The sequence below is a fragment of the Capsicum annuum genome, chromosome 9 (assembly GCF_002878395.1).
Source record: "Capsicum annuum cultivar UCD-10X-F1 chromosome 9, UCD10Xv1.1, whole genome shotgun sequence".
NCBI lineage: Eukaryota > Viridiplantae > Streptophyta > Magnoliopsida > Solanales > Solanaceae > Capsicum > Capsicum annuum.
The window spans coordinates 217,280,654-217,337,029 of record NC_061119.1 but is presented as its reverse complement, the minus strand read 5'-3'; the positions used below and the strand labels follow the sequence as shown (position 1 = coordinate 217,337,029).

At 35.8% G+C, this 56,376-nt stretch overlaps 7 protein-coding genes across 16 annotated transcripts; 5 read left to right on the top strand and 2 right to left on the bottom strand.

Moving 5' to 3' along the window:
• The first annotated feature begins 10,016 nt into the window (after positions 1–10,016).
• LOC107840913 (vacuolar protein sorting-associated protein 2 homolog 1) lies at positions 10,017–18,167 on the top strand. 2 transcript variants are annotated; one of them, XM_016684861.2, is made up of 5 exons: positions 10,017–10,366; positions 16,109–16,239; positions 16,703–16,807; positions 17,500–17,760; positions 17,851–18,167. In XM_016684861.2, exons 1-5 carry the CDS (start codon positions 10,330–10,332, stop codon positions 17,986–17,988), a joined length of 672 nt encoding a protein of 223 aa, XP_016540347.1. In that variant the 5' UTR covers positions 10,017–10,329; the 3' UTR covers positions 17,989–18,167. The 2 variants fall into 2 exon arrangements, with proteins under 2 accessions (XP_016540347.1, XP_047252580.1); XM_047396624.1 differs by lacking the exon at positions 10,017–10,366 and adding an exon at positions 14,575–15,819.
• Positions 18,168–18,617: 450 nt separating this feature from the next.
• LOC107841088 (E3 ubiquitin-protein ligase RING1-like) lies at positions 18,618–21,962 on the bottom strand. Of its 2 annotated transcripts, XM_047396626.1 has the most exons (2): positions 21,827–21,962; positions 18,618–19,378 (listed from the first exon to the last, which is right to left on the bottom strand). In XM_047396626.1, the coding sequence occupies exons 1-2, from the start codon at positions 21,871–21,873 to the stop codon at positions 19,093–19,095; spliced, it is 333 nt and encodes a 110-aa protein (XP_047252582.1). In that variant the 5' UTR covers positions 21,874–21,962; the 3' UTR covers positions 18,618–19,092. The 2 variants fall into 2 exon arrangements, with proteins under 2 accessions (XP_047252582.1, XP_047252581.1); XM_047396625.1 differs by lacking the exon at positions 21,827–21,962 and having other exon boundaries at positions 18,618–21,646.
• On the top strand, positions 21,772–22,764 carry LOC107840912. Its single transcript, XM_016684860.2, has one exon. It carries the CDS (start codon positions 22,268–22,270, stop codon positions 22,649–22,651), a length of 384 nt encoding a protein of 127 aa, XP_016540346.2. The 5' UTR covers positions 21,772–22,267; the 3' UTR covers positions 22,652–22,764.
• A 1,557-nt stretch (positions 22,765–24,321) lies between these two features.
• Positions 24,322–25,257, top strand: LOC107840911. The gene has a single exon (XM_016684859.2). The coding sequence runs from the start codon at positions 24,817–24,819 to the stop codon at positions 25,195–25,197; it is 381 nt and encodes a 126-aa protein (XP_016540345.1). The 5' UTR covers positions 24,322–24,816; the 3' UTR covers positions 25,198–25,257.
• Positions 25,258–26,916: 1,659 nt separating this feature from the next.
• On the top strand, positions 26,917–27,856 carry LOC107841830. Its single transcript, XM_016685678.2, has one exon. It carries the CDS (start codon positions 27,411–27,413, stop codon positions 27,786–27,788), a length of 378 nt encoding a protein of 125 aa, XP_016541164.1. The 5' UTR covers positions 26,917–27,410; the 3' UTR covers positions 27,789–27,856.
• Positions 27,857–33,569: 5,713 nt separating this feature from the next.
• Positions 33,570–51,415, bottom strand: LOC124887259. Of its 6 annotated transcripts, XM_047396623.1 has the most exons (4): positions 44,677–44,876; positions 43,617–43,791; positions 34,410–34,470; positions 33,570–33,885 (listed from the first exon to the last, which is right to left on the bottom strand). In XM_047396623.1, the coding sequence occupies exons 1-4, from the start codon at positions 44,736–44,738 to the stop codon at positions 33,830–33,832; spliced, it is 354 nt and encodes a 117-aa protein (XP_047252579.1). In that variant the 5' UTR covers positions 44,739–44,876; the 3' UTR covers positions 33,570–33,829. The 6 variants fall into 6 exon arrangements, 2 of the variants coding, with proteins under 2 accessions (XP_047252579.1, XP_047252578.1); XR_007044646.1 differs by lacking the exons at positions 34,410–34,470; positions 44,677–44,876 and adding an exon at positions 51,178–51,404 and having other exon boundaries at positions 43,617–43,812; XR_007044644.1 differs by lacking the exons at positions 34,410–34,470; positions 44,677–44,876 and adding an exon at positions 51,178–51,366.
• On the top strand, positions 40,333–46,997 carry LOC107840909 (E3 ubiquitin protein ligase DRIP1-like). 3 transcript variants are annotated; one of them, XM_016684858.2, is made up of 8 exons: positions 40,333–40,410; positions 42,465–42,581; positions 43,324–43,417; positions 44,715–44,976; positions 45,135–45,421; positions 45,503–45,550; positions 45,786–45,855; positions 46,727–46,997. In XM_016684858.2, the coding sequence occupies exons 2-8, from the start codon at positions 42,482–42,484 to the stop codon at positions 46,907–46,909; spliced, it is 1,044 nt and encodes a 347-aa protein (XP_016540344.2). In that variant the 5' UTR covers positions 40,333–40,410; positions 42,465–42,481; the 3' UTR covers positions 46,910–46,997. The 3 variants fall into 3 exon arrangements, with proteins under 3 accessions (XP_016540344.2, XP_047252575.1, XP_047252576.1); XM_047396619.1 differs by having other exon boundaries at positions 45,126–45,421; XM_047396620.1 differs by lacking the exon at positions 40,333–40,410 and adding an exon at positions 40,504–40,549 and having other exon boundaries at positions 45,126–45,421.
• Positions 51,416–56,376: the final 4,961 nt, after the last annotated feature.

The window sequence follows — 56,376 nt, the reverse complement described above, 5'->3', positions numbered from 1 at the left end:
CAGTAAATACAATAAAAAATAAGATTCATTAATAACATGGAAATGTATATATTCGAAGAATATGAATTTTTTTTATAAAAATTAAAAAAAGTTGAAATAAATCAATTTCTTATCAAATACAAATAAAAAAGTATAATAAAATTGAATATTTACCTTTGATCTTCAAGTTGAAGCAAAATAAAATAATCTCTGCAGAGATATTTTTGATTGTATAAGAAACCAAAATCAAGAGAGACGCAAGTGCTAAAATGTACTGAATGATTAAAGTCAAGGTCTCTTATCTTAAAGGAATAAAGGAAAAAGAAACAAATATGTGGTTGAGAATGTTTTTGGAGATATCTCTTTTTAAAAAAAAAAAAAGAAGTGAAAATAATTGTGTTAGAAAGATTGTTTATTAAGAAAATAAACACATTTTAATTATCACGAATTTCATACGTTAACTATTCACATTATGGAAAAAGACTTAAATATGCTATCAAATTATTAGAAATGACTTATTTATGCCGTCTGTTATAAGTTTGGCTCATCTATATCACCGACTTTAAAAGTTTGAATTCATTTATGACATTACCATAATAGATTGGTTCATTCATTTCATTATTTTATAATAATGGTTTTGCAAAATCATATTGGTCAAGTGACTTCTTACTAGAAGTCTACGTTACCAAATCTAAATTAAATATAACAGCTATCCTTGGCACCACTGGGACAAACACTCAAATCTGTTCTCAACTGGCAAGTAAGAACTCCAACTTTGAGAGTGTACATCTTGTCACTGCAACTTGATCTCAACAGGAAACTAAAAATTCCAACTCGTTCCATCTCTCTAGTGAACACTTGATGCTAACGTGACACATATGTTTTGAAGTTGTATAGATGTGCAAACTCAAAATTGAACTGTTTACTTGCTAGTTGATGCCAAGTTTGTGTATTATGCCTTTTTTATTTGTTTGACAGTATGTTTGTTAATTAATTCTTCTGAAAATATTTTGTAGATAATTTGCCTTTAACTGTCTAACATAACCAATGGCAGAGACAGAATTACTATCAAGGAGGTTCAAAAATTTAAAAAGTGAACATAGAACGAGTCGAAGGGGATCAACCTCTACTATATATACATAAAAATTATTTTAATCATATCTAAATAATATAATTTTTCATCAAAAGGGATTCAGATAAACCCCCTAAACCAAAGATGGCTCCGCCCCTAAACATAACATTCTCAATCTCTAGAACAAACATGTATGAACCATTTCATGATCTATGCGTCTGAATAGTCCAGAATCTTGATAGTTATCTCTCGGACTCCCCATCAAAAAACAACATCGATGAAGAGTGTAGGTGCTTCTGCAAAACCATTCTTGGAAGATATAGTGGTCCTATATGCACATGTACAGATTTAGCTCAAACAATGTTTTTTCTTTTAATTTATTTCTCATTCGTTGTTCGATACCTACATTAGAATTCGATTAATTCGGATTCGCATCACCGGGTAGGGTTCAAACAATAGTTGCTTGATGTATGCCATCTTCAAGACTTTTAGATTTGTATAGTTTTTTCCTCTATTATTTATCTCATATCCTTTCTTCCTGTATTACATTTTTTTTTTTTTGGAAGAAATTTTTATTTCAATAATTTGCTTTCACCATAAATGTGTCATTTTACGGCCATAAGCAAATCTTAGAAGGATAATTTTCCAAAGAAAATGTGCCCATCATTGGATGACATCGAAAGATCAAAGGCGAATGCAGGATTTTAAATCTATGGTGACATAGGTAGGTAAAGTTTTTCATTGTTGTTTTTAGAGTAAAGGATTGAAAAAACGCGTAAAGTTTCAAATTAATTTGATTGGACAACTAATCAATTCTGCACATGTACCGATTAACTGATCTTTTTCACAGATACAAAAATAAATTACAATATAGCCGCAAAATTTAGCTTGATTAAATTTTGTCTCTATTATTATTAGTGAAGTATATTAATTCAACAATCTAATGAAACTCATAAAAGTAACCAATTGGAGAATAGTGGAGTTAGAATTTTTACTACGAAAACATAACAAAAAATATTTTTGTCACTTTCATTTGACATGATATAAAATAAAAAGATTTTTAGTACTATAAGATTTAGAATTTGAATTATTTTTAGTGGGTTCTCTTTCACTTTAATTTGAAAATTAAGGGTCATGACTCATCAATAATGAGAAAAGATCTAACCAAAAGACTTTGTATTTATTCACTTTTATTGTGTCAATCCAATAATTTTTTACTTCTTTATCAATTTATCTTTAGTTTTTTTCTAATGTTTTTTAAAAATAAATTTTTTTATTTTACATGTAGAGTGTGCTTGTTAGATAGAATTTTTCAATTTTCTCATATTTGATTGATTTAAATAAAAATTGTTCAAATCAATTTATGTAATTTATGTAACCTCTAGGCTACATGATCTACCTAGTTAATATCGATCTCACTATTTTTCGTTTACTAGATAGACGAATACTATATTTATTTATATAAAGGGTTTTTTCTTCTGTGTTTAGCAGACAAAAAATAGTATATCATGAGATGTGAAGTGGATGAGAAATATTATGTGTTGTTAGTATAGTGAAGGAGATGATTGAGGCGTCCTCGTCTCTGGTGAATGGAGCAAATTTTGTGGTCAGTTTCCTATTGCTTAGTACGCTGACAGAGGAACGAAGAATTAGTCTCACAGCTGCCGGCTGTGGGAATACCTTGGGAAACCAAAAAAAAAAAAAGAGATGATTGAGGCAAAAAAAATATTTTAAATCTCTAATTATATTCATTATACAACAAAGAGTAATTATATGTTGAAGGAATATGCGAACTGTTCAACTAATTCGAAGTTGTATGAGTTGTAGGACGACGTTGCTCCTGAAAGGGACAAGCAAGAGTGAAACTGCTAAATTGGTATAGATCATGTTATAGTAAATTTAAATCTCCTTAAAAAAGGAAGAGATCTGCACCTCAGCGCCTGAAGAATGTTATTTATTTATTGTTCATTTTATTTTCAATTGTAATACCATATTATATTAATTACACCACCCTAAATAGATTAAGAACAATGATTAGGATCCTAACTTTATGAGTAAAGCATCTAGTATCCAACTGAATTATGACCAAATTTTGTACAACACACTGTAACTTTACGGAGGTCCTATTACCCCGAACTAAATTTTAGTGCATTTTTGTTATCCATTCTAGCTGACGTGACATCTTTTGTTACCCTTTTTAGCTGACATAACACTTTTCACGTGAACCCTATTTTATGCAATAAAGATGCCACGTCAGTACAAAAGAGAGACAAAATATGCAAAAATTGAGTTCAGAAAAGTAATAGAACTTTGATGAAGTTGAAGTGTGTCGTAACAACTTGATCATAATTCGAGGGGTATTGAATGTTTATCTCCAACTTTAATGAAAGATTACTATGTTAAATGAAAGACAGATCTTCATACTACAACTTCCTACCCTTAACTTGACTATCCTTTAATCTTTAAATTAGATTACAATTATATTTTTGATATAAAACAATTTTACGTTAAAAAAAAATCAGTTACAACTTCTACCATAACCGAAGATGTCGACATGCTAAATTTATATTGAAATATCTTTACTAATATTTTTACCATAAAATTTTTGTATTTTTGCTACCTAATGAACTTGATATTGCATTGAACAAGAATATTATGACGAAAACAATGATGTTATTAGAATCGATGATGAAGTCAGAGATTCTTTTTCCGATAAATGTAACATGATTTTACTTAGGACTTATTACCTACTAGCATGAAAAACATATAAATTTGTGTATCATGCCAAAAGTTATCAGAGGATAAGAAAAATATGACCTACTTGGTAGCATTGAAAAATAGAAGCTTTTCAATCATTCAAATATTGCAATGTCGGATAGAAACATCATAGCTACTATATTTTAAGATGACTCTTTTGGAAAATTTGGATAGTACCATTTTGATTATATTATGTGTGTATGTTTCAAATCTAATCTGCATTTTATTCAAGTTGAATATTTGAATAAAATATATGTAATTTTAAGATTTTATTCGACATTTTTTAAAATTATGTATTTAGGAGTAGCCATGCATATTTTATACTTGGTAGTGATTATGATTATGATTACATTAATTATTAATATTGATTGTTGGTGTAATATATCATAATTACAATAATTATTACAGTTGAAATTATAAAATGAAGAAAATAAATAATCTTCTTCTTGGTTGAGGTGCGGATATCTCGCTCTCTTTTAGAAGATTCAAGCCCATTGCGGCATAATTTACACCGATCCAACAGTATATCTCATGACTTGTCCCTTCCAAGATACAACAACTCATCAATGATGTGCAACTCAAACAATTCCGAATTAGTTGAAGAGTCCAAAACTCCACCATAAGAATATTTTCTTTCAACATATATTTACTCTCTTTGTATAGTGAATATAGTTAAAGACTTAAAATATTTTATTTGTCTCAACTCTTTCTTTCACTAATATAATTACTCTCTTTTGTATAGTAAATATAGTTAAAGACTTAAATATTTTCTTTGTCTCAACTCTCTCTTTAATTACTACACACTATAATCTTTTTCACACTTATCATATATATTTTCTCGTACATCACAATGTACTACAACTCACATCTTTTCATATGTTCATCAACACAAAGAAGACTACACCATTTATATAGGCGTAGTGTTCTTTCATCTAGTAAATGAGGGAGTAATGAATATTTAGTGAGGTAGATGAATAATTTTGAGGTTGCATATGTTACATGAGTTATAAGACATAAAGGGATGAACAATGAGTTATAGGTTTATAGGAGTTACACAAAATAATTGCACATTCATGTTTCTAAAACTAGAGTCGTCAATATGGATCAGGCTCATTGGGCAGGTCCGACCCAATCTGTAATTTAATGGAGTTGGGCTTCAGTTTTTGCAGCCCATTTAAGAACAGAGGTTTTTAGCTCGGTCCGGATAAACCCGTGGCCTGTGAGGTTTGAGCAATGTGGTTTGGTTTAGCCCGTGGGTCAGCCCGTAAGTCAAATACATGCAACTATTTAGATCGCTTATTAGTATTTTTATTTGGTTTGAAGAATATCACGTCAAAAGTTATTTAATTTCATTATTAGGAGTATTTTTTAAGGTGTTGGAGATTTGATTAACAAGTATTAACACTATGTAATATTGTTTGGTAATATTTATGTTTATTAGCATTCTAAAATTAAATTATAAAATATTTATTTTTTAAAAAATAGGCTGGCCCGCAAGGCCCGCAGTCCATAGAGTAATGTTGAAAGCATGCCAACTTAACCTAACTCGTCAAACTCAAAATTCGTGTGAACTAGCCCGAATGGGCTAGACCGACCCATATTGACATCTTTGCCTAAAACCCACTAACCTGCAAAGAAAAGTGTAGCCACCAAAAGATCATGTCTTTGGCTTATTATATATACTTATTGTCATAAATTAATGTGCTACTAAATTGCACATAAAGGTAACAAATGGTTGAGAATTTGCTGCTACACTATGTGGCAACGAATAAGGAGTTCCAATGCAAATATAGTGCATACTACTATTACATACAACTAGTCTAATGGCACGTGACTTGTACGTGTAATGATTGATTATTTAAAATTAAATAATTTTATTTATTACGAAGATTTTTAATAAAGTTTAAATTACTTTTCAAAAATTCTTCACACTTTAATATAATAATATAAACATAAACATATATTTTAGTATAAACACATATATATTTTACCTAAATCTACCACCATAAATTTCAAGTGGTTGATGGATCGTCACTTTTACGTTTGTCATACAACACCTCTTTCTTTTGCTGCCAGAGATTGAGAGACGCATTAATTTGAATTATATTTGTGGCACAGTTATTTATTTATATATTTAATATCCTTCTTTGTTTTTAAAGTTAATTTTTAACAAAATCATTGATTACATTCTTATTACGTATTTAAAACTTTTAAAAAATTTGATATTTCTTAAATTATGTATTCTAACGCTTTTATAGTTATTTTTAGATATTTCAGATTTCTTATAATCAAATTTAATTGATTTAGAATTCTTAAATTAATGCAAAAAATATTAGCTGTCATTAGTTGTCCTAAAATACTTGAAAAAATATTTCTAGAGAACTTGGGCACATTCAAGATGAAGAAATTGTTATTATTACTCTTAATACCTTCTCAATTTCAGATGGCTGCAACTAAATTTCTCGTTATTTTCTGGAGAACAATACTCAAACTTGATCCTAGCAAAATCTCTCAGAAGGACAGAGAAACCTAAAGCACAAGACCAAGTTAATTTATTGATCCTTCATTCAAATAAAAGTTTTGCATATCAAGATTCAACACTTAACAATAAGCTTATTTCAAATTCAATAAATAAGTTTAATTGAAGATTCAACTACAACACCAGCGAATAGTAAATTAAATTATTAGTATTAAATAACATAGTCAAAACTCTACAAAAAAAAAAAAAAAAACATAGTCAAAACTAAGTCACATTTAATCAAAGAAAAAAAATAGAAAGAAATAGACCTTTGAATTTTTGGCTACATCATTCAGCGACAACATGCTTATTTTGTCCAATTGTTCGATCCAAAATTTTGAACTGAAAGAGAAACACGATAAATTATCAAAACAGAAAAATTCATTATCATTCTAACTCATATGATCTTTAAAGCTACAGAAAGATGATAATGAAAGCGCGAAGGTGACTTAAAGAACTAAAATAAGAAGAAAAGTAGAAGCAAAGAATAATTTGTTTCAAGTTTTGATTCATATCACTTAGATAGAATTATAAAAAAATAAAATTCATATAAAATTCTAATTGATTTAAAATTACTAAATATTATGAATTTTTTTTATTTTTGTATATTTTAGGACTTCTTTGAACCCTCTCTATTTTCTTTTAGCTAGTTTAGGTGTACACACCTCGTGCATGTACCTCACTTTATTGAGTTCAAACGTTATACTAAATAGGATATTTGTTTAAATAATGAAGATGAATACAATAATTAAATGCAATATTTTTTGAAGAATTTATTTAATTAAATCTAACCTTTACCAAAAAAATTGTCAAAGTCGATCGACATTCATCTGCCACCTGTAAACTGCAACAAAAAAATATGATGATAGAGACATCAAAATAATATAATTAAGTCCAACATTTACAAAAAAAAAATTCAAAGTCTTCTGACACTCATCTACCATTTGTAAATTATAACAAAATAATACGTTAATAGAGATATCAAAAGAATACAACTAAACTTAACTGTTACACCAAAAAAATTCTCAAAATAGAGATATAAAAACAATACAATTAAACCTAACCTTTACCTAAAAAAATTCCGCAAAGCAGACCGATATTCATCTACCACATGTAAATTACTTAAATGAAAATAAAGAAGATATATATGCACACACGTTGAATTCTATTATTAAGCATCTATCAATCTAGACATGCAATCGAATCAAGTTAAATGAGTATCAATCATATTTTTTGAATAAGTAAATCGATTTCTTCTCTAATTTAACGTGTATCTCAATATTTATAAAAGTATTTGTTTAATACAGTCCTATTTTAAAAACATTTCAAACTATTTGTATCCATTAAAACATATAGATATACTTTTTCGTTTCGTACTTCTTTTTCCTTTTATAATAAAATACTTTTAAATTGAATTGCTTAAAATCAATATCTTACCAAACTATATTATTTTAAAATTTTATTTTTAGATTGAAAATAAAAGGTGCATTGTATATGTATAGAAAGTTTTCAAAAGTTTACTTCAATAAACAAAGATGTAAAAGAACTTTTTTCAATATTTTTTAGGAGTCCTTAATTCAAATATATTTCTTTTTATATATTTTAGGAGTTCAGTTAATATTATAAATCTAATTAAATAATTAATTAAAATAAAAATAGTGAAAATACGATTTTATCAAAAGCGGAGACTTTTAATGAAGGGTAAAAAGTTTAAATAACTTTTCTAATAATCTTTACACTTTTAATAGATTATAGATTATAGACATAGATATAAATATAGATATAGATTATAGATTATAGTTTATAGATTATAAATATAGATTATGATAGAGATTAGGTAGGTTCTCTATAAAATTAGCTATAAATACTCTAGGTTCCTTTTAATTATACTAATTGATAATTTTCATAACAATATCAAGCCTATTGAATTGTGTTACATAAAGATTCGGTGGAATCATATATTTATATTCCCGAAACATTTTTTCTTATAATCATGATTATTTTTGACGTTGTCATTTTTCTTACGACAAATATTGTTTTGGCACGAGGAGAAATAAGATTTAAGAAATCTAGCAAAAGGAGAATAATCAAAAAAATTTAAGCCCTCGTATTTATTAATTTGTTTTATTTATTAAGATTCTTTCCATATATTTTAGAATTCTTTAATTTAATAAAATAAAGAAAAAAAGTGAAAATACGATTTTGTTTAAAGAAAAGACTTTTAATGAAGGGTAAAAAGGATAAACGTCAATTATAAGGGGTTTCACACTTTTAATATAATAGAGATTAATATTATAAAATGCTAACCCAACGTATTTTCTCCTTAGTGATTGGGAAATATCAACTAATCCTCAGATGTCAGATCTCAGAATACAAATATTTTGTCATTGAATTTCACTAGCCTTTCATGAAAAATAAAAGCATAACATATACACAATTTTTTTTTATATATATTTGATACATAACAATGTATATTTTTCATATATACTCAAATGTGTAACTTTTCTTCCACTCCTCAAAAATAGATATTTGTGCATTTCATTATCAAGGCCCACATATCCAAGGCCCAATCTAAAACAGGAAACTTCCTTCTTTTGGGACTACATGAAAATCAAATACGTATTCATTTTATTTGATAATTTTGAAATCGAAAATAGCATTGAAATTGTGTTTGGCCCTTGTATTTTCAAAAATATTTTAAATTTATTTTTTATAAAGTGGTAGAAAAACAACGACAATAAAGATAGAAAAACAACAACTACAACAACGTAATCATATATTCCCATCTAGTGGGATTTGGAAAAGATAAGTGTACACAGTGCGTATCGTTTCTGATAGCTTCGCGACTCAAAATGGAACATCTAGATAAGGAATAGTAAAATGACAACATACAATAGAAATAACCACATTCAATAATATCATAAACAAGATTCATCAAGTGATATAATAAACGATACGATATTCTGAAATAATACTAACCTTCTATCCTAATTTGTTTTCTCCACAACTTTCTATTCAAGATTGTGTCAAAAAATAAAAAATTATGAAACCACATATTTTAAAACACATTTTTAATTTTCATGATCAAATAAGTATCTCAAAATAAAATAAAAACATAATCCAAAATATCCTGAAAAAAATGTGAAAAATATCTATACTTTGATGAAATTTGCAGTAACGCATCCTGAACTTTACAGAGGTCCTATGACCTCCTAAACTATTTTTTATTGTATTTAAACTGACATATATTTGATACTTGAACCACCACGTATATTTCACGCACATTAAGCGCGTAAGAAAAATATTTGATAAGGGGCAAGTATATACTAGTTAAATACGACAATTGACACTTGAATTACTGCATATATTTCATGCTCATTGAGGTGTAAGAAAAAATACTCTCTCCGTTTTGGAATAAGTGAATTGTTGGCGTATTTATTGGTGTTTCAAAATAAATGAATCATTAAATTTTTTTCAAATTTACCCTTATGATTTGACAATCAATTAACTTTTGAAAAAGTATTACAAGATCTGTTTTTTTTTTGGGTAAAAATGAAAAGTTGTATTAAATTTATGTCTTTAATATTTTTTTCTTAATCTGTGTGTCAAAATTCAATAATTCATTTATTGTGAAACAGAGGAAGTATTTGATAACGAGTAAATATATTAGTTAAATACAATTAAAAAAATAGTCTACTAGGATTATAAGATCCCCACAAAATTTAAATTTAGAGTACGTAACTAAAAATTTCGCCTAAACACAAATATATATATATATATATATTCAACATTTTCCCCAAATATCGTCAATAATACTACCAACTTCACCGTGTTGTAGAATTAGATTCGGTAACCTCTCTTGCCGCGTACTGCGTAAGAACAAAGACTCTTCCTTATAATCCCAAAACCCCCAAACTTTCCCCTTTGAATAGTAGATCAAAATCAAATATATTATTCCGTACAAAAATTCAATCGAAGAATAATCCATAATTAATCGATCAACATGAGTTTTTTATTCGGCAAGAAAAAAACTCCCGCAGGTTCGTTTTTATTCATAATTGAATTGATTGTGATTTTTTTTTCCTGTTATTTCGATGAATATATATTGTGATTTGAAAAATTAATGTTTTGTGATGTGTATTTTTTACTGATATTTTGATGAATTTATTGCGATTTGAAAAATTACTGTTTTGTGATGTGTGTTTTTTGCTGATATTTTGATGAATTTTTATTGCGATTTGAAAAATTAATGTTTTTGTGATGTGTGTTTTTTACTGATATTTTGATGAATTTATTGTGATTGAAAAATTACTGTTTTGTGATGTGTATTTTTTGGCGATCTGTGTGAATTGAGCATAAGGAGCAAAGGAAATTTTTTGGTGAAATTGATAAGTTTTTGACTTTACGCAGCTAGCTAGTAGTATTGTTGAATCTCTATCTGATGTGAATTTTAAGTTTTACATAGCCTTTTTTGAAGCTTTTGTTTAGTGAATTCAAATGATGCACGAGTTGTGGAGGTGGATTTATGAGTTCATATAACAAACTCAAATTAATATCACTCTCACTGTCCTAAATTATGTGGCACGATTTCGAATTTTGAGAGTGAAAATAATTTAGTTTTGATCGTGAATTCGGGCATGTATTAGAAAAATACTTACCAAAAGTAGTATAAGTTATAGTAATTGATGATTCAAAATATATTATGGTTACGGTCAAAGTGAGGCTTGTTTGAATCTCGATATTTGAAAACTAAAGTGCCATATAAATTGGGACGGAGGGAGCTTACAATAATTTGTGGGTGAAAAGTTAAACCATTTGTAGATATTTACTGAATTTCTTATTATTTATACATGGTATGATCAAAACAACAACAACAACAACAAACCCAGTGTATTCCCACCTAGTGGGGTTTGGGGGGTAAGATGTACGTAGTCCATAACTCTACCTCTAAAGAAGTAGAAAGACTGTTTTCGATAGACCCCCGGCTCAAGGCACGAGATACCACACAAACACCTAGTAAAGCACAGAAGCAGATTACATAACATAAATACGGCACCCATAAGTAATATAAAACAAAGGAAAGCAGAGGAAAGCACACAGATTCGTAATAAAACATGGAACACGGAACACGGAATCATAACAGGAATAAAACCCCCACCAAGTAATTCCCTACACTAGCGACCCAAACTGGCCCTAGTACTCTGCCCTAATTCGCGTCCTCCAGACCTTCCTATCTAGGGTCATGTCCTCGGTGAGCTGTAACTGCTCCATGTCCTGCCTAATCACCTCACCCCAGTACTTCTTCGGCCTACCCCTACCCCGCCTAAAACCATCCAGCGCTAGCCTCTCACACCTACGGACCGGGGCATCCATGCCCCTCCTCTTCACGTGTCCGAACCATCTCAATCGGGCTTCCCGCATTTTGCACTCCACTGAAGTCACACCAACCTTCTCCCGGATAGTCTCATTCCGAACTCTATCCCCTCTAGTCAGCCCACACATCCAGCGCAACATCCGCATTTCTGCCACCTTCATTTTTTGGATGTGGGAGTTCTTAACTGGCCAACACTCCGCTCCATACAACAAGGCCGGACGGATTACCACCCTGTAGAATTTGCCTTTAAGCTTGGGCGGCACCTTCTTATCACACAGCCCCCCGACGCGAGCTTCCACTTCATCTATCCCGCCCCAATACGGTGCGAGATATCCTCGTCAATCTCACCGTTACTCTGAATCACGGACCCAAGATACTTGAAACTATCCCTCTTACATACCTCCTGTGCTTCCAGCTTCACTACTACCTTCTTCTCCCGCCTCACGTCATTAAACTTGCATTCCACATACTCTGTCTTGCTTCTGCTCACCCTGAACCTTTAGACTCAAGAGTTTGCCTCCACACCTCTAATTTGTCATTTACACCCCCTCGAGTCTCATCTATCAGAACTACATCGTCTGCAAAAAGCATACACCACGGCACCTCCCCTTGAATACGCCGCGTCAACACATCCATCACTAACGCAAACAAAAAGGGACTAAGAGTAGATCCCTGATGCAATCCTGTCAGGACAGTGAAATGCTCTGAGTCTCCTCCCGCCGTGCTCACCTGGGTTTTCGCCCCATCATACATATCCTTAATTGCTTTGATATATGCCAGCGGTACTCCACTCACCTCCAAGCATCTCCAAAGCACCTCTCTGGGGACTTTGTCGTAAGCCTTCTCCAGGTCGATAAACACCATGTGCAGATCCTTCTTCCTTTCCCTATACTGCTCCACCAACCTCCGTACCAGGTGGATTGCCTCCGTCGTCGAGCGGTCGGGCATAAATCCAAACTGGTTTTCCGAAATAGACACTACCCGTCTCAGCCTCACCTCAACCACTCTCTCCCAGATCTTCATAGAGTGACTCAATAACTTAATCCCCCTATAGTTATTGCAACTCTGAATGTCCCCCTTATTCTTGTAGAGAGGTATCATGGTACTTCACCTCCAAGCCTCGGGCATCTTTGCCGTCCTGAAGATTTCATTAAACAGTCCAGTCAACCACCTTACACCAGCCTCTCCAACGAACTTCCAAAACTCCACCGGTATCTCATCCGGTCCCGTCGCCCTACCCCTTCGCATCCTGCGAACAGCCTGTCTAACCTCTTCTACCTTAAAACGTCTACAATAGCTAAAATCCCGACACTCCTCTGAGTGTTCCAGTTCCCCTAACACACCCTTCGTCATTCAAGAGCCTATGAAAGTACGACTGTCATCTATTCTTAATGTGGCCGTCCTCCACCAACACTCTACCGTCCTCCCCCTTAATGCACCTCACCTGATCGAGGTCACGACCCTTTCTCTCCCTAGCCTTAGCGAGTCTAAACAACTTTTTCTCCCCTCCTTTCCCCTGTAATACAAGCTCTCAAAAGCTGCCGTCTTAGCTGCCGTGACTGCTGACTTAGCCTCCTTCCTCGCTAGCTTGTACTCTTTCCTGTTTACCCGCTTCTCCTCTTCGTCCTTACTCTCCACCAACTTAGCATACGCCCCTTTCTTGGTCCCCACTTTCTTCTCTACCTCTTCATTCCACCACCAATACCCCCGATGGTGCCCGGCCCGGCCCCTAGAAACACCCAACACCTCACTTGCATTCTCCCTGATGCACCTTGCCGCCCTGTCCCACATACTATCCACGTCCCCCCTATACTCCCACACCCCCATTCCCGCCAACCTCTCCCCTATCTCCTACGCATTCACTGGCGTCAGGCCGCCCCACTTAATTCTAGGTCTACACTCCTTACTACTCCTCTTTCTATCCTTCTTTATACCCAAATCTATAACCAAGAGCCTATGCTGGGTCGAAAGATTCTCACTCAGGATGACTTTACAGTCCTTACACATGTCCTATCCCCTTTCCTAAGCAACAAAAAGTCAATCTGGGTTCTGGCTATCGCGCTTCGAAAGGTGATCAGGTGCTCGTCCTTCTTCGGGAAGCCCGAGTTCACCACCACCAGCCCAAAGGACCTCGCAAACTCCAATAGGGTAGCCCCCTCTTTATTTCTCTCCCCAAAACCAAAACCACCGTGCACATCACCAAAGCCTCCCGGTAACGCCCTGATGTGCCCGTTGAAATCCCCTGCTACAACAATCTTCTCCGAACTAGGCACGCCTCTCACCACCTCCTCCAAAGCCTCCCAAAACCGCATATTCTCCTCCCACTCCGATCCCACTTGCGGCGCATAAGCACTACACACGTTCAGGGTAAACCCCCGAATGACCAACTTAATAGTCATCAACCTATCGTTGATCCTCTTCACCTCTACTACCTGACCTCTTAAGCTCTTCATCTACTAAGATGCCAACTCCATTCCTAGGCCTCTCGCTCCCAGAGAGTACCACAGCTTGTAACCATCCACATCCCTAGTCTTAGACCCTACCCACTTGGTCTCTTGAACACACGCAATGTTGATCCTCCTCTTCCTAAGAATCTTCACAAGCTCTATGGACTTACCCTGAAGGGTCCCTATATTCCAAGACCCAACCCTCAGCCTACCGTCACTATCCACGCGCCCTCCACTACCCCCCCACTACCCCCTCCGCGGCCAAACCTTGGCCTCCCTCCCACTCCCGCCCTCTCCTCATCCCCTGCCCCCACCACGACCCCACGCCCCAACCCCCTCGGTCATGACCCTATCCACCCATTACCGTCCACAGCCACAACTACACGAAAGTATAAGAAAATATAAAGATATACACGATGGTAGTATCAAAGCAGCAGCAAGAAATACAAGGCTCGCACAAATTCAAAGAAATACTCTCGAAACAAAGCTATACTCAATTAGGGGGCAAACACCACTGGACTCAACACCCACAGCCCCAAATACAGATTCCCAGCCGATAACCCAGTCCAAAGCAGTGCAAGAAACGACCACAGCAACAGCAACAACAGACAACAGGCAATATCCACAAATCCCACGCAAGTCAAGGTACAGGGGCTACTACTAGCATAATACGAAGTATGAAACATGAAATAATGAAATAAAATGAAATATGAAATAACGAAATAACAAAGGTTAGAAGTCACCGGATTACGCTTGTAGACCAAGCCGGAAACCAATCCCAGTGTTGACCGGCTTCCGGGGCATTCCGGTGCTGAGATGGAGCTGCGGCTGAAGACCGAGCTTCGGCTGTTGGAGACCGAGTTGGCGGCTGGAGACCGGGCGGCGGCCTAGATAATTGTGAAGCTGCAAGTCATAGTCTCGGTGTTCTGGAATGCGCTTGTATCGTCGCTTAATTCGATGATACAAAGCAATGCGAGCCCCTCTTGCTCCGTGTTGCTCCGTGTGGCTGATGCGAGCGTATCATGTAGATTTTATTTTTAGTGTCAATTTTAAATTAAAAAAGAATCACTTCGTATTGATTTATATATGGGATCAATTTTAAATTTTTTTAAAAAAGGAGTCTACTCACCACTGCTGCAATTTTCTAAGGTTAACTTTGATCACTGCAATGACTTCTTCTTCTTCACTGTGTGACTATCACTACTGCGCCTTCTTCTTCTTTACTGCATCATTTCAATGATGTGCTCACATCCCTTCACACTTCGCGTAATGCGTGATTCAGAGCCTTGTCACTTTTTTTCTCATCATGCTTATCATGCTTCCCTAAACACTGCATTGTCTACATCCACCACTACTTCCATGGACTTGGGATAATGAAAAAACTTGTTTAGAATGTTTAGAATTTGAACTTTGTTAGAGTGATGGCAAGAGTTTGGCTTTGGCCACCTTAATGTCCTGTCTTTTTAAGGGTTGGCGTTCTTTAGATGGTATATTCTTTAGAATAGATTATTGTGCTCGAAATGATTCCTAGTTATGCATATTCCAGTGTCTAGATTGTATCATGACCAGACTTTGTATGAAGGGGAGCCTTGGAGTAACTGATAAAGGTGCTGCTATGTGACCAGGAGGTCATGGGTTCGACCCTTGGAGCAGCCTCTGGAAGAAATGCAAGGTAAGGTTGCGTACAATAACTCCTTCTGGTCAGACCCTTCTTCCCCAGACCTTGCCCATAGCGGGAGCTTTAGTGCACCGGCTGCCCCTTTTTTTGTGAGAGGTTTTTGGGGGCATTTACTTAAGTTAAATGTTGGAATTTGCATATGTGTTGTCCTTATCTCTTACATAAACCAGTGCATGATACTGCTCTACGATGTTCCCTTGGAATTTGATGGGATGTGATTGGTATTAGCCCTTGCTAAAGGATTTCGTTGCATTGATTTCTAGTTTTTTATTTTCATTTGCAGAGCTCCTGCGTGAAAACAAGCGTATGCTTGATAAGTCTATCCGAGAAATAGAAAGGGAGAGACAGGGGTTACAAACACAAGAGAAGAAACTAATTGCAGAGATAAAGAAAAGTGCAAAGCAAGGACAGATGGTAGGTCTTCTCTCTGGATCTTAGCTCCACTTAATAGAGAGTACTTTTGTATCTTTTTTTATTTGCCCCTCTCCTTTTTCAAATCAGTGACACACATGCTGAGATTTTTTAAGAGGTATGTTATTCTATGATGGAGGAGCCTATTTGTTGTTAGTATTCTAGTTGCTTTAACTAAAGTGCTAAAGAAGGCTTATAATGTGGCACCAGTTTTTATGTTTACAGTTAAGACTTAGTTTGGATCTATTAGGTGAACGGAAAACCTATCGGTATAGTAAAAGTAATGGTCATACTCAAATAGTTACTGTATGCAGTTAGTGTAAGTGTATCAAGTCAGGCACTAAGCTCTTTTGTCACTTTCATTTCTTGAATTCAGTAATGTATTATGCTATAGATAGTGCAAGGATATTTAAGATTAGCAACAATACTTAAACCCATTTGTGATCTGAAGTTCTTTTGATTCTAGGGCGCTGTGAAGGTGATGGCAAAAGATCTTATCAGGACAAGGCATCAGATTGAAAAATTTTACAAGCTTAAGTCCCAACTTCAAGGCGTCTCCCTCAGAATTCAGGTAATTTTGGACATCATTATCATTCCCATGATCGTTGATTTTTCTTGCTGCTATTGCTGCTGTTATGCTTTTGAAAAGTGTGTCGTCTTTAATGAGAATATAACTGCTGTTTTACGTGGAACGGCTGTTTACAAAGCTTAATATTTGCAAAACAGTATCCTTGCTTTCTTCCTGTCCTTTCTCTGGAGTAAACTCTGCAATCTCAACAGTAAGTTCTCATCTCCAGTTAATGAAAAATTTGGAAAGCTTCTCCGTCCGTGGCGGAGACAACGTAGTGGCACTGGGTTCATTTGAACCCATTATTTTCGACGCAAATCATAAATTTTTTTGTGCAAAAACACACTAAAATTGCAATAAATAGTAGGTATGAACCCATAATTTTAAAAATACAGTGGGATCAATCCTAAGAATCTTGACAACTGCACACATAAGGATTAAATCCTGGATCTGCCTCTGTTTTTGGTGCTGTAAGGGACTAAATACATGTCCTGATAATGATTTGATCTCCTCATTCAGAATGTCTAGGCACTGGCAAATTGGTCGACAAAAAATATGCTGTGTGAATGATTGATTAAGAGTTCCTAATATGGTTAACTTTCAGTTGCATATATTTGGTTGTCTTGAAGACTCAGTTGTTTCCTAACTCTTTTTTTTTCTTTCTCAAATACTCAAAATGTTATTATTGGTATCAGACTTTGAAATCAACACAAGCAATGGGTGAAGCGATGAAAGGTGTTACTAAGGCAATGGGACAGATGAACAGGCAGATGAACTTGCCTGCATTGCAGAGAATAATGCAAGAATTCGAGATGCAAAATGAAAAGATGGAAATGGTGAGTGAGGTGATGGGAGATGCCATTGATGATGCTTTGGAAGGGGATGAGGAAGAAGAAGAAACTGAAGAGTTGGTAAGCCAGGTCCTTGATGAGATTGGGATTAATATCAACAATGAGGTATTTTACCACTCTTTTGTTACACCTATTTGGATGTATATGATATGTATGCAATGCTCTAATTATTTATGGTCCTTGAATTAATGGCAGCTTGTCAACGCTCCTTCTTCTGCGGTGGCTGCTCCAGCAGCGAAAGGTAAGGTTGCACAAGCTGAGGCAACTGACCATGACGATGGAGGGATAGACAGTGATCTGCAAGCAAGGTTAGATAATTTGAGGAAAATGTAAATTGTTTGTAGAATAAATTGAAAACTTTATACGGTCTTTGTAATATTTGTGAAAATTCTGGAATTCATGGTCAGACATTGTGTCTGTCATTGCAACACATAGCATGCCCTATGCTTACTGTTTATTCTCGAATCTGTTAGTTATTGCACAATACATGGTTAACACTGATGATTGAAGAAGTTCTTGGCAGAGCTATTTATGTGGTTTGACGTTTGATTGAAACTCGAGTGTAAGGATGGTTTAAACATATGTAGTGTGCAATGAAATACCGTTGTTTAAAGCTGTCATAGTGCTAGCTTGTTAATGAAACACACCTTAGTATATGGTAATAAACAACCATATATGAACTTGAGTTTATGAGAGATAGAGGGATGGACCCACATGGAGCTTGGGAGTGCATGTGCACTCGTTAACTTTGGAAAAAATTATGTATACATATGCGTGTATACAACAACAATATACTCAGTGTATTCTCACAAAGTGGAGTCCGGGAGGGGGGCGGGGAGGGAATAAAGTGTACGCAGTCCATACCACTACCTCAAACCTTAGATGAAGTAGAGAGGTTGTTTCCGATAGACCCCGGCTCAGGAATATACATATGCGTGTATATCTTGACAAATTAAGATATAGAAGTGGGGATGGGAAATTATAAGTAGGCCTCCTAGTAACAAGTCCCTGAGATTTATGTATGAATATACAACACTAGACAGGTAATCATTTTCACATTATAGATCCCAAGCATTTCCCTGTAACTATCATCTCTCTTCTTTTCCATAACCGTAGTGTTTGGGTTAGCTTACATGCATCTTGACTAGTTCCATAGGGTACACGATATCTTCCACTAGCACAGCTACCCCCATACCAATACCAATAACTCTGTCAACCAAGGCTTCGACATCTTGAAAGTCACTTGTGTTTTTGCCTTTTGAGAGTTTGAACATGAAACCTCATATTTTCAACCAACCTTCATTGACCACTAGGCCATGCATCATCTCTCTTTATTACCACACCCACTGGGATATACTCATCAACGAACTTCTCATACAAAACCAATCTTCCATAGAAACAAGAGTGTTCATAACACAAAAATGAAATGAAAATAAACTAAACTGAGCTGTCTTGGACTATCAATCCATCTCGAGAACTCTCCTCTTGCCTTGTGAAACTATTCCGGTGAAGCACAGGTGGCTCCACCGGAGAACGACATAACGGGCAATCCAAGTGAGAATGAAGCCACATATCAATACAAGAAGCATGAAAAGAATGTTTGCATATGGGGAGCTCCTTCACTTCCTCCCCTTCTTCAAAAACTGATAAACACACAGCACATTCATACTCATTGTTCTTCTCCTGATGCATTCCTCCATGTTCTTCCTTCGTGTACCTGAAACTGGACACTATGTTCACGTTAAGGCTATTAGGAACCTGGATAGAGTTTTGTTCAAGAGACTGATTCGTGTCATTATCTACGTTGCACCATCGAGTGATGATGAAATTGTAGAGGCCCAGCAGGAAAACTGCTGTTCCGATAATGATTAGAGCGCAGTACAAACTGGGTAAATTTGATAGTTTTGGAGGAGAAGATGGAGGAGTATAAGGCATAGGAGCTTCTGCCATAGCTGATAGTTTGAGAAGCAAATGTTAAGAGGATTGATTTGATTCACCAACTAGTGATATATATAACCAAGCACATAGTATAATAAATTTGTGTGGGGGTGGGTGGGGGGTGGGGGTGGGGTGGAGTGTTGAGGGAAATAATGAACTGTCAATGGAAAATTAAATACTATTAACTCCTTAATTTCAATTTATGTTATGCTGATTGACTAAACAGAGTTTAGAATAGCAAGAAAGACCTCTGAAGCTTGTGGTAGTTTATGTGCATAAATGGATTTGACTTACATCTTATCTAATCAAAGAATGATATGATTGTTTAAAATTTTTTATACCATTAATGAATAGAACTTAAACTCTTATATTAATTAGGCAAAATACATAAGCGTGTACTCCAACTTGACCTCGGTTGACATTTATATTTTCGAACTTTTGTTGTACACAAGTATGTACTTAAGTTTGTATAAAGTTGAACAAGTAGACGTATGCTTCCTACGTGTGTACACGTGTCAACTGATTTGTATTTGTATTACGTCTCGTAAGACACGTGCGTGTCTGTTTGTTCAACTTTATAAGTATCGACTTGTGCACACCTACAGTAAGTTGAACGGCATAGACCAACTTAAAGGAGGAAATTCAATTTTATCCATTTGATGTTTTAACTTTTATATAAGAAAAAAAAATAGTGAATTATTATTACTTATTTATGAAGCCGTGGAATCAAAGGAGTATAAGAAAGAATATTTCTGTGGACTGGTTAAATAAATAAACTTTGATGAAACATGAAATCAAATGAAGACGACAAAATAATGGACAATAAAATTGTTTCTGAAAATTGACTTCTAAATTTGCTGTCAATTTTATAACAAAGTCGATTTTATAGCTTCTATTTTGTCATTTTTAGCAAGAAGTTAAATGGATTATTTGATTTCAACTTCGTTAAGCTTATCTTTTGGTAGGTTGTGTATCTTTAGGTAAATTTTAATTTATTAGAATATATATATTACCTTCCTATTCCTTTTCACCATATATATCAATTTTTATTTTTTGCTTGGACGTCCAATTTTTTTGGTCTTTATTGATTTATATACTCATCATCATCCCGCCGCTCCTACCAACGCTTACTTACAACTAAGCAAAAAAAAGGCAAGAAGGGCCGCTTGATCACTCCATCTACTTTGAAAGTATACGAAGTCATGTATACTCTCCGCAATAGTACTTCGTTCGAAAAGTCGGCCTGCTTTAAAAGCCCCAAAAATAGCTCCCGAAAGAAGGAGTCCGACTGTCAGTGTAGTCACTTCAGAAAGAAAACGATCCATGTGAAATTCAAGTAATTCCGCTTCTTGCTCGAAAAATGCGAGCTTGTGTGAAAAAAAGGACTGGGTTAGTTGGTTGTTGACCAACGGAAAGCATGGGAGTTGTTGGGCTTTCCGAACAACCCTGCATACAGGACGTCAGGATAACAGATAAGGAATCGGTAGCAGCCTTAAGATAGATAAAAAGAGAAGAATTTTGGCTTTCTTCTCAAGTGTCCATTTAACGAAATTATAAGATGACACATGTGGGGATTTAATTAAATAGATGACGCTTTTTTTTAATTGCACCTTTTGACCCTTTTTATATTTACATTATTTCCTAAACTATATTATTCTCGTTCAATAAGAAGATTCACGGGGTAGATGGACCAAAAGTGTATGCTTCAATCGAATCAAAATCATAGTTTATCAATAATCGAGGGACTAATAATATTAAGATTTAAATTTTCACATTTTTGAAGGCTTCACTACTTTTAGATATCTTTTAAGTGATTTGATAGTGTATAAATTTCTTTACGCTGATGGTCAGCAGTGGAGTTAGCCTTCGAGACATGGATTCTGCCAAACTTAGTAACGTTGGTCCTAACTCTATATTTTGTTTTAAGAAATTCCATCGGTATGTACAAATCATTCATTTTGAACTCAATAATTTAAAAAGGTTAGAATTGACAAGAGGAAGTCGCTCTGGTGGTGAGTATCCTTTGTATTTGCCTTTGAATCTGAACTTTCAATCATTTGTGTAAACACCCGTTAGGAGCGGACCTATATGCATTTCTTTGGTGCTCCGGCACCCGTTAGATCCGTCGCAGATTAGGTATAACTATATAAAAAAATATAAAAATTAGTAAAAGCTTCCAAAAGGCACCTAGGAAACCAATACGATAGCTAGGTGATTTAGTTTTCAAGCGAACCTTAAAACTTTATACATCAATATGTGTGGAACCTCACGAGCACCCATGAACTCTAAATCCTAGATCCTCCACTGCCGTGTGAGTAAGTTTTTACCCATCCTTCATCTCCAACTCCAAGATTGTAGATTCGAATCACTATTAGAGCAAAAAAAGTGTGAACTCCAAGAAAAGATTTTAAAACAAACTAAAATCTTAAACTCATAAATTTTAAATTCTGACTCCACCTCTCCGTCTAATGGTGTATATATACAAAGGTAAACTTAAAATCATGATAGGGATTGCAATGAGATAAGGTTATCCACCATAGGCAAGTGAAGGATCCCCACGTAGGACACCAATGCCCCATTTTCCACCTCTCATATCTTTATGGGTCTCAACAACACACAAAAAGTATACAAGTAGAGAACAAGTTACAACAAAATTGAAAGCAAAACAATAATAATGGCTTCTACTTCTTCAATAGTCTCAATGGCAATGACACCAACTTACACAAGCCAAAACAAACAACCAATTGTGGTTGAATCATTTTTCAAGCCATTACCAATTAGGCCATCAAAACAAATTGCAACATCAAAATCAACCGATAAGTTTGTAGTCATCAAAGCTTCTAGTTCTTCTTCAATGAAAGAAAAGGCAGTGGCAGGATTGTCAGCAGGTTTAATCACAGCAACAATGGTTGTGCCTGATGTAGCACAAGCTGTTGATGGTGTGTCACCATCACTTAAGAACTTCTTGCTTAGCATTGTGTCTGGTGGGGTTGTGCTTTTTGCTATTCTTGGTGCTGTTATTGGTGTCTCCAACTTTGATCCTGTTAAGAGGGGTTAATTTTGTGCCCTTTCTTTAATTATATCTATTATCATATGGTTTGATTTTCAAGTATGATTTGTGTATGTTTACATGATCAATTTAATGCCATAGTTTTTTCTTTTGGGGAAAAATTACATAATAGATCAAATATATGTCATGTATTTATCCGAAATAGTGAGAGTTTTAAAAAATTATGATACGTAGTGAGAGTTGACTCCTGACCTCTCTGAAGCCTTTCAACGATAATTTAGGTAGCCTCCTTAGGACTCTCAAAAAAGTAATACCTATTCACTCGCCTGGCCCACTCGTATCCATCATATATAATGTGCCCGAATATCGAGGGAAATCCACCTCTTAGATAAAGTCTTCGATCGCTTGAAGAGGGGGGGAAGGGCACAAGACGTAGTTACCACACCCATTTCCATTCCATTATTGATTCGAATAGCTGAGCGAAGGCTTAATTGAAATTATGATATATAGTGAGAGTTTGAGTTTTATCTGTTTCACTTTGTTCGCTTGGTGTTGGATCGATTAGCTCTGCATCTATTCGCTCTATATTCGAGTGAATACATAACAAATGTATACAATGGACATAGCGTACCTTGATACAAAGAGAATTGGTATATTGAACATTCAAAATAGTAAAAGCTCGTGATACCGCTCTAGTAAAAATAGGTTAGGGCTGTTTAAAACCAAACAATAACCGATAAACCTAGCTGCAAAATAGGTTTATTAGTAACACGTGTAAATGATATTCACATTATCGTGCCATTTAAAAAATAATTACGCGAAAATGCATCTATTAGTTGTCTAGAAAATAAGTCAAATTCAATAACACGGTAAAAGTCTTACTATTTTTTCGTTGTGTGTATCTTGCTTGGTGAGATTGATGGAAAGAAAGGACAGGACAATTGCGTGTGGTACTTCCCGATCCTCTCCCATGGACTAGTGACTCATGAATGCTTTCGAGTTGAACGAGCCAAATTACATCGTGTATTTCTTTGGTTTTTGGAAAGAAAAAATATTCTTTACTTCCAATTTCACTGTCTATAACATTTTTTTTTCTCATGAAAGTTCAATGAAATTTATGGCTTAAAGTCAAACATACCTTGTATATATTTTATTTATGTTATTTTTTGAATATGACAATCTTAAGCTAAAGGTGTGTGTAACAAATAAAAAATATACTATGATTTTTGCAGACTTAAACGTACATGTCATTTAATTCCTATAAGAGTCTCATTGAGGCTTACACAAAAAGTATAATTAGAAACTTATAGAAACATGCATTTATTCAAACAGATTAAAAAAGAAATTTGACAAATAAATTGAAATAGGGACAATGTATAATAAGATTACACTCAAATTAGAGAATGTGTATTTCAATTTATTTTCTACCTTTTCTAAAATCTGTTTTAGTGAATCTCTCACACCTTCTTATTATTCATACACCTGTTATGTACATGTTCATTGAGCATATATTCGTCTTTTGAATGTGTGCCTCTTTGATTGATCAACAATCCGTCTCATGCAATAAAATTGATCTAACCACCACTTAGAACTTATATTTAAGCCTTGATGACAAACATTGAATAAATAAATAATCTCATCGCTATTTAAATTTGAGATAATATTTTAATAAAACGTATATTCAAATTCAAATAGACACTACTAAAAAATCGCTATTTTTTGGGAGGTTTTTGAAGTTATTTGAAATTTGACTAATTGATAACATTACTTTTCGAAAACCCTTTATCAATGGGCCAAATTTGAATGCTACGCTAGCATAGCCTAAAAAGAGAAGTTTTGGTGTCCTCAAAGTTTGATGCACTAATTAAGTTATTAATGTAAAGTGACAGATATTTCGTGAAATTAGTCAAGGTATGAAAAAAACTGGCCTAGATAAATTTGATGCACCATGGATCTTTTCTCAACCAAAGTGGACATGTACAAAGTCATGCCAACTTTCCAATAAGATAACCTTATCCAACATAACCAATAAGAACCAGCCATGTAGGACAAAACAATATGTACCAAACTCCAAATTTCAATTTTCCACCTCTCATTAAAAATCCCTTCTTTATCCTCTCAATACAAAATCACATCATATTACCAACACCATACTCTTTAACTTTTATACCAAGAAAATTAAGATCAATTCTTGTTAGCAAAAGGCAAAAGAAATGGCTACAACTTCAATAGTATCAATGGCAATGCCACTAACATGCAAAAGCCAAAACAAACAGCCAATAGTTGTTGAAGCTTTTTTCAAGCCATTGCCAATTAGGCCATCAAAACAAATTGCAACATCAAAATCAACCAATAAGTTTGTAGTCATCAAGGCTTCTGGTTCTTCTTCAATGAAAGAAAAAGCAGTGGCAGGATTGTCAGCAGGTTTACTCACAGCATCAATGGCGTTACCTGATGTAGCACAAGCTGGTGAAAGCTTGTCACCATCACTTAAGAACTTCTTGCTTAGCATTGTGTCTGGTGGGGTTGTGCTTATTGTAATTGTTGGTGCTGTTATTGGTGTTTCCAACTTTGATCCTGTTAAGAGGGGTTAATCTTGTGCTTTTCTTTAATTAATTGTGTATCTATATATGATATGGTTTGATTTTCATGTATTGTTAACATGACCTATTTAATTCCCTAGCTTATTTTTCGGTTTATTCATCTGATATTCGAAATAATAAATGCCAATTCAGATTCGCAATGCGTAGGGTTACTAAAAAAAAGCACTCTATACCATGAGTTTCTCCACTTGTAGTATTCGAACATAAGAATTGCGCATTGTTGAGGGTAGAGAAACTCGTTCATCTTATTACACTCTATGGTAATTAAATCCCTAGTTGTAATTTCTCCATAGATATGCGGATGTCTTTACTTTAGTTTGGATTTAATGTATGTACATATAAGTGTAAATAATTTTTACAGTATCAAGTTATTTAAAAGTAATTACACAAAATGTATCTATTGGTTATCTAGAAAAACAAGTTAATTAGTTGTGTTGTATCTTACTTGGTGGGATTGATAGTAAGGTTGAGCCAACCATGCATGTTGCTTCTTGACCCTCTATTCGAGGACTAGCAACTCATGAATGCTTCTGAGCTAGACGAGCCAAAGTATATTACGTATATCTATAGTTTTTGATAAATTCTTTTTGTTCCTTCCTAATACATTATATATCTAGAAATTCCTAACATTTTTTTTTTGTGCGATCAGTGATGGCTTAATGAAATTAGTGGCCTGAGTCAAACATTAATAATATGTTTTTATTTTATCTCTTAGACTATTAGACATGAGGTTTAAGAATGTGAAAGACTTTTGATTTTGACTCCGTAAATTAAAAGGTGTGCAACATATCAAAGTACAATATCGACAACATCTTGTATAATCTCATAAATGGGGTTCGGAGAGGATGGTATGTATGCAGCCTCCTACCTTAGCTTGTGCAAGTAAAGATGTTTCCTATAGAGCCTCAACTCAAGTAAAGCATAGTAAAATCAAAACATGAAAAAGGAAATTCGAAAATAGAGAAGTCATAAAGTAATGCGGGAGAGAAACAATATCAACAACAAATAATACGATAATTGAAACAAATGAATCAACAAATACTAATAAAAATCGGAGAATAAGATAGGAGCGCAATAATATCAAAATTGGTAAAGAGACTAGACATCATAGTCAACCTCCTCATTTCATCGGAGAATTTGTGCATCTCCTTAAATATGTTCGAATTATCTCAGTCTCGTCTCCCTCATTTTGTTCACTATAGAAGCTACTCCTACATTGTCCCAAATATCTTCGTTCTAAATCTTATTTCTTCCAAGTCCAAGTATACCAAACGCATTTTTAAGAATTCTAATTTTAAACATGTTATGCCATTTCTATGAAAGAATCATTAAAGCTAAAACAAAAAGGTAGGATTAGAAACTCATTAAATATAAAATGACGCTTGAGACACAAAAAATATTTAATAATATTATAAAGATGATCATGCTCACAGTTTCGTTCACTATGACTAACCAATCACCATTATCAATCTTTATCAGACAATCACCAACATTAATCACCACATAAATAACTTTTGAAGCTTTTAGAATTCTGAAATTCAACTTTCAGAAAATTATAATGATTTTATGTCGACATAATACACAAAACATGTCTTTTAATTTGACCTCAACTTACATTTATATCCTCAACTTTGGATATGCACTTAAACTCATATAAAGGTGAACAAATAAACACAAGTCTACTGTATGTGGCAATTTGCTTGATACATCACGTATGAGACGCGTGTCCACTCGTTTAATTTTAAACAAATTTAATTATCTACTTATACACACCTAAAGATGGACGACATAAATATCAGTTGAGCTCAAGTTAAACAACACTCTAATGTATAATGCCTTTTATATCCAAAGAGTTTTTCAGAACAACATTCCATAACAAGGGGAAAAATATCAATGGCCAAGTGGACATTTGGAGTCCTCAAACTTTGATGCACCATGGATCTTTTTTTAGCCTACGTGGACATATTTAAAGTTATGACAACCTTCCAATGAGATAACCATATCTAAAATAACCAATAAAAATCAGCCACATAGGACAAAGCAAAAGATGCCAATTCCAAAGTTCAAATTTCCACCTCTAATTATGAATCCACTCTTTATCATCTCAATCTAAGTGACCCTTTGTCCTCTCAAAATCACATCATATTATTACCATACTCCTCCAACTTTTGTTTTGTAATTCTTGAAAGCAAAAGGCAAAAGAAATGGCTACTTCTTCAATAGTCTCAATGGCAATGCCACTAACATGCAAAAGCCAAAACAAAAAACCAATTGTTGAAGCTTTTTTTAAGCCATTGCCAATTAGGTCATCAAAACAAATTGCAACACCAAAATCAACCAATAAGTTTGTAGTCATCAAGGCTTCTAGTTCTTCTTCAATTAAGGAAAAGGCAGTGGCAGGATTGTCAGCAGGTTTACTCACAGTAACAATGGTTGTACCTGATGTAGCACAAGCTGTTGATGGTGTGTCACCATCACTCAAGAACTTCTTGCTTAGCATTGTGTCTGGTGGGGTTGTGCTTATTGTAATTGTTGGTGCTGTTATTGGTGTTTCCAACTTTGATCCTGTCAAGAGGGGTTAATCTTGTGCCTTTCTTTTAATTGTATCTATATGATTTGTGTATGTTTACATGACAATTAATTCCTTTAACTTGTTTTTCTATTTATTCATCTGGTATTCGAAATAGTAAAGGTTTGTGATAACGTTCTAGTGGAACTAGGCTCGATAAAGATAGTGCGAAACACTTCACTCTAACCTAATTCAGATTTGCAATGCATACCGCTTACTAAAAGAAGCATTGGTCAAAATTCGTGCCCTTTTAAGTGCATTTATATGATATACTGTTTAGTTCCATAATTTTTTATTTTTTTTTCTTGCAGAGGGGGGGGGGGGGGGGGGGGATATAATTCATCCAGTATTGAAAATAGTAAAGACTCATGATAACACTCTTGCGAAGATAGGCTCGATACAGATTGTGTGATACAATTAAGTAGCTGGCTTTTTCAGATTTACAATGCGTAAGGCTCATTAAAGTAGCACTTTATACTATGAGTGAAAGAGGAGTTGGTTAAAATTTGTGCACTTTTGTTGGCAACTAAAGTCGATGCAGAATCTCATAAAATCGTCATGAAAAGTTTTTGGCAGTGACTATAGCGACGTGGCTATAGTACTTTCATATAGCCCACACTAGGCCGCTCCTCAGCCTGCCTGGGAGGCCCCGGTCGATTTTTGGCCCGAAAACACGTCCGGACCCTGGGCCCACCCCCGGAACTATAGGCTATAACACAACGATTTGGCTCAAAAATTTTCTGTTCAAGCCGTTTCGCCCGTTTGACCACCCAAATTGCCCTGCCGACCCCAACGGCCCATACTAGGCCGCTTTTCAACTTGCTTAGTGGGCCCGATCAATTTTTGGCCCAAAACATACCCGGACCCTTGGCCATCCCCAGCACCGTAGGCTAAGCACACCGACTTGGCTGAAAATGCCCATTTGTGCCGTTTCGCCCGTTAGACCACCCAAATGGCCCTGCTGACCCCAATGACCTATACTAGGACACTCTTCAGCCAGCCTGGAGGGTTTCGGTTGACTTTTGGCCCAAAACACGCTTGAACCCTAGGCCCACCCCCAAAACCGTGGGCTATATAATACATCGATTTGGCCCTAAAATGCCCCATTCATGCCGTTTTGCCCGTTTGACCACCCAAATTGCCCTGTCGACCCCAACGGCCCACACTAGGCCGTTCCTCATCCTGTCTAGGGGACCCGATCGATTTTAGCCTAAAACATGCCCGAACCCCAGGCCAACCCCTGAAATCGTGGAATATAACACACCCATTTGGCCAAATGTCCTGTTCGAGCTGTTTCGCCTGTTTGACTATCCCAATGGCCCTACCGACCCCAATGACTCATACTAGGTCGCTTCTCAGCCTATCTAAGGGACCCTGATCGATTTTCTGCCCAAAACACGCTCGGACCCCAGGGCCACCCCCAGAACCGTGGGCTATAGCATACCGATTTAGCCTGAAAATGCCCCGTTCGCATCGTTGCCCGTTTGACCACCCAAATGGCCCCATTGAACCCAACGACCCTCACTAGGCCACTCCTCATCCTTCCTGGGGTCCCCCGATTGATTTTTGACCCTCAACCCTTGAAACCGTGGGTTATAGCATATCAATTTGGCCCAAAAATGCCCCAATCGCGCTGTTTCACCCGTTTGACCACACAAACCGCTAAAAAAACTAAAATGGCCCACACTAGGGCGCTTTCCAGCCTGCCTAGGGCAACCCGATCGATTTTCAATCAAAATTACTCCCAAACACCGGGCCCACCCTCAAAACCGTGAGCTATAACACACCAATTTGGCCCCAAAACATTCCATTTGTGCTGTTTCACCCGTTTGACCACCCAAACCGCCCAGAAAATAAAAATGGCCCACACTAGGCTGCTTCTCAGTCTGTCTGGGATAGTTCGATCGATTTTTGACCAAAATTACACTCGAACCCCAGGTCCACCCCCAAAATCGTGGGCTATAGCCCACCGATTTTGCCTCAAAAATGCCCCGTTCGCGCCGTTTCGCCCCTTTGACAACCCAAACCGCTCAGAAAACCAAAATGGCCCACAGTAGGCCGCTTCCCAGCCTATTTGGGGCAACTCAGTTTATTATCGGCAAAAATCATGCCCGAACCCCAGGCGCACCCCCAAAACAGTGGGCTATAGCACATTGATTTGGACAGAAAATGCCCCGTTCGTGACATTTCGTCCATTTGATAACCAAAAACCCCAGAAAACCAAAATGGCGCACATTTGGCCTCACCCTAGCCTACCTGGGGCAGTTCGATCGATTTTCGGCAAAAATAACGCCTAGAATCTGGGCCCACCCACGAAACCGTGGGTTATAGCACACCGATTTGACCCAAAAATGCCCGGTTCGCGCCATTTCACCCCTTTGACCACTAAAATCGCCCAGAAATCCAAAATGACCCACACTAGGCCACTCCCCAGCCTTCCTAGGCAGCCCCATCGATTTTCATCCATAATCACACATGGACCCCGGGGCCACCCCCGAAACCGTGGTCTATAGCACATCAATTTTGCTCGAGAATTTCCCGTTTGCACCATTTCGCCAGTTTGACCACCCAAACCTCCCAGAAAACCAAAATGGCCCTATTTGGCCTCTCCCTAGCCTTCCTGGGGTAGTCTGATCGATTTTCATCCAAAATCACACTTGGACCACGAACCCACCCCCAAAACCGTGGGCTATAGCACACCGATTTGGCTCGAAAATGCCCCGTACGCGTCATTTAGCCTGTTTGACCACCCAAATCGCCTAGAAAACCAAAATGGCCCATACTAGGCCGCTCCCCAGCCTGCCTGGGGTAGCCCGATCAATTTTTGGACAAAATAACGCTCGAACCCCGAGCCCACCCACAAAATCGTGGGCTATAGCACACCGATTTGGCCCAAAAATGCCCCGGTAGCGCTATTTTGCCCGTTTGACCACCAAAATCGCCCAGAAAACCAAAATAACCCACACTAGCCTGCTCCCCAGCCTGCCTGGGGCAACCCGATTGATTTTTGGCAAAAATAACGCTCGAATCCTGGGCCCACCCACAACCCGTAGGCAATTGCACAGTGATTTGGTACAAAAATGCCCCATTCGTGCCGTTTCGCCCATTTGACCACCAAAACCGCCGTGAAAACAAAAATGACCCACACTAGGCCACTCCCCAGCCTACCTCGGACAGCCTGATCGATATTTTGTCAAAATCATGCCTGAACCCCGGGACCACAAAATCGTGGGCTATAATAGCACACCGATTTGGCTCGAAAATGGCACGTTCGCATCGTTTCACCCGTTTAACCATCCAAATCGCCCAGAAAATCAAAATGGCTCACAATAGGTCGCTCCCCAGCCTTCCTGGGAATGGTCGATCGATTTTTGACATAAATTATGTGCGGACCCTAGGCCCATCCCCGAAACTCTGGGTATAGCACATCGATTTGGCCTAAAAATGCCCCATTCACATCGTTTTTCCCGTTTGACTTCCCAAACCGCTGTGAAAACCAAAATGGCCCACACTAGGCCGCTCCTCAGCCTGCCTGGAGAAGCTCGATCGATTTTCAGCCAAAATTACGCCGGATCCCAAGCCCACCCCCGAAATCATAGGCTATAGCACATCAATTTGGCCCAAAATGCCCCGTACGCGCCGTTTCGCCCATTTGACCACACAAACTTCCCAGAAAACCAAAATGGCCAACGCTAGGCCACTTTTCAGTCTGCCTGGGGCAGCCCGATCAATTTTCAGCAAAAATAACGATCGAACCCGAGCCCACCCCCAAAACTGTGGGTTATAGTACACCGATTTGGCCCAAAAATGCCCCCTTCACCCTATTTCGCCCATTTGACCACCCAAACCGCCCAGAAACAAAAATGGCCCACATTAGGCTGCTCCCCAGCTTGCCTGGGGTTGCCCAGTCGATTTTCGGCCAAAATCACGCCCGGACACTGAGCCCACCATCGAAACCGTGGGCTATAGCACATTGATTTAGCCCAAAAATGCCCCGTTCGCGCTATTTCGCCCGTTTCACCACCCAAACCGCCCAAAAAAACAAAATGGCCCACACTAGGCTGCTCCCCAGCCTGACAGGGTAGCCCGATCAATTTTTGACAAAAATTAGGGCCCGGACCCCAGGCCCATCCTCGAAATCGTGGGCTATAGCACACCAATTTGGCCTAAAAATGCCCCGTTCGCGCCGTTTCGCCCTTTTGATCACCCAAACCGCCCAGAAAACCAAAATAGTCCACACTAGGCCGCTCCCTAGCCTGCCTAGTGATACAAGAGAGACCAAGAAAACACAAAACATACACCAAAATAGTCCACAAGTTTGAAGAACCGAGGACCCCTTTTGGTGACTACTCTCGGATTCACTACCAACAACAAGAATATAAGATATAATGGTGTATTTGACACTAAAACAACCAACCCAAACTAATGTAACAACAATAATAAGGTAACAACACAATAAGATTTCAACAATAGAATGATTACAAGGTTACACAACAAGAACACTACCAACGGTTACAACAAAATAAAGATAAAAAGATAGATAAATTGAGGTATAATCTTACGAACCCAAGAACATATGACACTCTTGGACCCTTAACACTACACACTATAATCACCTATCCCTTACAATTGACACAAGAAAGGCGTCCACCACCCAAGCACCAATGTATCAAGCAATGCAACACACAAGACCCTTGTATATGACCCTAGTTACGATTTTGGAGCTCTCTCTCTCTAAGAGGAGTGTTCGCTCAATATCATTAAGCAACTAAAGAAATAAGCCCTATAATATTCTATTTATACTACATTACAATAATAGACAAAATGACAAAAGGACTCTTTAGTGACTAGTCTTCAAAAATACTCAAAAGTGTCATGATCATGATCATACTTGTATTACTTGGGGCAGCCCAGTCGATTTTCGACCAAAATCACGCCCTGACCCTGGGCCCATCCCCGAACCGGTGGGCTAAACCACACCAATTTGACCCGAAAATGCCCCATTCCGCCCGTTTGACAACCCAAACCGCCCAGAAAACTAAAATGGCGCACACTAGGACACTCCACAGCTTGCCTGAGGCAACCCGATCGATTTTCAACCAAAATCACACCTGGGCCCATCCCCGATACCATGGAATATAGCACATCGATTTGGATCAAAAATGTCCGTCGCGTCGTTTCACTCGTTTGACCACTTAAACCGCCCAAAAAACTAAAATATCCCACACTAGGCTGCTCCGCAGCCTGCCTGGGGCTGCTCGGTCAATTTTTGACCAAAATAACACCTGGAGCCCGGACCCACCTCTAAAATCGTGGGCTATAGCACACCAATTTGGCTCAAAAATGTCCCGTTCGCGCCGTTTCACCCGTTTGACCACCCTAACTGCCCAGAAAACCAAAATGGCCCATTAACAGTTGGAAAAGTAATAGTTTATTCCACTAGTTAGATGTGCTCTAAGTCCAACATGTATTGGAAAAGAAAAGAAAAGAAAAGGAAACAAATTACATCATTAACTGTTTAAAGACTTCGAACAGCAGTTACAAATCGAAATTGGCTCTATTTCAACATTTCCTTAAAGAAAAACAATCGAACAATTCCCAAATCATGATCCTTCCTGATTGCATCATCCATATAATACACAAAAAAAAACTCCAAAGAAAGTATAAGTGAATAAATTCATTGTCTTAATGCCGATGTCGGCCAATAGGCTTAAAAACAATATCAGCATCAAATCTCCGATAGCCAATAGCCAATCGGACTAAAATGTCTGGCGAACACCAGTACGCGATAAACTTTCTGGAGAGGAACACTCTAGCCTCAATATAGAATTTTAAGTTCAAACAAAAGATCTTTCCCAGAAAGGTAACAAAGAGAACCATCAGATAAGCATTGACATAATGTTGGGAGTACAAAGGAAAGTTTCAATATACTCCATAAACTAAGAAGAGTCGAAATTTGGTAATTTATTGCATAAAATAAGATGTGGTTTCTTCTCTACCTTTTGGATTCACATTTCACCCAATGTGTTGTCCACTCGAACTCATATGTCATACTCATCGCTTGTAGATGTGATGACCTTCAAAAGTTTCCTTCATAACACAATCCAAACCTGGAGTAAGAATGTTCTGGCAGTCAAAATCGCCAACCCATCAAGTAAATATAAGACTAATTTAACGTGTTTTTAGGATTGAATAAAGCGTAATAGATTTAGATGATTCACAAAGCGAACCCAACTATTTAAGAGAAATGCCTATGAGATTTCTTAGATTTGCGAATGAAGATTTTGAGTTGGTAGATTTACTTACTTTATAGGTCACGTAGGACCGCACAAAGTTCATTCCATCATCGTAACTAGTAAGATGCATATCTGCTACTAGCTCCTAAGGAACTTAATTGCAACTTGACATTGCACCAAAAAATAACATATTCGTGTTTATATGATCCAAGCTTTGGATTTATAGAAATACACAAAAAAAAAGAGATTTCTAAATACAAGTGTGATGACTGAGAATTTTGAGATGATGCATATGGAAATGTCCATTACCGCACTTGAAAATGAGTACTTGATTTCTTGTGAAAAATGTTTTTAACACCTTCCAATCAAACTTCAGACAGTTAACGTATGCATGATACCTTTTTCCTGCTCTCCTCTCACCTTGGTCACCTTCCTGCTATTACCACCATCTTTTGTAGCCTTACACATAATATGTGCAAAAAATTGGCGTAATTACCGACAAATCAAGTAATTTGGAGTAATGTAGCACATAAATTATTTCAATCAAAGACGCCCGCTGAATACTTGCAAATCTCATGGTCATGGCAACGTTACAAGAAAGGCAAAAGCTTACACTTCACCACGAAATCAGCAGTTAGTAGGAATGAGCATATCCCATAAAGTATGCATAATACAAAAGTGTGTGTTTCACAGATGCATTAGCCCCTCCCAACCGTAAAAAAACTTTCAACTATGATATGAATTTCCAATTTACAACAGAGCCGATGGAAGTAAAAGAAAAGAATGGCAATACAAACAGATGAATTAAAATTTATTTTTTGAAAACGGTAACAGATGTGTGACTTTGTTTCACTCTTTGAATTGGATTCCCTACTCCTTAGTAAGTCCTACTATGTCTTTCCTCCATAATATATTCAAAAGACGCACAGTGGCAACCAGATCCAAACAATATTATAAAAAAAGAACAAGCTATTCATTTTCAGATATCATGGCATGTGTTAATAAGTTTCACTGTCGGGAACTAGTAGGAGCTTGCGGGCACTGTTACATCAGCAATCTAGACAGGTATAGACATGTTAGTATAACATAAAATGCAACAAAGATACGCCTCCAAGGGCGTGGCCTAGTGGTCAATAAAATGAGTTAAGAACCATGAGGTCTCAAGTTTAAATCTCAACGCACCATGAGGTCTCAAGTTTAAATCTCAACGCCCAACAGAGGCCAAAACGTTAGGGGGTTTCTTCACATCTGTCCAAGACTTGACGGATAGAGTTACCCGGTACTTGTACTGGTGGGAGGTAGAAGATACCCCATGGAGTTTGTCGAGGTGTGTACAATTGCTTTCCCGGAGACCAAGATCATCAAAAATCAAATCAACGAAAATAGTGATTGCTAGACCTTGTCAAGCAAAACAAAATAGAAACACATTTTGTGCTTTGGTAACACTTAATAAAATTTTTGTCTATGACTTTTACAAAGGGTGCAAGGCGGATACCTTTGCCTTGTTAGCAGGTCAAGACAATTGACATTAAGAAGGGAGCTTTGCATAGGTTTTGGAATGTCAAAAAAATTGAATCTGATGGAAGTAGAAGATCAATCCATCACCGGGAACTTCATATTCTTTTGTATATCTGTTATGGTAGGTTGCTCTTGCTTTAAGCAATGCAATAATGGTAAAATAACCCTGCAACTTTGCTTCATATAGAAAGTCTTAACACAACCAGCACCAACTGTGATGCATTAAAACACCATTAAGAGAAAATAGGGGGACTCTTCTTGTTATCATGTTTGATATGCTTTTGAGTCCGATCATGGGAAATGGTACTTCCGAACAGTCTAAACGTGCAGATATCCTTTATCTGAAGAAACCACATTAAGCTGTGCACATATGGGACAAGAGGACCACAAATATAGAAAAGTGATAATCACTGCATAAATCAGGAAAAAAGGCAAATACGACAAAACAAAGAGCGATACAGTAAGTAGACCAAGACATCTCGTCCCTGCTTCTAAAAGGTCCTCAATCTTTCTGTTGTCACTTAGAAACAGGGGAATTAGATTATCATTGTCCTTCACCATGCAAAAATCATAATACCTGATTATGCATTGTCAGACATCAACGTCTTGTCACCCTGCCGGCAGGGGTGGCTCAAGTGTAAGGCGAGTAAAGCCTTCGGTTTAGGCTCCCAAAATTTTGAGGCTTCAAAAATTTTAATAGTAAACTATATAATTTCAACGTAGTGAAATATATTTTAAAAATTATCTAAAAATTAATATCAACGAAAAAAAGTTCTCATTTTTACAAGAAATATTTTAGAAATTTGAACTGAACAACTCAAACTTTATATTAATGAATAAAGTTTTAACAACAACATCCAAAGTTAATGCATTGCAAACAAATGACTAACATCTTATTAACTAGAACTAGAACTAATCTTTACTTTTATTAATAAGCATATTAATATGTGAATTTAAAGGTTCTTTATCTTTTAAAAATACTACACCAAATTATATTTTTGTATGTAAGTTTATATATTATTAAATTTGAGTTTAAACCACTAATTTTATTGAGAAGCCTATTGGCTTGGGATCTGAGTAAGGAAAGGGCTCGTAGCCATATTATTGGGCTATATGCGACTTGGTTTTATTAAATAGATTTAGAAGAAGCCTGCACTTCGGAAGACTCAGTTAAACATTAAACACCAATTAAGATTGTCCAATTATAATTGAAAAATCTGTCATAATTAACCCTCAGGATTGGCTTGCTGATAATTGGCTTGAGCTTTGGGTGCTCTCTTTCAAGGTCTCAAGTTCTATTCCCACTGGGTGCAAACAATTTTTTAGGGCCATCGGACTGGGGGAAACCCTGAATTACCCGTGGTGCACTTGCAGGAAACTCCTTCTGGAGCCATCGAACTGGGTGAAACCCTGAATTATCCGTGGTGCAATTGCGGAAACTCCTTGCCAAGGGCCTGTGCACCCTGGATTAGTCGGGACTCGAAGAGTCTCGGATACCCGGTGCAACTCAAAAAAAAAAAAAATTGTCATAATTAACCACAAACCGAAATATTTATTAATAAAGCATGCATGAAAGGAAAGCTGAGATGTAATGGATGAAAAACAATTTAATTAAGCTCTAGAAAAAGAAACATTTAACTTCAAGAAACTACCTAGTCATAGGTCAAAATGAGATATGAATCCTGAAGGAGCTCATTCAACCCGACTTTCCAAGAGATTTAGAGATTATAATTCTCAGGTTTATCTGAGTGGTAAATTGCACATTAGCGACGGTTTATGAATACTTAAAACTGTTATCACCAGTTGCCACCCCTCCAACCCAACAAAAGACTGGATGCTTACACAAACTACACAAACACAAAGAGGAGTGATCCAAAGCACACTTGAAGTCTTGAACTACCTCGGAAGAAAGAAAAATTAAACTATTTACAAACAGACACCTAAGAAATTGAAAGTTAAAAAAAAATGTCTGGCGAAAGGTAAATTATCAAGACGGTACTTAACTTTACAAACAGTACTGCTCTATCGCTGCATGTAAGCAGTCTGAAAGAACCTGGATATCAGCAAAATCAGTTGTCACACCCCTTTTTCATCTACTCATTTTTTGTACTAAGCAGCTCACATTCCCAATTTCCTACTCATTGAAATTAGTTCTGGAAAAAAAAGACTCTGCCCACCTTCAGAGAAAAGCCACTTGTACAGTACAAGTTTGTCAATGAAGAGATTAAGGAAAATGTCCGCTAAGGCAGTAACTATCCAACCAAAGTCTCATCTTTCTTCTATTTCCAACTTTTAAGCTTGTACGTGAATTAAATTCATCCCAGCAACTTTTGATTTGCTTCCATATAGCTACTCCATAAGGAAGCCTACAAGGGAGATTCCATTTCCATCCCATGTTTTACAATCACAACTTTCTTCCACAATGCTTTCCATCGAACCTCCAACATCATTTATATAATAAATTCTTCTTGTGTATTTTCAAATTTCTAACTGCCATACCATCTTTTTCGTCTTTCGTGACTGCCGACCATTACACTAACTAATGCTTTTTCTTGTCACTCTTACCTTCCCAAATGGAGACTCATTGAATCTATTTACAGGCAAATATTAGAAAAACAATCTTTCAGCAAACTGATACATTTTTTCCAACCAGTGCAACATGCTACCGTATCTTCAATGGGAAATAACCATACCGAGTGATTCTGAAATTTTCTCATTCCAACAGACTATCCAATGCACTCATTATCAAGCACATATACATCAGAATCATTTGAAAAGTAATGACGTGCAGTTGAAACTCTAGAATCATACACAATTCAAATGGCTAATCAATCAGGAAAGACAGTTTTCTAAAGAAATCCAATTTGTATTTAGATGCATCTCTTATATTTAAAGAAGAAAAAATGTATCTTCTCTTTTTATTTCTCCGTAACCGTGAAGTTACAATTCTTCATTCAAATGGACAATTTCCATTTCACCACCGTTTTTTAGTTTCAGATGATGAGATATATATATACATGAATCAAGTTCTCCTACCAAGACCTTTTAATAATCGGGAAAGGGTCAAATACACCCTTGTACTATCAGAAATAGTTTAAATATAGCCCTAGTTATACTTTTGGTCCAAATATACCCCTCCCATTATACTTTGACACAAATTTGACCTTAAATTTGACGGAGGGACACACGGCAAGCTCGAAAACAAATGACTCACCCCCAATTGTAAATATACGCGATTCCTTTTAAAAACCCACCCACCGGAGAGTCTGTTGTCTTTCAGTTTTTCAATTGACTTTTCTCTCGGAAAAAGACTTGCATACTTACATGGCCGGCTCTAAGGCTTTGAGAATTAGGCATCCGCCTTAGGCTCCCAAATTTGGACTATGGAGGGCCTCATTTTTTAGGTTTTCCTAAATAAAAAGAAACTTTAAAGGGTAGATTTTTTATTTAACAAAAATACTTTTTTCCCAAAAGTGTAAGGCCTCCGATTCATTTTTGGCTTTAGGCCACATGCAAACTTGAGCCGCCCCTGCATACTTATATATTCATTTGGTTTACTAATTACAATCCATGAATATCAATTAAATAAGTTGTTGTCACTTTGATCATTGTTATTCCAATAAATAAAAAATGTAAGTGGCTTGGAGAAAAAAAATAAAACAATTAATTTCTAAGCAACAGTGAACTGAAAGCATCATTGCAACCAGCTGGAAAATTTTACAATGAAAAAAGAATCTTAAACAAGTAACATTTCCTATTAAATGTGTAAACACGTTTGTTATTTAATACAATACTTATTTTAGACAAAACAAATGATGCTTCACTGACCATTCCAAGAAGAACAATCAATCAATTATTAAAACGGGGAATTAAAAAGGTTATTGCTCGAAAAAAAAGTTAAGAGCATTTGAAAAAAATGTTCATAATAAAAACAACTCTGATTGAAAAGAGACAAGATACAAGAAAAGAACTCAAAGAAAAAGGAACAAGTCATAAATGGATTAAACAAATTGTTTTTTAAAAAAGGACTCATTAGAATTGGGATGAGTCATTTAATTTTGAGCTTGCTACATGACCAACCATTAAAATCAAGGGCATATTTGCGCCAAAGTATGACAGGAGGGACATATTTAGACCGGAAATATAACGAAAGGGGTAAATTTGAAGTGAAAGTATAACGACGAGTATATTTAAACTATTTCTAATACTACATGAGTATATTTAACCCTTTTCCGCAATTAACCTTTCTTGTTTTCGATGATGATCTATACATGAAGTTCTTCAACCAAAGCCTTTAATTAATTAATCATCTGTCATATTTTTCATTTGTGATACATGTACATTTAGTGCACTAATCTTTTAATTAAGAAATTACTGTCAATGTATTTTGAGAAAGATAATTCATGATTAAAGCACACAAGGGTGTGACATGATAATCAAACCATAAGGTCACAAGTTCAAATCGTAACTAAGATAAAAAAAATTAAGGGATTTCTTTCTATCTAGCTTAGCCTTATCTTTTGGTATTAGTCAGGTGCACGCAAGCTAGCCCACACACCACATTTGTCCAAAAAAAAAAAGATCCTGATTGAATTATTAAAAATCCAACATTTTGTCTTCAAATTGCAAAAAGAAAGAATACTTTTGACCCAAAAGTAGTTTATTTAGATTTGACCTATAAATTATCAAAGGAAAGAAGCATTAAGTAGATTTGACCAAGAAACTACCCAAGGAAAGAAGAATTAAATGCACATCAAAAAGGGTCGAAGATTAGTAATTGAAATCCATATACACTTGTTCCTTCGCGTATAGAACCAAAATAAACTTCTTTTTTCTCATATAGAATCAGATTATACTTGTTCCCCTTCTCTATCTCCTCGGGTAATTTCTTTTCAATTTTCTCTCAAGTGTTGTTATAAAGGTCTCCCTCTCCCCTCTCCCCTCTCCTCATCCCTCATCCCTCATCCCTCATCCCTCATCCCTCATCCCTCATCCCTCATCAAGTGAAAGATCAACTCAGGTTAGATCTAAACAATCAATTTTTTAAGAAAAATAAAATAGAAGTATTGTCTAGGATAGCTTGTGCACACCTCGATTATTTCACCGGGTACCTGCTATATTCCACCAACATAGGTACCGGGTAATTCTACCCACCAAGGTTCACTCAATATTTTTCTCTCGCTAGAACTTGAACCTTGGTATTCACACCCTTGGGCGAGAAGAAGTAAATCATTTAGCACATTCTTTCTTGCTAGTAATAATATTTATATCCTTCTACAATGAAACTATTGAGTTGGCTTTAAAAGTTGTGGTTCCAAAAGATAAATTTCAGTGATGTAGTTTTACTCTAACATAATTGTTTTTAAATTTCTCGTCAACTAAGTTAAATTAATTACCCTAAATAGATCTGCAAGAATTATGAAACATGAGAACCCTAACCCTGTGTTTATCAAAAAGTAACAATTAAAGATGTGTGCAAAAATCTATAATTACCCGACAATTCATAGGTATAAATGTAAAGATACTTGATTAATATTCATTACTCAGCACCCAATTTACAAAGTGGAATTGGGTGCATCACTCACACACAAGAAATTATAATTATGGTGGAGGAACACGTGTAGGTCATAGAGAGAGACAAAAAAGGGCATAAAAAAAGAGTGAAGAGGCAGTATTTTAGGCACAATCGTAACTCTTGGGCAGTTCTAAATGCTCTTTTTTCAGTCCACTCTCCCATAAAATTGCACTCGCACTCCTCTCATGTTCCTTTTAGGAATTTATGTTCTTGATTTTGCTCCTTTTAGGTATACTCCTAAATAAACATATGCTCAAAAGAGGCGGATGAAGCAGCAAAATCAAGAGCAGAAAACCCTAAAGGAACACGAGAAAAAAGGGGAGGAGAGTGACAATTTTATGTGAGAGTGGACTGAGGAAAGAGTATTTAGCTTCCCAAAAGTTACGGGCGTGCCTAAGAAACTGCCTCTTCACTCGCTCTTTTGCAACTCTCTCTATCATCTACATGTGTCCCTCCACCATAATTCATAATTTCCTGTATGTGAAAACTTTACTTGTATAGAGCGAATGGCTCTACGTCTACCAAAGGAACCAAAAAGAAAAAGAACTAGTGTGTCCACTAATTACAAGACACAACTTAGAGGGAGTTTGGATTGACTTATTGTTAAGCGTTTTTGGCTTTTAAGCACTTTTTTAGTTTTGGTAGTGTTTGGTAAAGCTAAAAAGTGCGTTTAAGCACTCACTTTTAGGTAAAAAAGGTGTAAAAATAAGTCAAAAGCCAAAAGTTGGGTATTTCCAACTTATGGCTTTTACCATTTAGCTTCTAACCTACTTTTTAAAAGCTAATACAAACACCCCCTTAGTGCTAAATCCAATTCAAAGAGTAGAATTTAAACCTTGTGCCATACTAGATCCAACTTACAAAGTAGACACTCATTATTCATAACTCGATGAAAAAATATACAGTAGATTTCCATTTACATGATGTAGCTTAGTTCTAAATCCAATTTGAAGAGCAAAAGATCTGAAAACTTGGCGATTGTTCAACCCGAATCCTTTAACTCATTAAGGTGAAATGGTCATATTTATAGATACCCAAGGTCTGGACAATCTAAACCTATCCAGTTGGCCATCTAGACACCAATTCAGATGGCGACTTTTTCCTCTTCTAAATGGTGACTTAATCAATGATCTTAAAAGGGCTATGAGATGGTATAGCCAATGTAGAGACTATTTAGACAAATAATCTCCATAAAATAAATTTTTCCTATGTTCCATCTTGAATTGCTGCAACTAATTTTCAGTCCTCTCACAAAAGTTCAAAATAATATTGTTAAAATTGCACTGTTAATCAATTATTACTTTTTAAAAAACTTGCTTTGATAATCTTTTCATTGGATTTTTCCCTCAAATCAATACAGAGGACGCAAATTTCACGATGAATTCCAAGATCATTGAGATTTTTCAGTGTTTGTGTTGTATTTTATGCGGTCAGCTATACAGAGAAGCCACCACAATTAACCTCTGCCTTCACACATGTAAGTTTCGATGAGTCAATTTTCCATCTGTTTTTTTATTTGCATGCATGGACATGTAACAGACATTATTGAATATTACCATAACTAGTATCTGTTCTCGAGCGATGCACGCTCGATATAAAAAGAAGTTACAATAATACAGTAGCACATGTTAAATAAAAAAATCAATATGAAAAATTCAACTTTCTTATTTTTAACCAAAGAGGACTTCAGATACTTAACATGTTCATTGACATATTTAGCACCACAAACTAACTAGCAAAGCATACTTCAACGTAGACGAGTCATAAACATGTTATATACTGTCAAACTTGAGATATAACTGTCTTTACTTTATTGATAACAGAAGCATAACATTTTATGAGTAGTATTAAGCAAAAGATGTGGCAACATTATTCTCATGATTTGGACATCAAGACTCAAGGGAAAATGAGACCATGAGATGCTCAGAATGCTTCCTTCTTTGTAAAGTATTAAGCGAATGTCTAGTTACCAAATAAGAAATGCATATTTTCAGCTATCAATTTTTGTATTTCTATTGGTTGAGATGGACCTAATTTGTCTTTTGCTGTTGATAAGTTTGGTGAGATTGGTAATTAGCTGATTTGCTGACATATCTAAGAAAACGGTTATCTGGTTTGCTTAATCATATGATTCTCCTGAACTCCATCTAGAGGTTAAGAAAGAACATGAAATTGAGAAGTTATTTATCTAACTTCTAACAATTCCTTCTTGCTTGCAGTTTGCAAAAGATGCATCTATCAAGCAGTTCAAGAAACTAAGTGCTGCCCACAATGCAAATTAGACCTAGGTTCTTCACCTGAAGAGCATCTCAAGTAATTGCTGGGCCCGTTTCTTTTTTGTTTGAGTTTCAATTTTTTTCGCAAGTAAATATGTCGTCAGAAACATAAAAAATTATGCAATAGTTTCTATTTAACTAAGTACTTTGACATGCTTCAAATAAATAGTTGATTATGGTCTGAGAAATATAACACAAGACTATTTCATTGGGATATATGAGAGATTTTTCTATACCTGGATTTGCTGCACTCGAGCCGAGAGTCTTTTGGAAACAGCCTCTCTACATCCATGAGATAGTGTACCCTCTACTTTCTCCATACAAGTGGACCTCATTTGTGGGATTTCACTGGATATGTTCTTGTTGTTGTTTGTTGTTGTTTTCTGTATACAAGGTCCTCTCCTTGAGCTCCTTCAGTAATGGTAAAAAAAACTACAATTAAACAGCTGTGACCTTCCGAATCCGAAGTTTCTTTTGGACCCATCACCAGAACTTTGGCAGTTCAATAGATCATTTGGGCCGATGAGCACCTCTCATGTAAGACAGAATTCAGAATCTTTTCAAGCCTACATATCTATCCACATAAACAGTTGTGTTATTAAAAGCTACTGCTTGTTGATTTAAGTGAAGCGATAGAAAGCTGAGTGTTATCACTTCATGAGTGAAGCCATGTGCTTCAGTGAATGTATTAAAAACAATGACACATGTAGTGATCCAAACGGGAAACACTCGGTGTTTTAAATCTCAACTTTGAGGAGTTGGATCAATATGCGTATATTGAATATTGAATGCTGAAATGTTAGTACTTGAATGCAACTTAATTATTGTAGTACTAAATTAGAATATGTTAGCATGTTAAAACAAATCTGAAAAATTGTGTATTTCACTTCAAAGAAGTGTATGCTTCAGTTCTCACTTTTCGTTTCAAGCCCCGTGAATGTTGTGGCTTTAAAACCCTATTATGCCTTTAAAAGCACAGAGTTGCAGCATATAAGGCAGATCAAAATGTCTGGCCTCCAAAAAGCTAACGCCCCATTAATGAAAGGCACACCAAGTGGAAAACCTATCACTGCTTTTCGTAAACCAACCTTTTCTTTTATGATCGATAATCCGTTTGAAGCCAACAATTAACACCAACGCCAACTTTCAAACTCGGGGATAATGGACCCGGCCCTCTACCCTTCTCCAATTAAACCCCAAATTAAGTTTGCATGTGCTGAGATCGAAACTGCGACCTAAGGCACAAGTGCCTCAACCTTTGCCACTCGAACTCAGCCCTAGGGACTCTTTACTAACCTTAATTTTTTTGGCAATGGACTGCATATTTTCAACAGAAATGACGAGAAAATACAGTCCATAGCACAGAAAATTCAGCTCCTCCAAATTGGAGAAGGACTACTGAGATTAGAAGCTGATGATGTGAAGCAAGGAGCTGGAACTTCCAAGCCACCTGGAACTGATAATCAGCTTGAGGATCAAGAAATTTCTGGGGAGAAGTTTCACCACAAACCTGTGGATGCAGAGAAAGAAAATACCTTAGATTGCACGTCCTCACAAGAAAGCTCAGCTTTCCCTACAAATGCATCTGCAGTTAAGGTAGTTATCGGCTCTTTTCCTTTTTCTCCAGTCAAAAGTTCACTATATTTGGCGTACATGTTTCAAAAATGATTCTGCCTTAAGTTTGGACTGTTAGTCAGATATATATATTTCGTATAACCTCAACATAAAAGTCTGTTTCTTCAAAGATGCCTCAGGTTGTTTGCAGTGTAGCAACAACACGTGCTGAAATAGGTAAGTCCATGATAGAGGACAATATCAAAGAGAACAAGAAGAAAAAGAGGAGCAAGAACAGAAAACCACACCAGTTTACACGAGGTGAAACTAGTAATACTGGGGAGGAAAACCGAGTTATTGGGCCAGACGACATTCATAAAGAACATGCCAAAAACACAGTCTCTTCAACAACCGAAAAGCATGTTTTGGAAGAAAAACAAAGGGAACTTTCCTCTTTCTGGTTTTCTCTTGTACCACAGGGGGACAAGTAAGTACCATACCAGCCAAATCGCTCTGAAGGTTCTTGTCCCATTGATCTGACATAACTTTGTTCTTTTACTCTTGGCAGGACCGAACTTAGATTGCCTTCCCTTGATTGGCCCAATATCCGTGGCAAGTAAGATTTTCACATCCATGCCTATGCAACTATTCTTTTAGCATAGACTAGTATCTAGTAGAGTGTATTGTTAATTAAATACATGCATGCAAAAGGGGTCAAGCTATTGATTGCAATTCATGAGTTAGCATTTAAAACTCAATTTCTGTCCTCTATATTGATCTGTCCCCTATACGTTTAAATCTCATTTTCATTACCATGTAAAATGAAATGGATGATTTTGCATCACTTGCAGGGGGATGATCACTGTAACTAAAATCAAGAAGTACATTGCACAAAAGCTAAATATGAATGATCATACTGAGGTAATGATCGTATAAACAGAGTGCTAAGCTACTTTCAAAGTATTGGCTTTTTTTTTTTTTGGTTTAAATCAAGAAAGTGTTGCCTTAATTCATGTAGAAGAAAACCACAAGGGTAAAGAGATCTTTCTTTTGAAAAGAAGTGTAAACCTCTTTAAAATTCTTAAAAGGGGAATTGGTCAATTCACTATAACAGTGTACAAGCAAAACAACTCGTGAACTATATACTTAGCCAGTGATTTTTCCCCCCGGTCCCCACATAATTACTCAAAACTTATGACCTGAGCTTTGACCACATAATTACTCAAAACTTTTGACCTGAGCTTTCTTTCAAGAGTCTATATCCATGATATGAATTTTTCCTCCTCATTCTTAGTTTACAGAAAGCATATAAAAGAATCAGCCTTTTTGTGGTTGGGAAACAATTGAGTGAGCTAAAGTACAAATTAAACACACCAAGCAGCTGTCTCTTCAGTTTTATCAGTTAACAGAGAACTAACAAGTAATGAATATTTTTGATGGCTTAATATATTATCAAAAATCTGCATTTCTTTGAACTAGTTAGTTATATAAAAGTCATTTATTTTTTGAAAAATGTATAAAAGTCATTTATTAACTAATGTTGTTACATCAAAAACTAGGAAACTTTAAACTTTTAACTTCTATTTGAATTATATACTAATGCTTAGTTAACATAGATAAGGGAACTTATGAATGAGAAGGGAAGCAAAAACAGTTGAATGATCTCGAATTAAAAAAACGAAACAAACATGAATTGGACAGTGAAACAGACTTTTGTTAACACTACAGGATATGTTGAAAAAAAGGTCACAGTACTGCTTTGCCACTGAATCTTTTACAACATTTTGTGCAGGTGGATGTTGTATGCTGCGGTGAAAAGCTGAACGGAGATATGACACACAAGGACATTCAACTTCTATGGATGTCACACCTTCCCAGTTACGGAAAAAAAAAAAAAAAGTGGGACTTGAAGGAGGCGATGATTGAGCTAGGGTACATCAGAAGCGAGAAGCCTGAAACTTCCCAAGAGAAATAAGAAGTGTGGCGACTGGCTATCATGGTTTAAAAGAAATGAACTGCCTCAGAACAGATTTACAGACTTATCAGTAGACAATTTCTGTACTTGCATGATAATAGCCTCACAGCTATTAGTACCTAGTACCCTTCTTTTGCTTTACTATTGGCAACAATCTATGTTTTGGACCAGTGTTCTCGAATTTCATATCAAATATTATGCTTGCTATGGACTGCTATATACCTATCATCTAGTTGCACTGGCTGCTTATCTTTGCATCTCCCACCAATGCAATATACAATGAGCAGTCTTTTTAGAATGCATCTTACATTAAGTAGGTCTTTTTTAGAAAGTCTGATTTCACTAATTTATATTCCACTAAAGGCAGATAGAAGTAAGCCTATTTGATACTACTACACTTATCATGAAAACATGATAAAAGTTGATACCCCTCCCTTTCTGTCTTTTCTCAGCCCATTCATTAGTGCTTGACATATAATTTGCGACTTTAAGAGTCAATTCAAGCAAAGACAGTCATATCAAACATTGTGATTATTTATGTACCTATATAACGATAGGAAGGTCTGGAAGATGCGAATTACGGCAGAGGATTAGGGCCAGTTCGGGTCGCTAGTGTAGGGAATTAATTGGTGGGGGTGTATTCCTGTTATGATTCCGTATTCAGTGTTTCGTGTTCCGTGTTCCATGTTTATTACGAATCTGTGTGCTTTCCTCTGCTTTATATTCCTGCATTCCTGCTTTACTCTGTTTTATATTCCTTATGGGTGCCGTATCTATGTTATGTCATCTGCTTCTGTGCTGTACTATGTGTTTGTGTGATATCTCGTGACTTGAGCCGGGGGTCTTTCGGAAACAGCCTTTCTACTTCATCAGAGGTAGAGGTATGGACTGCGTACATCTTACCCCCCCAGACCCCACTAAGTGGGAATACACTGGGTTTGTTGTTGTTGTTGTTGTTGTATATAACGATATTCTTCTAGTAGTTCACAAACTAGTTCAGTCACATTTAATTGTATTGCTCCCTACGCTCCTGATAAAGAATGATTTACTTTCCTTCTCACTTCTTCATTAATAAATTGACCGTCTTCCTCTATATACAAATATCTCTCCCTCCTTATTCATACGAGATATGTTTGGATTGTCCCACAAATGTTTGCTTTATTACTTGAAACTGTTCCCCAGCTTTTTATTTAGTTTTAATATTACACAAGTTCAAGAGCTGTCTTTTATCTTGAGCCGGGGGTCTATCGAAAACAATCTCTCTACCTCGTTAGAGGTAGTGGTATGGACTGCGTACACTCTACCCTCCCCAGACCCCACTATGTGGGAATATACTGGGTTTGTTGTTGTTGTTGTGTACAAGTTCAAGAGCTACAATTATGGGATATCAAACTGACAAAAAAGTAACGTAGCCGATTCTGCCTAAACTTCATTGATCAAACAGTTGTGATAGTAAAAATGATCCAAGAAGATCAATCTACATCATTTCAGACTTGACATGACGTCTCCTCAACGGAGTGATGGACTATTTGCCATGAAATAAATGATCCTTAGGTGTCTGGACCATACTATTATAGTAACAATAAAACCAAAATTACTGCAAAAGTTCCTATTCCTACTCCACCTCCTATTAGCAACAGATACTTAGTACTTAGGTAACTCTATCCACCAAGACTAGGATAGATAGGATGAAATCACCTAATCGCCTAATATTACTACGAAAAGTTAATACAAAATATTTTGCTTTCACACGCCTCGACTAATTCCACAGAATATCGACCACCCCATAGCAACAACAAATATCAGGTCACTCTGTCCGTTGAGACTAGAATAGATAGGACGAAATCAACTAATCACTTAATATTAGTAGGAAACGTTAATACTAATCATTATGCTTTCATGCCCCTCAACTAATTCCACGAAATACCAACAACCTCCTACCAGCAACGGTAACTTTGCCCACCGAGTCCGAGACAAGGATAGATAGGAAGAAATCACCCAATATTACTACAAAACATTAATACTAATAATTATGCTTTCACGCACCTCGACTAACTCCACGAAACCTCCTGCCACAACAGATAACAGGTAACTCTGTCCATCGAGACAAGGATAGATAGGAAGAAATCACGTAATATTACTACAAAACATTAATACTAATCATCATGCTTTCACACACCTCGACTAATTCAACGGAATACCTAGCACCTCATATCAACAACAAATATCAGGTAACTCTGTCCATAGAGACTAGGAAAGCTAGAAAGAAATCACCAAATCACCTAATATTACTACGAAACTTTAGTACTAATCATTACTCTTTCACACAACTCGACTAACTCCACGAAATACCTACCACCTTCTACCAACAATAAATACCAGACAACTCCAGATCCGGCTCGGTTATTGATAGAGTGAATAGATCTGCCATTTCTTGTTGTCTGTGAACTGGGACCAGAATAGATAGGAAGAAATCACCTAATCGCCTAATATTAGTACGAAAATTTAATAATAATAATTATTTTTTCACGCACCTTTACTAATTCCACGAAATATATACCACCTCATACCAGTATCAACAAATACCAGATAACTCTATCCACCAAGACTAAGATATCCACCAAGACTAAGATAGACATGAAGAGATCACCTAATCACCTAATATTACTACGAAACATTAATACTAATCATCATGTTTTCACATACCTCGACTAATTCCACAGAATACCTACCACCTCCTACCAGCAACAAATACCAAATAACTTTGTCCACTGAGCCTAGAATAGATAGGAAGAAATCACCTCATCGCCTAATATTACTACGAAAAGTTAATAATCATTATTCTTTCACGCACCTCGACTAATTCCACGAAATACCTACCACCTCATGCCAGCAACAAATACCAAATAATTCTATCCATCAAAACTAAAATAGATAGGAAGAAATCATCTAATATTACTACAAAACATTAATGCTAATCATCATGCTTTCACACACCTCGAATAATTCCACGAAATACATACCACCTCCTAGCAGCAACATATACTTAGGTAACTCTATCCATTGAGACTAGGATAGTTAGGAAGAAATCACCTAATCACATAATATTACTACAAAACATTAATACTAATCATCATGCTTTCACACACCTCGACTAATTCAACGGAATACCGACCACCTCTACCAACAACAAATACCAGGCAACTCTATCCATCAAGACTAGGACAGCTAGAAAGAAATCACCTAATCACCTAATATTACTAGGAAACATTAACACTAATCATTATGCTTTCACGCATCGCGACTAATTCCAAGAAATACCAACAACCTCCTATCAGCAACAAATACCAATACCAATACCAGACAACACTATCCATCAAGACTACGACAACTAGAAAGAAATCACCTAATATTACTAGGAAACATTAACACTGATCATTATGCTTTCACTCACCTTGACTAATTCTACGGAATACCAACAACCTTCTCCCAGCAACAAATACCAGACAACACTATCCATCGAGTCTAGGATAGATAGGAAGAAATCAACTAATCACTGAATATTGCTAGGAAACATTAATACTAATCATTATGCTTTCGGTCTTTCACACACCTCGACTAATCTCACGAAATACCTACCACCTCCTACCAGCAATAGATACCAGGCAACTATGTCCATTGAGACTAGGATAAATAGGAAGCGATCACCTAATATTACTATGAAACATTAATACTCCTCAACTAATTCCACGGACTACCTACCCTATTACCAGCACCAGATACCAAGTAACTTTGTCCATCGAGACTGGAAAAAATAGAAAGAAATCACCTAATAGTATGCTTTCACGCACCTCGACTAATTCCATGAAATACCTACCAACTCACACCAACAACAGATACCATACAACTCTATCCATAGAGACTAGGATAGCTAGAAAGAAATCACCTAATATTACTACGAAACTTTAGAAAGAAATCACCTAATATTACTACGAAACTTTAGTACTATCATTACGCTTTCATGCAGCTCGACTAATTCCACAGAATACCTATTACCTCCTACCAGTAATAAATACCGGGTAACTCTATCCATCAAAATTAAGACAGCTAGAAAGAAATCACCTAAACATTACTACGAAACGTTAATACCAATAATTATGCTTAGAGGGAAGTATATTCGAATTAACGAATCAATAATCCAAAATATGATACAATATACTAAGTAGAAATACATAAATAGTAACATATTGTTAAGAAATTTGGCGTACCTGCAAATATGACGCAGTTGAATTTTTGGGGCTGAAAAAGAGTTTTGTTGTTAGTGAAGAAGACGAACCGATTAACCGTTTGCCTTTATATAGTCCCGAATCTTGAAGTCTCCTATTAAATTCTTTTTTTTTTTTTTTTATTCTTATTTTTATTTTTTGTTTTTTCTTTTATTTACTTATTTATTTTGGATAGCTTTGGTTGACTTTGTCACAAAAATTTGTTTTTTTTTAGCTTATTGATATTTGAACTTTGATTTTAGGGATGTGGGGTGATTTACAGAAATTTTTTTAATTAACGAGGCATAAATATCGAATATTTAAACTAATTAATTCGGTTGTTCTGTTATTTAATTTTTCAATTTAATTCTGATTTACCTTTTCTGAAATTTTGATTCTTCAGTTCGCTGTTAGGGTCTTGAGGGTCGTTTGATGTGAGGTACTAAGGTAAATTATCTTGGGATAAAAAAATAGTTCCAGAATAAACTTTTTTATACATTGTTTGGTTGGCAATACTCGGGATAACTTATCCCGGGACTAATAATAATCTCGAGATAAGTTATACCACATATTTGGTGGTATAAGTTATCCCAAGTTAACTTATCCTTGGATAAAATTATAAATGACAAAAATACTCCCAAACCCTTTTCTTTCCACTTTCTCATATATATATATAGAGAGAGAGAGAAACCTAGTTTAAGTGTACGCGCCTTACGCGTGTACCTCACCCTAATAAATTTAAACGCTACACTAAATACCATATTTATTCAAATAGTAAGAGAATTTATTTAATTAGATATATAGTAGTTGTAAATATCAAAGATACAAATGAGGTAGGTGTAAAATATATTGACAACCCCTTAAATTACGGTTGGTGTTTTAAAAAGAAAAAATAATCATAATATTTTATATGACTCAAAATTTTGAACACTAATTGTCTATATCATCATAATCATCATTCATTTTCAAGATACCTACAAAATTGGAAAAAAAAAAACTACGAAATCAATGCATCTAAGTAAATTAAATATTACAAAAATATATTTCTTTGACGTATCTTGGCGACCAAAAAAAAAGAAGAAAATTCAAATCAAAAAATAAAAAATCATTTAAGAACAAAAATAAATATATCTTGTTTCATATGTTCATATTAGATATTATTGTATTTTTCTAAAAGAATTCTCAATTTATAGAAGTTCAAAACTTTTTTCTTCAATAAAGAAATTATATAAATCTGATTGATTTTTACTTTTTTCATTAATTATTTATCAATAATAGAATATTTTAAATTCCAAATAAACTAAACTAACACAAATAAGAGTGATTTTTTTTAACCCTTATTAGTTTTTGATAGACTTTTACTTTCCCTTTATTTAATACAAAATAGAGTTCATTTAAAATATATATATATATATATATATATATATATATATATATATATATATACATGAGCAAAAATAGTCGGATATTTCAATAAAGTAAAATATTTCAATTAAATAAAGTAATTCAAAAACAAACTAATGCTAAAGAACCGTTTCGATACAACCAATGGTAAATTTCAAATTTTTAGTGACTAATGATATATCAGTTTGTAAAAACCTACTCAGTACTTCCTCTTTCCTACTGTTTCTTCATGTTTTCATTCTTATTTTTCCCAGAGTTTTTTTTTTTTAACCCTGTTCATCTCTTCCTCTTAATCTATGTTCTTAACATCGTACTTCTTTAACCACACCCCGGAAAATTTTTATCTGGCAGCTAACAATCGTCCTTTGTCTATTGTGCAGACCTTTTGGACTAAAAAAGCCAGAATTCCTAGGAATTTACAGGTTAATCCATCGTTGATACTAAGAAATTAAGAGGCTAACCATATACTAAGGGTAAGAAGGTTATAGACAGTTTAATTTACATGGTTATGCAAAAAAAACTATTTAAAACATATATAAGAACATGAATATAAATATTTTTGTGGGGAAAATATGGAAATAAGAACTTACATGAAGTAACTAGGAGAGAGGTTTCCCTTTCGGGAACCCCCTAAAGATCGAATAGAAAACTTGAAGCTTTTATTTAAACCACGATGTTACAAAGTTTATACAAGAACGACTGGGTTAGACAAGTTTTTTGGGAGGAAAGGTTTAAACATTTCAGGCGAGTTTTTAGGTTGGTTGATTTTTCTCTCTGCCTTTCTACTACAAGATGTGCTCCTTTTATAGGAAAAATGTACATAAAGGAGTGGTTCTAAAGCTACTACGTGGCCGCAACATAATTGGCCGACACTTTTAGATAAGGGATAAGAAAGAAAACTTTAATAATGCAAGTCGGGTACGCTTTGGGCCCCATCGTCACATGCGTTATTAATTTTCTTTCACACTTATTTTGACGCGTGCTTCAACAGTTTTTCTTTCTTTTTAGAAAGTAGTGATAAAGGAAGCACTCAGACTGACTCTGACTTTTACAAGACATAAAGTGGGCATCCCCACTTGACCATACTAGCTAATAATACAAAACCATGACAACTGTAGAGTATCTTTACAACTGTAGAGTATTTTTACGTATCCAAGTTGTGCAGGGCTATGGAGTCGAAGCTCATGCCTGAGTCGTCGTCTTCATATGGATCCTGAGCATCCTGGAATTGTGCTATGCTATCTTCTTCATTTGATCTTGCAGAATTATTATCTGTATTATTTATTTCTTGTACAGTGCTATCCGGCTGTTCGTCTGGTAGTCCATCCATATATTTGTCTTGCGTTTGGTTACTAAAAAATCTGTCTAGAGTCTGTTTAATTATTGTCTCTATCGTCTCACTTTTTCTCTTGGATATTAAAGTCTTTTTTGAAGTCTTAGATCTTATTTTAGCTTTTGATGAAGAGCAGCCTTCATCTTCACTTTTTGGCAAAGTGACAGCCATGAACGGATTTGATTTGTCTTTACCGATCACCGTTTGAATCGGACTAGCTGTACCAACATCTGGTACAGTGGATTTCTGAGCATTTATTGGGAAATGCACACCCTTCTTATCCATTTTTTGAGGAGATGGAGAACTCTGAGTTGGGGTCTGAGTTTGTGCATCAGTTTTGCTTACTGGAGTTTGCTGTCTGAGTTTTGTTTCTAACATTTGTGTGTGTTTAATCAATCTAGTGTTTTCCATGAGGAGTGACTCCTTTTGGGCATTTAGCGTTTTGAAGTTTTCCATCATAGAAGAACAATGGTTACAAAAAATAATCTTTCCAGTTTCCTTTTGCAAGTTGTACTGGGGTATCTGGTCTGAATTTTGTCTAAGAGAAGGAGATATGTAATAATTTGGCCCTAAATATCCCCTAGCATGATTAGTGGCTTCTGTGAAATCATTAAAACCTTTAAAAAGAGGGGCTTTGAAACCTTGTATAGAGTCTAATACTTCTAACCATGTTTGGAAAATGCCATTAGTTTTTCCATGAATTACTACATAGTATTTAAAACGAGGCCTACTTTTTTCGGCCATGTAATGACATAAAGCATTCATAGATGCCATGAAATGATTTCGATTTTGTCTATTGTAAGAAATCCAGAGGTTATCTATTAAACATCTTTGAGGTCTGTCTAAAACGTAGTCTGGTTTTATTCTAAAAGATATATTGCTCTCGGGGTATGCGATTAAATTAAATGAGCCGAAATGAATTCGTTCCATTGTCTCGAGAGATTCTAATGGTCTAAAATTTAAGTTACCTAACATAGTTTGTTGGTAAGCCTCTGAGGACGAAGCTACACCTTTGCCTTTGTCTGCAGGAGGTTGTCCTGTTGGTCTCATGCTGAAAACAAATGAGTAAAATTAAAACTTATTTATTTATTCCTAGTTGTAGTCTACTTAACTGGTCAGCTAATTCGTTCTCTTTTCCTTTTATATGTTCGAATACTATATTCTTGTAAACGGATATAGTATCTGTAAAATTTAGCCATCTTCTTCTGCTACTAGTTTTGTCATTTATTTTTTGATGAAATTTAACTATAGCTTCACAATCTGTTCTGACTAAAATTTCTTCTTTATTTAGTATGTACAGTTTGAAAGCGTTTAGACCATATATGATAGCTAATACTTCTAAGTCTATAGCGCTCATGTTTCCTTTTTCTTTATACGCGCCACTTTGATATCCACATATTTGTTCTTCACTTTTATTACTATATTTATTGGGTCTTGCTTTTAAAATAACTCCCCATCCTAAGTCACTTCCATCTGTTTGAATAATTAAGTAGTCTGATTCTAATGGAATTTGTAGGTCCGGGATATTGTTGATTTTTTCTTTTATTTTTTGAACTAATTTAATATCTTCTATATTAAAATGTTTTTGTCCTTTGCTACCTGTTTTTGCATATAAAGGTCCTGCTATTTTTCCTAAATCTTGAATAAAATTTCGTGCATAATTTACTAATCCTAAGAATTTTTGTAAATCTTTTGTTGTTTCTAATTTATCTGGCATGTCTAGTACCTTTTTTGCTATGTGTGGTTGTAGTTTTACTTTTCCATTTCCTAGAGTTATTCCTAGAAAATTAATATAAGTTTTGCATAACTCCATCTTCTTTTTACTTATTATTATACCATGTTTAACAAATAGTCTAAAAATTACTTGTAAGTGTCCTAAATGTTCTTGCATGGTTTGACTAAATACTAAAATATCATCTACGTATACTAAGATAAAATGTTTATATTCTCCAAATATGTTATCCATTTTTCGTTGAAAAATGGGCGGAGCTGTTTTTAATCCAAACGGCATAACTAACCATTCAAAATGTCCGCTGGGACATGTGAATGCTGTCCATTCTATGCTATCTGGATGCATTTTGACTTGCCAGTAGCCTGACTTACAGTCAAATTTACTATAAACCTTTTTATTTTGAATTCTATTGATTAACTCACTTTTATCTGGTAGTTTGTAAGCATCTGTTCTAGTATTATCATTTAATCTTTTGTAATTAATTACCATACGAGCTTTACCTCTTACTTGTTCACTATGATTTCTTACCATAAAAGCAGCTGATCTATGTTTAGAGGTAGGTCTTCTTATTACTCCTAATTGTAAGAGTTCTTTTATTTGTGTATCGAATTCTTTAGTATCTTCATTATTTGCTTCTATAGGTGCCGTTTTTATTGTATATTCTAAATTAATTATATCTAATTTACACATTATCTCATTGGCTTCCCAATGGGCTAACGGTCTTTCTCCTATT

Coding starts and splice junctions, on each gene's coding strand:
- LOC107840913 (XM_016684861.2), top strand. CDS start 10,330: ATGAGTTTTTTATTCGGCAAGAAAAAAACTCCCGCAG. Junction 16,240..16,702: donor GTGCAAAGCAAGGACAGATG/GTAGGTCTTCTC, acceptor TTTTGATTCTAG/GGCGCTGTGAAGGTGATGGC. Junction 17,761..17,850: donor GGATTAATATCAACAATGAG/GTATTTTACCAC, acceptor AATTAATGGCAG/CTTGTCAACGCTCCTTCTTC.
- LOC107841088 (XM_047396625.1), bottom strand. CDS start 19,605: ATGGCAGAAGCTCCTATGCCTTATACTCCTCCATCTTCTCCTCCAAAA.
- LOC107840912 (XM_016684860.2), top strand. CDS start 22,268: ATGGCTTCTACTTCTTCAATAGTCTCAATGGCAATGACACCAACTTAC.
- LOC107840911 (XM_016684859.2), top strand. CDS start 24,817: ATGGCTACAACTTCAATAGTATCAATGGCAATGCCACTAACATGCAAA.
- LOC107841830 (XM_016685678.2), top strand. CDS start 27,411: ATGGCTACTTCTTCAATAGTCTCAATGGCAATGCCACTAACATGCAAA.
- LOC107840909 (XM_047396619.1), top strand. CDS start 42,482: ATGAATTCCAAGATCATTGAGATTTTTCAGTGTTTGTGTTGTATTTTA. Junction 45,422..45,502: donor CTTGTACCACAGGGGGACAA/GTAAGTACCATA, acceptor TACTCTTGGCAG/GACCGAACTTAGATTGCCTT. Junction 45,856..46,726: donor ATATGAATGATCATACTGAG/GTAATGATCGTA, acceptor CATTTTGTGCAG/GTGGATGTTGTATGCTGCGG.
- LOC124887259 (XM_047396622.1), bottom strand. CDS start 44,738: ATGGACTGTATTTTCTCGTCATTTCTGTTGAAAATATGCAGTCCATTG. Junction 43,792..44,676: donor CCATTGCCAAAAAAATTAAG/GTTAGTAAAGAG, acceptor CCATTACTGAAG/GAGCTCAAGGAGAGGACCTT. Junction 37,036..43,616: donor CTCGAGTGCAGCAAATCCAG/GTATAGAAAAAT, acceptor TTTTTTTTTGAG/TTGCACCGGGTATCCGAGAC.